Genomic DNA, 60,948 nt, shown 5'->3' with positions numbered 1-60,948 from the left:
GAAGTAAAATTGTATGATCATAAATTACTCTCCTATTAAATTCTACTATCTATTATGCTATCACTATTTTTATCATTCATTTATGGGGGGCTGAGCTGCCTTGGCGGAGGCCTGTGCTCTCCGAGTGCTTTCCTAGTTTTAAATTGTTAATACACTATTTAAACATTAAAAGTTATTTTGGAAAATAGAGGCAGGTGTTAACTGGTTAAAGTGTCAATAATGTGAGAGGGAGCCAATCCATGAAAGGCTTCAAAAACAAGTTTATGCACTTTTAAAATCAACTCCCAAAACTGATTAGGAGACAGAGAGGCAAATATGTGAGAAATATGATCTCACACAGGAATCATTTAAAAACCTTGCACGTACTGCAGGCGTGAGAGTGTGGACTGACTGATGGGAAGTTATAAATAAAGAGGTGAGTGGTTATTAAAGCATGGGTTACCTTATCAGTTTATCTAAAATAAAAGTGTCTATGTACTTTGTTTGTTACACAACAGCCACGAATCAACAGGCTACTCGCTGTGCTCTATGCACATCGCAAGCGATTACGACTGTGCTTTCCAGATGAGCGCACACTGTTGCTTGTTTATCGCTTTCCAAATGGATTGGATTTAGTAATGAACATAAACAGGTGCGATCGCACTATGGCGGACTGAGCTCAGGCTCCGGTGAGTATGACTAACACGGAGGTGGCTGAGCTGTTTATAAATGAGCTCATGTGTGTTTAGACAACGGAGCTTCTTCCGAATAATGATAAAGTCCAGTGTGTGCGCGCACACACACACACACACACACACACACACACACACACACACACACACACACACACGCACACACACACACAAACACACACACACAAACACACACATGTGAGTCGATGCAGATAGTCAGTGAAAAGGAATGTCAATCCGGTTCTTGAACTAAAGGTCCCATATTATGCAAAATCAACTTTTTAATCATTTTAATACTTAATAATAAAAAAATGACTCACTCATGTTTTTGTGGTCCTTCTCAGTCACGCGATGTTGATTTCCGCGCTCATTGGGACTGTAATCGTTCAATTGTTGTCTCGCGGAGCTCCGCTTTGTCCGTAAAACACGTGAGAGTGCTGGAGAGGGCTCTCGAAAACCGGAAGCCCGAGAAAAGTTCTATTCTTGGCTCCACAGTGCAGCACAGAGTTCTACACAAACTTCCAGCCTCAGAGGATTTATCTGTCCAGTGGATACATGTTATATATGACGGCAATGTGTCTGCTAGAGCCTGCAAATGATCACTTTTGCTAACTGCTGTTAGCTCCCAGTAGCCTCTGTGGCTGATGTCATTTCCTGTCCCTTAAGTTTCGTTTTACTTTTTTTTTTTTTAAGGTGGACCTAAAGAGATACTACTGAACAGAGCGTTCTGAACAGGTCTGTTTTGGCAGGGTGATTGAACTGCTGTGGTGCTTTATGCTTATGGTATTTTGACCAAAGCATGACATGTTCATTAGGACACCAGGGAACCAGTTTAACTTGGAGAAATAGGGGATAATATGGGACCTTTAAATCTTTCAAAAGGAGTAAAGAGGATTGATTCTTTCATGCCTGTCCAATCCCTGTCAGGAACACAACGACTTGTCGCCACTCTGTCATTCACACTTGCAGCGAGAACGGTTGAGCTTCGGAGATGCCGTGGAAATGAACGATCACAACTGACAGCTGCACTTGTTTTAACATCCAGCGAGAGATAGTCTTACACGGAGATGAAATGTGGTTAAATGATTTAGTGAGAGCAAGAATAAAAGCTTCAGCGCTTGTTCTTGACCCTGTGTTTTTGAAGATGAGAACAATTGCAAATTGTTACGTTCAAACTGTTTATGGAAAATAAATATTGTCAGTTAAAATGTCTTAACAATGAGGCAAAGTTACTCGGAAAACTGGACATGGAAACGTAATACGGAGACGCATCAGTGTCTCAGCAGCAGACATCTGAAAATAAGCAAATGAAGCATACTTCACAAATGGGATGGAATCACTGAATGAATCTTTTCCTGTAAATAAAACTTTTATCTGAAAAATCCTAGTAAACTTGACCATAAACATAAGTGGACTGGAAGTAAGAAAATGCATAATAAAAATGTAAATAGTCATTTAAATCACAGGGAGCTTTAAAGATACAGTATTTAAAAAAAGATTGAATCTGTTTTTCTACTAATGAATTTGATGAAAAATGTCAGAGATTAACCAATAAAAGGTGCTTTTATTTTGAAAATAAATTTCTACAAAAAAAAAAAACAGCTTATGTTGCGCTCTATTTTCAGACTGCTGGGTTTAATGTGCTGTTTAATTTCCAAGGGTTTTTACAAGCATCATTAGTTAATAGCATCAATTAGCGCGCTGCAAATAAACCAGAGGACATTGCACTTCATATAGGCATGTCTCCCCGTCTGCGTCTTGAGCCGTTTTTCCTGAATGGCATGCCATATGACGCCACTTCCACTCCTTTGGCAGCGCGGACGTGCAATCAGACTGTTAGAAAAGTTACAAAACTGAACCAGAAGTCAAAGCATGGGAGAGAGAAAAAAGAAAAAAAGAAAAAAAAAGCCCCCCATCTGGTGCTGTCCTGTGTTTCATGGGTGAGATGGACTCTCAGAGAGCGAGACGAGGGGGGGGGGGGGGGACAGATGGGGGCAGTGAAGGACATGACATTTTAAAGAGGACGATTTTAGACGTGTCTTTATTTTCACGCGGGAGTGAAAAGTGGAAATCCTTTGACTGGACGGTTAACAGGAACGGTCACATAAGCTGTACACAAACATGCTGCGTCCACATATGCTTCTGAGCACACACACACACACACACACACACACACCTGCTCTGTGCCAGAAATTCCTCAATATTGGTGCAACAAAAGAGTCAACTTATGAGACCTTGGTTGGGAAAAAAAAAAGAAAAGAAGAACACCTTATTTTGAGCAACACACTCACACATACACACAAACACACTCCCTCCCTCTCTGTATGAGTGTCTTTCTCCCTCTCTCTCCCACCCACCATACCCCTCACCTTTTTAGGGAAGATAATATGGGGGACCCAGATGTTACACTTTTCACTGGCCAATGGTGAGCTGAGAGGGGCTGGATTGGTGTGGAGTCCTGATGCCCCTTCTTTTTAAAAACGCCTGATCTCCTCGTCTCCAAACTCAGCAACTCTGACTCGCACATGAGGAAAGAGCGAGGTGGTGATAGAGAGAGAGAGAGAGAGAGGCTCTGCAGCATCACTCCTCACACCTGATTGGTTCACACTCTACTCTTTGACCTGAAAGCTGAAGTTTTTGTGTTGTCGTGAAAACTAAGTCAACTGTCAGTGAAGGAGGGGGTCGCACCATGATGGGATTGAACAAAGTGGCTCTGCTGCTGTCTGTGCTGGCTTCAGTGGCTCAGTGCCAAGGTAAGAAAAACCCTGATTATTTCCTTTTTGCTGTTTTTTTTTTTTTTTTTTCTTTTTTGCATTGACATGAGTCACTTCAATCACTCTCTGGTGAGGACAGAAAGTCAGTGTGTGTGTGTGTGTGTGTGACATCACTGCACGGTTGACGGCATCCTCCCAGAGGATGTCAGGATTATCAGGACTGGCGGTGAGCTCATGGGTGACCACCCTCAGTGGTTCTATAATCACAGACGATGAACTCGACCAGCACGCTTCGCCACCGCCGGGCTAATCAGCAGCACGTGCTGGTGATTGAAGAGAAGGTTAAACAGGATTGTGTACAGTTACACCTCTGCTTCGTCTCACACCCCCCCTGCGGTGCAGGTTTAATTAAAGAAGAAAAGCAGGGAGGATCACACTTTCGTTTCCATAACGACGGCGGGCTCGAGCACACTTGGCTGCTATTTTCAGACCAGATCTGGAGAAGGCCGCGCAGCTCGACCGCAGCTGAGGTGTTTAATCTGAGACGATACTTACGCTATTGCCGCCTGTGTCCGTCTTTTGGTTTGGAACAGAATTCATGACACATCACAGAGGGATGAGCTAAAGGTGTAAAATCTGAACTTTGGCCTTTTCCATTGTCGTATCTGCCGTGTATGTCTTTGAGCTTTATGGCAGCGTCAGGTGTGGCTGATGGACAAAAACTGGTTGATACAGGAGATGTTTTTTAGACTTTTTTAGACGTTTTCATGCATGTTTAGGGAAATCATGCTGGAATCATAATGTTAAAAATGTTGTTTGTTATAATTGAGGTCCTCAGATCCATGCAGTGATCCAGATTCTAATATTGGCTGAAGTATTTGCTCTCTTTTCTCAGTGTAATTCCCCCGTTTTTACGGTGGTGGACCGTCCCTTTTGTCCATATCTCTTGCCCCCAAATCCTCACTCTTATCATATCCTCTAAGGACTTGCCACACTTCCTGAATAACTCCAGTAGCAGCACTCCCCCCCCCCCCCCAAAGCTGTCACTCTGTCCGCCTTACAGCTGCTCCCTATTAACTTTTTTTTTAAAGGAAAAGGAGCTGGCAGTTCATAAAAGCGTACGAGTGTGAATACACCTTAATGGGCTCCATATCTTGTTGGACTCGGAGTCGTAAAAAAACGTCTCGCGCAGTGGTTCTGTGACACTTGCAGATTACCGTATTATACGATTAGATGACACTTCTGTGAATGGGGATTCAGATCGACTCCCACTGAAAGAGAACACCAACTTTGGAATGAAGTGCAAGAGTTTTTAATGTATTGTGCCTTGCTTCACATCTTGCAGTAAGGCGGCGGCGGCGGCAGTGGTGGTGTCCTCATTTCACCCAGCACTCCCTATACATGCAACATCGCCACGGCAACAGGAAGCAATAATCACAAATCAAGGAAAGCCAATAAATGACTTCACCACAACAGCTTTCACTCATTCCTTCCCCCCCTTTTTTTTTACTTACTCCAAGCTTTAATATAACTAATACATTTCTCCATGTGTCCATTCATCTTCATCTGTTTGCCTTTTGTGTTTTGAATCCCGATCTCCCTCAGGTATTTCCCCACACATACTCCCCCCCCCCCCCCCCCCCCACCACCTCTGTCTCCTTCTGCCTTTCATCGCTCCATCAAACTCTCTCCTTCACATTTCTCCACCCATGTCTCTCTGCCGCTCTCCATCAATCGCTCTCTCCTCACCTTGTTTTCTGTCACTCTCTACGTACACCGTATGACAGATTTATGCGCGTGCTTTCCTATTTCGAAGCGCGGCAGCTGTTGATGAATTCCCGCTGTAACTCAAGGGGAACTGCGGCAGCTTTACCACCTAGTAAGTTGCTTTCATCCATTACCAGAGATTACCTTTCTCTGGTTGTACACTATTTTTTTCTATTTGAGAGGCTGGAGAAAGACACACAGGTTAGTTTTCCAGATGCTGATCACCGTCTGCTAGAAAACACAGAGCCGTCTGGCCAGCTGACTTTAATGACTGACACAGGAATTACAGAGGATTAATGGAAAAAGCGTAAATTCCCATTTGTGACAACCTCCGAGCTTTTTCTTATCCTCTCTATGTATTTATTTGAACAAGTTTAATGTGAATGTGCCAAGATATGATTATTTATTGCAGGACTAATCAGCTGCTTTTGACTGAGCTATTTCCAGCTCCTGGCTCCGTACCTGAACACAGGTGCAGAGAATCAAACGCGGACTTCCCGATATTTTTAATGCAAAAAAGAAAAAATCCAGGGGAAAATATCCAATAACACAAAACCTTTTGTTGTAAAACCCTTAATCAAAAGGTTGATCTGCATCATTAGTTAACGTCAGGATAAAAGAAAGACTTTTTAATGAGCCACAGATGTTTAAGGGATCAGACTTGGATTTTTGACAATAAGGAGCGTCGAGGTAAAGAGAGCGATGGATATGGAGAGGGAAAAAAAAGCTCCTCAGTAACCACAAACACCTCAGCGGAGACGCCAGCCAAACACATAAACAGCTTCCATATGACATGGCAAAAAGATCATCACATACCCAGGCCCCCACTCACTAAATGCATCCACATAATCTGGTTGAGCTAAATTTAAACAAGTCTAGACGTCTGTGACGGATGCCTCGGCACACACACCGCCGATCACACTCTCTTGTCGAGGTATATATACTACCGTTCAAAAGTTGGGGGGGTCACCTATACAATTTTGTTGTGTTTTCTATTAAAAGTCACACAAAAGGGTTGCAAAATGAATAGAAAATATAGTCAAGACGTTGACAAGATAAGAAATAATGATTTTTCTTTCGTCAAAGAACCAGCAAAACTGTTTTCAGCTGTGCTAACATCATTGCACAAGGGTTTTCTAATCATCCAATAGCCTTCTAACACGATTAGCAAACACAATGTACCATTAGAACACTGGAGAGATGGTTGCTGGAAAATGGGCCTCTATACACCTATGTACATATTCCATTAAAAACCAGACGTTTGCAGCAACAATAGTCGTTTACCACATTAACAATGTATAGAGTGTATTTCTGATTAATTTAATGTTATAGTCATTGAAAAAAAAAAAGAAGTGATTTTCCTTCAAAAATAAGGACATTTCTAAATGAGCCCAAACTTTTGAACGGTAGTGTATGTTGTGCAGCCTTGTTTTTCTCAGTGAGCTTAACTTTGTCCATTACGTTACAAAGGGGGAGGGAGGGTCAGTGTTTACACGTCGTCACCCTCTTGTTAGGATCTCCAATATTATCAACAGGGCCCAGACTTTAATTTAAGCCTCGTCTCTGGGCCAACGTACATCTGGCACAGGCGTATTTCTCAAAGCTGACTGGAGCCATTTTGGGTGCAACTTCATAAAATTCAGCATTTTCCTCCTTCTTCTCCCTCTCGCTCTCTCTTTTTTTTGCAGCTTTGGATTCTGGCAAAGGCTCAGAAAATCCTGCTCAGACAGTGAACACATGAGAAGTTGTCCTTTGCAAAGACTCACGGTTGAGTATTAATAGAGGTTTTTGCCTTTGGGTCTCCTGGTCATTAAAGCACATGGGCCAGATTTCAGAAAGAACCGCCGTGACGTCAATCGTTAAATCAAAAGCTGGGAGTCTAAAATAAGACTTTGCAGTTGTCACAACAAGGTCAGGCTGGGTGAAAATGACAATGACTGCTTTGTAGGATGGGTACGAGCTAATCCAGTAGCTATGTTACAGGCACGTTATTTACACTGTGGAATTCAAGCAGCTATATGTGGAACTACTGTATATCCAACATACCTGTGCCACCATCATGTACCTTGTTGTCAATGGTTTATGAGAGTCATCACACGGCTGACTGGGGTTTATGATAGCAGAGTTCATGTCAGGGGTTAAACTGAAGGAGAACAGTATCACAACACATGTTTATATTTAAGTGACAAATCCCTTCGGCAGCTGTAGCAATTATCGTGGAAGTGAAGACGGAAACCGCTGTTGCAGAGGAACAAATTCCACATGAAGACGAGGTCGGGGTGAGACAGCTGAGTCAACAACAAAAATGTGACATTATCTTTGTGATGATGGTCAAAGGTTTTGTTGCTTTCATTATTTTTTACTCCAAGAACTTTAACTTAAACATTACGACATTTAAAGGCTCCATATGTAATAATGTGGCCAAAAACAGTTACTACACTCAAATTCAAAATATCGAGGTCTTTTACGTATCGTTTTCTCTGCCTTTGTAGCTCAGACGTAACTGGCAACCCGTGGTTGCTCTGCAGCTGAGAGTTTACTGACTGCAATGATTGGTAGACGGCGGTAGGTGGCGCCACATGCCAAAACATGATTTCAAACATCAACATGATTTGCAGTCTGCAAAATATTTTTTTTTATGTGAATATTTTGTCTGTACTGTTGTTGTTGGTGAGTTCAGTTTGTTATATGAACATTATTCCTGAGTCTCTGTGACATATTAGGAGGATTTTATGGCCAGTTGCTTTAGATTTATTATATAATGCACATTTAAGTTAAAAAAATATTAAAAAGAAAAGATCTGTTTTATGATGCGACAATGGTTACACATCAAAGTTAGATTTATGTACAAAATCCATTTGGTTTTATATATGGTCACGGTTTGGGATAAATATGGTAGTTTTGTCACAGTGGTTACATTGGTGCATTATGTAATAAATCTAAAGCAATTGGCCATAAAATCCTCCTAATATGTCACAGAGACTCAGGAATAATGTTCATATAACAAACTGAACTCACCAACAACAACAGTACAGACAAAATATTTGCATTAAAAAAATATTTTGCAGACTGCAAATCATGTTTATGTTTTGAAATCATGTTTTTGCATGTGGCGCCACCTACCGCCATCTACCAATCATTGCAGTCAGTAGAGTCTCAGCTGCCGAGCAACCACGGGTTGCCAGTTACGTCAGAAAACGAAACCTAAAAGACCTCGGTGTTTTGAATTTGAATGTAGTAACTGTTTTTGGCCACATTCTTACATATGACACCTTTAAGTTCCAAACTAGATCTATAATATATAATCATTGATTTCTGTGTTTGACTTCACTGACAAATAATTCATGTTGTACCACAGAAGGAGGAAATCATAAGCTCTAACCTTGATCCTTCTGCCGTGTCTGGATGAGCTAACACATCAGCTGTGCCCCATTAAAAGCTACTGACTTATAAAATTCATAAAGTGTTCACCTGCCACTCATAGAAAGAATACACTCTGCGAGTTGTACCGCAGGAGGTTAGCCGGTTCACAAACGCCACAAAAGAAGGTCACTACCCCATAATGAATCTAATCGGAGTCTCCTCTTTTCAACTTTTAAACCATTACTTGCCCCATAAAACTCCAAGAACCGTCTGCTCCTTTCATTATCAAACATGTGGAAATGGTTATCAGGAGCCAAATTGTTTCTTCTGTGAATTCCCTTTGTTTTGGTGTGAGCTGGGGAAGAGAGACGATGTTACGTAACAAGTGGAGAAGAGAAATCGCTGTATGATTTCTGCGAAAAACACTTGGCTGCATGCTTTTTCGGGAGAAATTGTGCGATTAATTAGCCGCAACTCTCTAATTCGGTCTTAATTAACTGGAACAAAGGGCCTGTTTGTTTTCTTTCTTTAAAGTTCGACTCCAGAGCGAGCACAAATCACCAAATTAGTGTCATATTAAACGTTGGTTGCATTTAAGGTGTAATCAGTGCAGACAGAAATCAGGAGACAAAAGAGACAAAGTGGAAAAAAACAGTTGTTTGATTTACTGATCGAAAATGTGCAAGTGGAGCCACATCTGCACGGCAGATCAGTATGAAAGCGCTCGCCTCTCCTTATCCAGTCATTCTGTAGTATCAGAGAGACAAAGTTAATGTGGAAACCATCCAATAGCTTTAAAGCCAGGTGCAGGAAAAATAACAACAACCTTGAAGGTCAGCTGACTCCTTACATTATGTAATGCATTTTTTGTTTTGGACAGTGGGGCCTTTGTTCCATTGAGCTGCTTTTTTTTCGAAAACCTATCAAAAACATTCACGCTCGAAAAAAGAAATGTGCTGGCATAACAATAAAGACTTAAAGTGAGCCATAAAACCAGCAAAGACTGGGATTGATACTCACCCCTGTGCTGGGAGTCTCTGCTCATGAACTCAGCAGCGTCTCTGCGAATGTCCTAAGTGTTTGCACATATTACGCGCGCACACACACACACACACCACATGAGCAACTTTTGTTTCCGTCACGGACCGAGGCATTTATTTCTGCCCCAGCTGCAAACCGCAGAGATGAAATGTCAAGCAAACAACTGACGTTTCTAAGCGCAAGAGAAAATTAGCACGCACTGGAAAATGAATCATCACCCTTCAAAGCACACGGGAGAACATGTCACATGTGGATGTTGAACAAATCACACGGCGGCTACTGCCAATCAATGAGATGATGACCCAGTCACACAGGCATTCTGTGTGTGTGTGTGTGTGTGTGTACACGTTATATGTATTTGGTATAATCATGTACAAAAAAGGTGTGTGTGTTTCTTTGAGGGGTCACACGTGATATGTAATATATCATATATCATGTAATTGAAAATGTGCATTCAGATGTGTGTGTGTTTGCACACTATGTACGGGATTAAGAGCTGAAACAACTATTTTGATAATCGATGAATCGGTTTGAAGTTTGTTTCATGATTAAAAACAAGATTTCTGGCTTCTTTGCTCCACATAACAAAGAAATCGTTAAAACTGAATCATTTTGGTTTGTGGACGTTCGAGAACATCGTCATTTCCAGGTTTCTGACATTTTATGGAGCAAACTATTTCAATTCCGAAAATAATGGTTGGATGCAGCTCTAATAGGATTTGATAATTCGGGGACAAAGCAGAGGTAGAAAAAAACAAATTGAAAGATGTCAAGAAGAGATATGCAAAGTAGCTCGGTGGAGACAACGGATGAAGATGTTCTTGTGTTTTAATGAAGAAGAAGAAGGGGGGGAGATATGGATAAAGATCAGGAGGAGGATCAAACAGACATCTTCTATTCTGTGCAACACTAGAAGTCAATGAAGTGTTTTCCTCACATGACATATGTTGTATGCCACGTCTATTCTCTAAAAGGACAAAAGACAAAAATAGAATGGACTTACTGTGCTTGTGTTTATCTTGTGTGTGTTCATTCATGTTGAACCGTGTCATTCAGTAACGGCAAATCTCAAGCGGTAGGGGATCAATTTAAAAGGTCGTGACTTGTCTTCCCGTTTTGCAGGATCTGTGAGGAGCAGGATCCAGACGGACAGGGACAGGAGAGGGCCCCTCAGTCCTTTCATTGATACACAAACAACAGGTAATAACAACACGCTATATCAACTGCTAACCGGCTGTGGTTATTCATGTTTTCAGGGAGGGGCAGCAAGAGCTTACATAAGATCCTGGTGAAATGAGTGAAGTTAGAAGATGAGTATATGAAGTTCGTTTTTCACCTTCAATGGCAGTAGTTGTGAGAAACAGATCTTAAAAAACCTGTAAAATCCAAAAGCCACAATTTACTATAATATCCACAGTTGCATTTCAAGCAAATAAAGATTTTCTTTATAAACTGACAGTCAGTGATTCAGCCTTTTATCAATATGTCAAACTACCAAAAATCTCCCTCCTATGTAGCACCAGTGCTATTTACATCCATGTATCCACTTAATTACGTTGCAAAATACATTCCTTACATGAAAAATCTATGGGGACTAAGATTTTACCAGATCTCCAGTTTACCTTGGAAGATTTTTTTTTTTTTGTAGAGCAAAATTTTTAAAAAAAAGTAGATAGAAAATCTGAATGTGCGTGGTTTTGATGACTTAACCCTCCGTCATTTTCCTTTCCATTTACCAAAAGACTGAAGCAACATATGACCCTGTGAATGAAACAAACTCCCTTTGTGTGTTTCAAATGCCGTCCTTTTATTTTTAATTACTCATATTTTTTTTTTCTTTCTGTGGAACATGAAGCAAACTAAAATGAAAAAAATACAAATAAAACTATAGACGACACGCTTCATCAATCAAGAGAGGAGTTTGAAATAACCTGGACAATGCAGAGCTCTCTGGGGAAAATGAAGTCATGCTGAAATGGCAGTAGCAGACCAGCTCTTAGAGTTTGTAACCCATCTCCTTTCGTGTTCCTCCTGTTCAATCTCCCTGCGTTCTGACCCGTGTCTCCGCTTCATGTAAAACCAACTCCAGTCCCCCACGACCCCCTTTCACCCCTTCACATTTATCCCTGATCCTGCAGCTGAATTGTTTTTTTTCCTGACTTCATGACTCCGTCTACCCTCCATGTTGCACCCAGGCGTGACAGAGTGGACGTCTTGGTTTAACATCGACCATCCCGGGGGGAATGGAGACTACGAGCGCCTGGAGGCGATCCGCTTCTATTACAGGGAGAGAGTGTGCGCTAGGCCCACGGCCATGGAGGCTCGCACTACGGACTGGGTGGCGGCGTCAGACACCGGGGAAGTGGTCCACTCCAGTCTGGAGAAGGGCTTCTGGTGCGTCAACAAAGAGCAGCCGCACGGACGAGCCTGCTCCAACTACCACGTTCGCTTTCAGTGCTCCCCGGGTAGGTCGATGCCTCTGCAGCTCAGGGGGCTACACCTCTCAAACTCCTGCATGAATGCACATTTTTGAAGCTTATAAATCAACGTTTTTGTTGTCACTGTCAGAATTATATCGCATTACCACTGGTCCAAATAAAACCCTAGTTTTAAAAGGATTTTTGACAAGTGAGAATGTGTTTAAACAGCTTTCACAACCGCGTCAAACTACTTTATAATGCATGTGGGCCTTCAGTTTTGGCTCCCATGGTTTACCGGAGTATACTATTACATTCTAGTGTGAAACATAGGGATGACTCCTACCTTTTCCTCTACATTTCCCAAGCATATCAAGGAACTATGGTGTCCTTGCACACCACAAATGATGTGAACAACCTTTTTTTTACAAATCTCTCCCCTCTCCAATATCTCTGACATTTACTCATTTACTGCTCTGGTGGCTTATGAATGCATCTTAAAATGTGATATACTCCGTAAAGCAAGACCCTTGCCTCAGCTACATACAACAGGTTTAAGCTCAGGATTCAAAAACCAAAGGAGCTCTATCTGAAAGCAATTATACATACTAAATGGGTAATAAGTTCAATTTCTGTCAATAAACCCTCCGAATGTTACACACACTCATAACTCCCATCACATCATCATGTCGGCTCTCAGTCAGTCAGTCAGTCTCACCCTGCTCTTCACGTTGTATTTTTCAGTGCAGAGTTACTGGACCGACTGGAGTGAGTGGGGTCCCTGTTCGACCACAGCCTGCGATGATGTCGGCGTCCAGGTCCGCCAGAGGAAATGCGTCAGTACCCAGCCCACGCCTCTGCTGTTGGTGCCAGCGTGCCAGGGGCACCATTCAGAGAGGAGGGAGTGCTCCACGCCGCCATGCACTGGTGAGAGTCTTAACACAGGACTGTATTTTCTGACGGTTATATGATGTGGTCGGATCAGACGAGACAAACGGTCAAAGTCGCATATCAGCAAGAATTCAGGTCGCAGATATGAGACAAAGACATATTAATATTAGTTAGTGTCCAAGGTTTTAAGTTCCAGCTGCTGAGCTCAGCCAAAACAGTCAATGTGCTCATTAAAATGTTACTGAAATACCGCAAAAGCAGCAGCAAAAACAGGAAGAACTACCTCAATGAAGGTTTTCATGTAAATGCCAACGAGTCACTCTGGACATGACCCTTGACTCTGACCTATACCATAATAAGAAATCTTATTTTGGCATTTCTTTATAAAGCTTTATATAACACGGAAGCACAGACTACGCCATTTGAATAAGTCTAGTACACGAGTGATAGCAGGGAATCGATTTATCAAATGAAGGTGATCTGCCCTCTTTCAGCTCCCACTGAGTTTAAAATACTAAATTCTTTAAAGCTGACAGAGCATAAAATCAGTCTCCTTGTCAGTCAAACAAATGTGCCAACCTTGGATCTTGCCATGTTTTTGCTGCTGTTGCCTTATCCTTTTACCAGCTTCTTCATATTCCTGCACATGCACAGAGCACAGAGCTCGAGTCAGACTCTGGTCCAACTGAATGTATACATGCCATCGTAACTATTTCAGTTGGACCAATATTAAGTACTTTAAAAGTCTGGCAAAACACAATTTTTCTTGTCATGTAAAAGTACTGACTGCAACACAAATAAGGCTCCTTGTAAATTATATGTTGCTGCGTAAAATGATGAAATCTGAATCCTAGAAATTAGACTGTAGAATCCTACAGTTTAGGTTTTGTTGAAAAGTATCTCAATTTAGGTATCTGCAATCAGTCTTTCAGTTTTGCACTTTTTAATCATCAACATTTTATGCCCATAATTGCACAATTTAATGGCTCGTTTATTGCCTCGGGAGTTGGTGGGGTAGGACGGGTGCTCCAGCAAAAAGAGACTTCACTGCACTGATTAGATGATGATTGAATTAATGAGGGAATTGCATTTCAAATCACACACTTTTTCTCTGTGTGATCAGCCAAGTGGAGTCCCTGGGGCCGGTGGGGGACGTGCTCTGTTACTTGTGGTGGAGGTCGCAGGATAAGGAGGAGGACCTGTGTCAGGAGCTCAGTGACGGTGCAGTGTACTGGACGGCCTGTTGATATACAGAAATGCGGGAAGAGTCCATGCCCAGGTGATAAATACAGTATTTATACTTTTAATTAATACGGTTTCTTTACTTGTGTCTAATTCCAGCCCTGATTTCTGTCTTACTACCAACAGCCAAATGTCAACACGTTTGCACTGAGGGTCGTCCCAGTGAGGACTGCAGCCACTGCGTGTGCGACAGCCACGCGTTGCATGGAGAAGTCCACAGTGTGGCCGGCGTCCCTGTGGAGGGGGCATCGGTGACACTCGCCAGCCAGCCCAAAGTCATCCACGCACGTACAGATGCCAAAGGTCAGTTCAGAGTTGAGGGAGTCTGCTCCTCCAGCTCCACCTTGGTCAACATCAGGAGGGACAAGTTTCTCCCGATCACCGTCTCCACATCCAGTAACGTCACAGGCATGTCCTGGGTGCAAGCCGTCCTCAAATCGGCCGGTAAGTCAATAAAAGAACACTTACTTTTGTGACTCAAAACACAATATTTATTGTTTTTAGGCTGAGTTTTTTGACGTCTCAGAGTTTGCTTGCTTTCTAATTCCCACAGAAAAGCCGTACATTGTGAAGCACCCAGAGGACAAAGTGCGTTATGAGGGAGGACGCGTGCTGTTCTGCTGCAAGGCAACAGGGTCACCAGTACCTGACAAATACTACTGGTGAGATGAATCGCAGTGTTGGCACATTATTAATAGTTATTAAGCATAAAAAGCCAGAAATAGCATGAACCTGAGATATAACTTTCCCATAAGAATTTATATGCGGAGTAATATAAAATAATCTCCCCGTAGATGCTCTTATTATTATTATTAGGCAGTTACTTCAAAGTCTGACTTGGACCTGAAAAACAGCTGTCTCCTTAAGCTCTATAGCTAATACCTTACTCCCATCTGCTGTTTAGTTTTTTTTTCTAATCCTTTTTGCTGCAAAGAGATGGAAATTAAAGAGAGTCAAGCAAAGCAGTGAAGCTTTTGGGTGTGAATCCAAAACAGTTGTAAAAACTGCACTAATAGGTCTGCAACACAACTATCTTGTAGTAATTTGAGCTATATGGATGACACTAACCACATAAAATAATCATTGGTTTACTCTACTTATACATTACAACAGGTTTTCTTATTCTCCTATTTTATGACTGTCACTATATTTTAGGTACCACAATGGGACTCTGCTAGACAGGAAGGTGCACAAATATGAAGAGGACCTCGTTCTGCGAGACCTGAAGCCAGAGCATTCGGGAGAGTATTACTGCAAAGCCAGCAGCGCAGCAGGCAACATCAAGTCCACTCCAGCTACTCTGACTGTGAACGGTATATATACATCTAAGAGTTCTAACTGAGAAAATGTCTGAACACAAGTGTAGTTATTCAATACGAGGACAGAATTTACCACAGAAACACGCTGGTTTTGATGCAGCCGAGACGACGTTAAGTCACACGAAAAACTAATTTAAAAACGATACAAAGACTCGCTTCTACTAAATGTCACAGTGATGTAACGTAAATGGTAATTCATCGTCGTCAGCCACGAGAAAAACTGTTAACTTTGATGATAGCAAGCGGGCACAATGGGATTATGGTATTGGATGGCTGTTATCCCAGCGCAATTGACAGTGACGTATATTTAGTCATAGTTCAACACATACTCAAGCAAGACCAGCGACAAAAAAAACCACAAACCACAGTCCATTTACTGTAGAAAGAGCAGCTTACCACAGATATTGAATGCAGTCTTTGAGAGGAATGTCAGCGCTGAGCTCAAGCTAAGTCAACCCCACGAACCATGTCCGTGCATTAACAGGTTTCAAACAAAACCGCAGTGTCCGACAACTGAGGGAGACAGGGAAGTCAAAACATTACACGCAGAGAAAATTGGAAAATAAAAACATCAAGGCTTGCAAAATCTGGCTGTGTTTGAGGGAGATAACTTTTTTTTCTTCTGTTTATAATGCTCAAAGCTACAGTTTTTAAAAAGGGGATTTTTTTTATTGTGTGAGATGGCTCTGGACACAATCAAAACAGCACTTCCAATTTCCTTACAAAACCCAGTATTTTCTCAGACAAATATGTGCTTCCACATAGGTGTGTTTGAGTTGCTTCTATCCACCAAGTGCTAGTTAGCTAAAACACTGGTTAACATACAGGGTTTTAGGCCATGGAAAACCCCTGAATTCAAAAAGTAATTTCAGCAGAAGGCACTGAACGTGTCCAGGAAAACACCTGTGTTCCAGAGCAGGATCGTAAACGTCCCTTCCCTCATTTACCCTGATACACTAGAGTAAAAACGTCTTTGTACAGCCATCAACTTCATCTGTAGCAATATTTCATATGCATCACTCTATGTCTGTCTGGGACATGGGAACCTGGAACAGATATTTGACTATAAGGTCAGCCATAATATCATACACATCCATTGTTTAGTAAATGTAGCCAATAACAGGTCTTTCCAACTCCCATTTGTATAGTTAGTAAATAAATCTTCAACTTCATGTCTGATCACCATTTCATGCATACTAGACATCCAGCTTGGCCACTCATATACATGTTCAGGTCATGCAGATGTGTGTGTATGTGTGTGTGTGTGAATGACTAACTACTATTTTATATGTGTCATATGGACACAAGCTTAATGTAATTTATCACGTAAATTTGCAGCTAGGGGAACACCGGCATGCAATTCCACCCCTGAGATGCACCTCATCAGACTGCCGCTGGACTGCGTTCAACCTGGGACTAACTCCAAGTACTACAATGCTGGCCGCTGCCCTCACAACAAATGCGCTGGCTCTCTAGACTTTGATACACGCTGCAGAGATGGTGCCGGGTTCTGCTGCGGGGTCCAGAATATGGAAAGTCGAATCATTGACTGCGGGAGATACAACCTCCCCATCAAGGCTGTCATGCAATGTGGCTGCCAGAAGTGCGTGCAGCCACCTGTGCTAGTTCGAGGCAGAGTGGTCTCGGCGGACAATGGCGACCCTCTACGTTTTGGGCACATCTACATCGGTAAAGAGAGGATGGGCACCACTGGATACCAGGGAGGGTTCACGTTGCAAATTACTCCTGATACACAAAGACTGGTGGTCAATTTTGCTGATCCCACTGAGGAGTTTATTGACACACCTAAAGTATTCATCTTGGACAAGAAAGGAGGATCAATCTACCATGATGTGAAGGTGATGAGAAAAAAGAAACCAATCGACATCAATGCAGGAGAAACCAACTCCATTGAGCTCGGAGAGATTAAAGGGGAAGACCCCATCGGGCAGCTGGTCATTCCTCCCAATTCCTTTCACAAAGACAATGGAGAAATCTATGAGGGGACTGTAAAAGCTAGTGTCACGTTCATTGACCCGAGAAACATCACCACTGCTGCGGCTGCGCCTGGCGATCTCAACTTTGTGAATGATGATGGCGACATGCTCCCTTTGAGGACCTACGGCATGTTCTCTGTTGACTTCAGAGATGAGACCAATAAGGAAATACTTGGAGCTGGAGGAGTTCAAGTCCTCCTTGACACACAGCATGTCAAAATGCAAGAGCATATTCCCAAAATGAAACTGTGGTCTTTGAATCCAGACACGGGAGTCTGGGAGGAGGAGAGTGACTTTTCATACACCACAAGGACTTCCGGTGGTCACGGGCGCAGCAAGCGAGAGGAGCGCACGTTCCTCATAGGCAACATGGAGATCCGAGAACGTAGACTCTTTAACTTGGATGTACCTGAAAACAGACGCTGCTATGTCAAGGTCCGCGCCTACATGAGTGACAAGTTCCTTTCATCTGAACAACTGGAAGGTGTTGTGATCACTCTGATAAACTTGGAGCCCAAACCTGGATATTCTTCTAATCCCAGGGCATGGGGCCGCTTTGACAGTGTCCTGACTGGATCCAACGGAGCCTGTTTACCAGCGTTCTGTGACGCTCTGAGGCCCGATGCTTACACAGCTTATGTTACTGCAATGATGGGCGGAGAAGAATTGGAGGCAGCTCCTTCCTCCCCCAAAATGAATCCAAACATCATTGGAGTGTCTCAGCCTTATCTAGATAAAATAGACTATCAGCGTTCGGATCATGACGATCCAGCTCTGAAGAAAACAGCCTTCAAAATCAACTTGCCTAAGCCTAACCAAAACAATCTAGACGAGACCAACGGGCCAATATATCCATATCGAAACCTAATAGGTTGTGAGAATGCCCCTGTCGACGCAAATCATTTCAGATTCTTCAGAGTGGAAAAGGACAAGTATGAATACAATGTAGTTCCATTTGAGGAGAGTGATTTGACAACCTGGACAGGTGACTATCTTTCCTGGTGGCCAAATCCCCAGGAATTCAGAGCATGCTTCATTAAAGTCAAGATCCATGGACAGAAGGAAGTGATGGTCAGGTCAAGGAATCTGGGAGGGACGCACAGGGAAACAAACGGCCAACTTTACGGCATTAGAGACATTCGCAGCACCCGGGACATGCGAGAGGCCAACACCTCGGCAGCCTGTGTGGAGTTCAAATGCAGTGGCATGTTGTTTGATCAAGCAGAAGTGGACAGGTCCCTCATTGCAATCCTTCCACAGGGGAACTGTCGCAGGATCGGCACCAACAACCTCCTCCACGAGTATCTCATCAAACACCCACCAGTCTCCCAAAACAACGAGTCAAACGCATTCAACATGTTAGCTCCCGTTGATCCCCTTGGACACAACTACGGCATCTATACAGTCACAGACCAGAATCCAAGATTAGCCAAGGAGATCGCTATCGGGCGCTGCTTTGATGGCACCTCAGACGGTTTCTCCAGGGAGATGAAGTCAGACTCTGGAGTGGCATTGACCTTCAGCTGCCCTGAGAGGAAAATCAACAGGGAAAGCCTCTTCCAGCGCTTGCAGACCAATCCGGGCCAGACACTGGCTCAAATGGCGAGGGACATGAGAGAGTCGCAGGGTCTGCAGATGCAGAGATCATCCACCCAGGTGGTGGCCTATCCTTCAGAACAGCAGAGCATAACCCAGAATCGCAGATTCAGCTCTACAACCAGGAGGAGAATGTCCATGCGCACGCAACAGCGCCAATAGAGGTGCCTAGAAGTAGGTTTCCCAAAAATAGCTTTGACGCATGCTTACATTGATAGAATATAAGCTGAATTATTCATACTTGATTTCCTTTTCATTTGCAGGTATTCTTTGAGACTGATATGGTGGCATCAAGTAGTGCAAGTAAATCTTGGCCGTCTGTTGTTGAGTGAACTCCCTCTGGACTCTGAAAACCACAAAACCAAAGCAGACAGCAATTCAGTAAAGATATTCTACTTTATACTTGAAGTGTTTGGTATATTAATCTCTTTCTTCTCTCCTAAAAAGATGTAACACAGTGACTGGAATTTATTTAATTGGATTTGGTCTCATTTGATTTAATGTGGGGTTCCACTTTTCCCATGGTGGGTGTTTTTCCTGATGCTTCTTAATACTTAATATTTCATACTATGACAGGCCCCAAACATTTCAAAATTGGCCATTATTTTCCTTTCCGTTGCAGATCAGCATTAAAGACGAGAGGTTCAGTTGTCCGTACCAGACACTGAGCTCATTTTTTGACAAATTGCACTGTTTCTACTGAATGGGAGGGTGCACATGAAATAGGCAGTGGCATAAGGCACGTCACCCTGGGAACTGAGGATGTTTTTAGACATGCTTTGTAATATCATTTAACAGCATGCTACATCGCCAACTTTGACTAAGCCAAACTTACTTTCTTACCGATTTAGATTATGCAAGGATGGATTTCATGCACTCTAAAGTTTTTATTCCTACATTCCACAGTAGTACATCGCCAAACAAAAATGTTTATCAAATTCCGCAACATGTCATTTTGTCGTTGTTACTGAGGCTCATTATGGGGTCTATATCGTCGTTGGTTTTATGTGTCTGTGACCTAATGTGTGCAATAAATACGCAGTATCATTTTAGAAATAGCATGTAACAAACTATCACAGTGCATGGAAAATGGTGCTTGTTTATGAAATGACTTTAAGTACATGCAACAGGTGGTGAGGTCAGGATCTCTGCAAGAGATCTTGCACAGGATTCATCTTGAGTGATTTTTCTAACATGTAATTTTACAGATTATGCAACCGGTCTTCCAATATATTAACCCCTTTTTTTTTTTTTTTTTAAATGCTTTGCCACATGATGCAGTTGCTTTCACCAGAATTACATTTTCAGCTTCAGAGAACAACATGGGAGTTCAAACTCTCAGTGGAGTCTTCCCCTCATTATGAAAACCCCTGCACGGTTGTTACACATGAGATTGATAATTAAAGGAGTTTCCATAAATCGGGTCACTGACAGTGAAAGTAACATTATCAGTAAACTGTAAGTATACATTACAAGCCACTGAAAAATACATTATTGGATCAAAGAGGGGAAAAGGGTTTTTAAACTGAAGTCATTAAAAAGAAGAAACTTCCCTTCGTGATTAAAAGCTCCAAACTTGTTTATCTGCAAAATGGGCTCTGGCAGACCTGTGGGAGAAGCTCTCCAAGCTGAACTAATCCAAAAGCTAATGTGGGGAACCACGGTCCGCAGGGAAACTAGGAGAGGCTGACAAGTAAATATAAAGCCTCCTGTTAATTAGAAAAAATAAATTACATAATCTCTCGGGAATTCCTATAACAGTTTGCCCCAGACTTTCGCAAACAGCCAAACACGTTAATTCTGGAGCAAACAAAGGATGAGATTAAGTAATACACAATGCAGTGAGAATTATGGTCAGACGTGTTTACCACTAAAATAAGGTCCAGTCCGAGGTACATTTAAATCTTCAAGGTGTTTTTTTTCTCTGCCTGATTCATATTAAATGAAATAGATTTGTATTCCCCATGTGCAGAAACTTTAGTCATTTGCTAAAATGTGCCAGTGAGCAGCCTCACACTCTCTATTATATGCGACATTACGAGCAGCCCGCTTCAGAAACAGAAAAACGCAGAGTGACAGCAGAGGATACCTTCTATTATGTGTGACCTCTTTTTCATGGCAGCCCCGTGGGGGCTGTCCACAGGCTGAACAGTTCAGATCGAGACGAAAGATCGAATCCAGGTGTGGGAAGAGATACGTCGTGTAAAAACGCATCGGTGCGCTGCTCGCGCTGTGGTGTCAGCTGAGAAGCTCCCAACAGCTGTAGAGCAAGAGGAAATGTTAGACCAAAGACATCGAGAGAAAGATGAGCGAGATTATCTTGTGATGGATTTAATCATTTTTAGGTACTGTTTGGTTTCGGGGGAAGGGGGAGAAAATGAAAGGGAAAATGTTAGTCGTTTTTGGCCTCACTGTCCATCACTTACAGCTTCTCAGGTTTCCAAAGTGGTTGCACATGGAAGAATGCAGGTTTCTCTGTGGATGCTTTGACAGGAGCATTGGCTTATTCATAAGGAGAAGTTATCAGGGGAGTTTGAGGGACAAGGTAGCAATAATAGGCTGTGTAAACCATTATGTAAGACTTTGCATGGGAAAGTTAGCCGGGGCCTCTTCTGGAGAACTTCAAAAGACATTAAAGAACCTCTGCGATTGTTGAGTTTAATGACTTCGGAACGTTTTTAAAATGAATCAAAAACGGGGCAATTTAGCCTGAATCCAGCTCATCGCTAAGATCCATTTTAGTAGAAAGATAATGTTTATGCCATTAAATTAAAATTCACAATTAATTCTACAGGAAGTTGTCCAATATTACATATTACATTCCCCCTTTTTAGACAAAAAAACTGAATGTTATTGAGTGTTAGAGCAGATTAATGACCAAACTCATGTGCGGGAAAGGGAAATGGCAACTCTTTATAATTACCTGTGCAGACACGAGGGCAGCGTTAATGACAGCAAATGAGGGTTTTCTTATACTGAATACAACAAACAGCAGATGTAGCTTGGTTGGCTTGATAAAAAAAAAACTACATTATGAAGTTGATTTATTTTCAAATATCCTTTTCTTGGTTTCGCCTCTCTGTCGCAAAATTTCTATTTAACTTAAGAGCAGGAAAAAAAAGCACAAGTCTCTCAACCCACGTGAAACAGTCATTCAAAAATGAACTATTTCATCTAATTTCTCCTCTGCACAGTCCATTTGGTCTCAGGGAGATGATAATTTATTCAGGAGGTCATCCTTGAACTTCTCCACCACTTTCTGGAGTATACAAAGCGAGTTGTATATTTGCCACTGCATTGCTCCAGCAAAAGAACAACATAAACAAACATGTAATCCTCTATAAACACGTAACTATTGCATGGTGATGCTGATGTCATTGTTTTCCTCCAAATTTAAGTTTTTAATGTGTAAATTGTGTATTGTATGAAATCAACTAATGGTACGATGAAGAATCTGTAAATAAATGATTTTGGGTAAACCTTTGCTCCATGTTCATCTCTGATAATAAACAAATAATCCCCAATCAGAAACGGGAATTAAACAATAAACACACATTTTCCCAAAATGCTAACAGAATCATTTAATTGACTCTTTACAAATCACAACGGACACGCGCTACAAAAATAAAACGTGCAGCTGCTGAAAAGCTGTAGATATTTTCAACATCAGATGGTGGTCCCCGCAAGAAACGAGGAAGGCACAAACATAATCAGCAGGAACATATGAGAAACAATAAACAAAAAAACGTTCATTATATGATATTATGATGATGTGAATTGTGGCTTCCTCCGTTTCTTATTTTAACTTTACAAACACTCCTTTTGCAGAACAGCGTTACCCTCCAGGTGGTGAGTTATAACGCACACAGGAGACATGTGCGGCACACACAGACGTTTAGGCAGAGGAATTATTGTTGTCATAAAAAGGTGCACCACAGGGAACACAGCAGGGAGGACCGGGGGAGCGCTGAGCCACACTGTCATTGACACCTTCCTAACTGACCTGCCAGAAATCAGCACTGACAAAAAATACAGTGAGCGACTTCTCTCACACTGAGAGGGAATGGAGAAACACACTATGCATCAGTGCAAACACACACACATTAAGAAAGAAAAACACATTTCTCGTCAGCCAATGATGCATTTGCAGGTCATGAACCTTCCCCCCCTGGCGCCTCACTAACCATCCCTGTTAAATCCCCATTGCGTCACTAACCGAAAAACCCGTCTGTGAACAGGAACGATGATGGAGACGTCTCGGCACACCAATCGCTACCGGTCATGAGTGCGGTGACCCTTGTGTGTATTCTGTTGCTGGAACTCTAGTGTTAAAAAAAAAAAAAGTGATACAAAACAACCCCAGAAGTGAAATTCAGAAGGAGTTTGTGTCGCATGACATCAGTGGAATTAAGTGGCTAAATGTGTCCAAATGCAACAAACTCAGAAAGCGTGCTTATTTTCTGTGAAACTGACCGCAAACACTCATTTAGAAGAAGAAAACACACCCTGGAAAGTGTAATTACACTTATGATTATTTTTGTGCTTCCATAAAATTAAGTAGGAAACACGTATTGCTCGTTACAAGTATACACGACAAAGTGATAAATAGCAACTGCGAGAGTTTTCAAGGCGATGGCAGCACAATCTTATAATGTATTCATGTATTTTTTATTATTATCATTGTAATTTTAATTGCACTTACAAATCAACAACTTGGCACTGCACTCTGCATATCGAGTTTCCACTTCTATTCCTTTGAATAACGGAAAAGAAGATTTTCTGGCTGGGAGGGAATTTGGCTACTGTTCACATACTGTATGAAAATCGAAGAAAAAGAAAAAAAAAGTATAAAATATTTTGATATCGTTACATTTCAGATGCAATATCACTTTCTTAATAAATTATCGTTAAAAACCGTCCGCTAAGAAAAGCAAAATGTAGTGTTATGCAGCTATCGCACGTACTTCCATCGTCTGTGATGACCTGGAAAGCCAGCAAGAACAACTGTGTAACAATTCGATGATGTCATGTCCTCATCAGATAGTCCTCTTGATATCATCGTCCCTGAGTTCACGGCCATCCAAAGGAGACTGAAAGGTTCTGAGAAAATAAAAGATAAAGGCTTAGGAATGTTTTCAGATGGCCCCGTGTTTGTGGAACGAGAATAGCTGAGGTCTTACCGTCAGCTGAAGGAAGGAAGAAGCCGCCGTGTTGAGGCCGTCTAGCTTTTCTTCTCTGCAGGAAAAGGCAGTAAGGAGAGACGGCTGCCATGTTTCACGTACACGTTGCCGTCCTCCAGTTTCACTTCGTACACTTGTTGCTGGAACAATCAAAGACAAGGAAATACACACATCTGGGAGCTAACTCTGACAGCACCATAATGTGTCAAAGTAAGAGCATTTGTTAGTTTACATTTAAAAAGGTATAAATCCTCCCTGCGAAACAGACCGAAAGAACATTTTGCTATATTTCATCACACGGGAGAGAGACGGCAGATTCTGACAAAAAAAAAATGATGAATGGAAAAGACGAGGAGATGTTTATAGAAAGAGAAGCTCTTGTTTGGATTATTCATTGATTCATCCAAACAGCAGATGAGGGGAGAATATAACAGTTCTGACCAAACAAAATGAGAAGAACGTAACCTTTACTTTGACTGATTTCAATCAGAGGAACTTTGAATGTCTAATAAATAAAAGTGGATGTTTTGACTAAGTCACAGTGTAAGAGTTCACATCGTGTCCAGCTGTAGTCGGTAAGTGAAAACTGCTTTTATTTGAAGTTAAAGGGATAATTTATTAAGTTATTGGAAGTATGGTTGTATGAGGTTCTATCATAGAGTCATCTGTGCTATGATGTACAATTGTTGATTTTCTCTATGGAGATTGGTGCAGGAGAAAGAGCAAACTATTCTTAAGTTAAAAGTTAAATCCCAGGTGTAAAAGGGTTTTTCACCTTTAGGATTGTGTTATATCCGCAGTCACTCCTGACTCTACAGCGCACACAGATTTTTTTGGGCTAAGACCTGCATGTGACGTATCGTGTAAAGTAAGAATTTTGTTGTGATTTTTGCGGCATGAACCCCGACGCCAGAAGTTCCGTATTGGCCATGCAGGTCCATGCAGACCTGCATTCAGGCTTCGACAAGGTCGATGTAACCATCGGAATAATATTGGAGACAGGATTTGAAGGTTGAAATCAAACATTTTGTTTTGTTTTTACCCAGGCCAGACAATTTGTTACATGTGAACCAGCCGGCAGCTATGCTTTCATGGAGAGGGTTACAGCCTGATTTATGCAGAATATGCTGAAACTGAATATAAACACACTTAAAAAACTGTACTGTCCCATTAACCCTAGAACACCATTGCTGAGCAAATACATGTATGTGATTTTCATGAAAACCAAGTTTTCATCTTCATTATTATTTTTTTTTAAATGTTTTGTTCCCAAATTCCTAATTTTCCAGTAATTTTGGAGCATTTTTATATGGTCCCCTCATGATGCTTTTCTTTCATTTTGTTAGACATGACACAATTTACAATAAAAGAACACTACTCAAATGTGTCATGTATTGTCATGTTTTGATATATTTTGACGACAAGTACTTTTTATCGGGTGCATTTATTATCTCGGGTAAAAATCACCCGGCGTTAGTGATGGTGTTTTGAATTTGAGCAATAGTGTTCTAGGGTTAAAATGATAATATATGGGTTTAAATCAATGTTTTTCACTACCAGGTTAGAATATGTATTACACACACAAACAAATAATAGGTGATATAGATATTCTGGAGGACAACTAAGGACACATTTCATCACTGACCTGTAATGAGCTTCCTGATTCCCCTGTCCTGAGGTCAAAGTCATAGTCATGCCATGGACAGAAGATCTTCAGGACTCCATCAGCGTCCTCAATGTCCCCCTCACACAGAGGACCGCCTGAGGGAGACAGGAAACCACAGTGTCTTTTCAAAATAAATCGTGTTCAACTTGCTTCACATCATATGCATATATATATATATATATATATATATATATATATATATATAATGAATTATATATATATATATATATATATATATATATATATATATATATATAATAATTCATAATAAGAACGGACACGCTGAACGTAAATAACGGACAGTTAGAATTAGCGTGTATTTATATGGGGATGTAGTAGCTTTACCGGAGTGTGCACAGCGGGCATCCATGGCGAAGAACTCGCCTTTGACGTAGAAGAGACAGACGTCAGAGTTGTAGCCGAGAGAGGAGTACATCAGCCGGCAGCGCTTGCTGGCGAGCTCCGAGGCCGCGCCTATGAGTCTCCACGAAACGCCTTCCGTGTCCCCCTCTCCATTCCTGGAGCCGGACGAAGAAGAAGAAGAAGCAGAAGAAGCAGCCATGAGTAACGGCGGCGAAACGACGACCCCGTTTCTAATTCACGCTACTACGAGGCTCCCTTCTCCGCCCACGCTAAATACATTTGGCTTCTCGCTCTGTGCGAATGCTCCATATTAGCCTCCGCTAACACTGTTATCACTGTATACCATGCTAACCATGCTAATATGTGCTACAGCCACACACACACACACATATACACACACGCTGCTGCTGCTCTGCCTGTAAACAAGTGTAACCACCATGTCCAATAGCAATATATCAACAATAGTCAACTTAATATTAAACAGATCAGAGGAAGAGTGAAAACATGTCACTAATGAGGCGGTTGAACTTAAAAACTACTATTTAAACGTGCTGTAAACACAACATGAGAATATTGTTTGCACACAGAACGTCAACTTCTTTAACCCCCAGATGACTTCAAGTCAAACTTTAGTGGAAGTTGCATGTTGTAGCTGAATATGCATCACGTTCACCCTTCCCTTACAAGTGTGTAGCACACACAGTACCTAGCCTAAATTTAGCATCAATAGTTTGTCCATTGTGGGCCTCCATAGTGCTGATCTGGCTCCTGATAAAGATATAAAAATCTCACTCTGGGGTTGTGAAAAACAACAATTCATACAACCAGGCAGATGATTTTACACTTAAAAATGAAATGTATAATCTGAAAAATAAATGAATATATAAAGAAGAAAATGACAGACATGTTAACATTACATAATATGCATTACATATCTCAGCTGTGTGATCTGGGAGAAAAGTTGACTGACACACTTCTTGTTTTTATTGTCTATTTGTATTATGATTTTAGATTCAGGCTATTTTTTGGAAAAACAGTTTTAGACGTCTTCTACTTGACTATGTCTGATGAATGCAGACTGTTTCTTTATCGTTTACTGTGTATATAGCTTTTTTGATTACACCCATTTTTGTAAAACGCCTTCCAACACAACCGGTGTCTTAACTTTCAAAAAATAAACATTAAATCCATCCATCCATCCATTAAATCAACCAATCAAACTATATGTAATGTATAAACAGACAGTGTGAATGAACAGGCACTTTACATTATTATTTAGTTGTGTTTCATTCATTCATTCATTGTGTTACATTAACCTGATGAGGCTTTACAGAGGGAAATGAACCCATGGCTATAATCTGGATCATTTAAGTTTGAATGTTCATGATACTTTCCCAAATAAATAAATAAATAAACTGTTGTAGATGTGAATGTAATCTTTGACCCTGGCGATTATTTAGCAGCATGTTTACTACCGACATAAAAACAAAATCATAGTAAGGGTTTCATTGTTATTTGCACATAAAATACAAACAAACCCAAAGCTCACTGAGCTGCGGTTTGTGAGCTGAGACCCACAAGTTAAACTTGAGCAAAAAGCCTATACTGTGGGGACTGCATCCCATCATAAATGCATGTTTTATTATGAATGGACCCAGACAGACCCTTCCTGTTGTTCGATTGGGGTCAGTAAATGACATTAACTCACGGTTTTATGTTCAGACATTTCAGTTTTACAAATCTGGGCTATCACAGGGGCCGACTGAGCTCAATGAGAACACGTCAACAACTTACAGAGCGCTTGGACTTGTCCCCAAATTATGTGGTAAATAATGGAAGATTAGTTTTTCATGTACTGTGAAAACAGTTGAAAAACGGGTTCTCATTTATCAGTTATAAAGCCTGTTATTGTTCTCTCATGGCTGCCTCTGTCCGGCTCTGTGCTCCAGACAGGTATTTGGCTGAAATTGTCAGAGTTGGAGTTTTTTTCCACAGTGCAGTTTCTTAGCATCACTACAAACTATTTGTGAACTCCATGTCTCCTCCTGTGTTTTAGATGTCGACCTTGTGAGCCGAGCATGTGCTTTTCTGTCTGTCACTGCAAACAAATTTCCATTTTCGGTCAGCAGATAATGTTATTATAGTGAAGCTGATAGCAGAAATAAAACCAGAAGTTAGAAATACATATCATGAAACTGGATCTTCTCCCGTCCACCTTCACTTTAACCTCAATGAGATCCTTCATATTGGTTTTTGCAGTTTTACGTTGAGTCTGTGCATCATCAAATGAGATTTATGACGCAGATTAATCACTGGAGTGTGAAGCTATAACCTCTCAAGAAATACTGAAGCTGAGCCGTGTGTGCCATCCTACACATTATGTCCAACTGGCAAATTGCAAAAAAAACAAGGATGCATTTAAATGAAGATCTGCATTTCTTCAGTTTTAATTCACTTTGTCTGCATGGCTTTATTGTGCCAGTAATGATGCTGCTGGCAGTTGAGCTTGTAAGTAAGTGAGTGAGTTACTGTCTAGACTGGAGTGATGAATAACAGGGGCCATTTGTTCTGACTCCTCACTTTGAGAAACTGACTCATGTAAAGGCTGCAGCTCTGAGAGCAGTAATGTTGTGAAAATGTGTCATGGGCAGGGAGAAAGAAAGAAAGAAAAAAATGCTACTGTGTCTTGTCAGAAGTTGGATCCCAGCACAAGTGAATGTGAAGTCACTGAAATATAGGGGAAGCCAGTGTAAAGAAACTGGAGCCGCTAGACCGAACGCTCAAATGTACTGTGTGCTAAGTTACTGTCATTATAACTCATTCTGTACACATTACATCTGAATGACTATGTCATGAAAACAATGCAGTCAAATGAGCTAAAGGAGGCAATAGTTGAGTGCATGAATAATACAATATATGTATATATAAAACTTTTGATTGATCCTTCCTATAATATTCTTATATTCTTCCCAGATACTTTGTTTTAGCTGGAGGCTGTAATTTTCTAAATTAAAATGTACTGTGCTTGTGGTGAGTCTAGGATATATCACATTTTCACTTTCTTAAAGGTGCATTATGTAATAAATCTAAAGCAACTGACCATAAAATCCTCCTAATATGTCACAGAGACTCAGTAATAATATTCATATAACATACTGAATTCACCACCAACAACAGTACAGACAAAATATTCACATTAAATTATTTTTATTTTTTTGCAGACTGCAAATCATGTTTATGTTTTGAAATCATGTTTTGGCATGTGGCGCCACCTACCGCCGTCTACCAATCATTGCAGTCAGTAGAGTCTCAACTGCCGAGCAACCACAGGTTGCCAGTTACGTCTGAGCTACAATGGCGGAGAAAACGAGTCCTAAAATACCTTGGTATTTTGAATTTGAGTGCAGTAACCGTTTTTTGACCACATTCTTACATATGGCGCCTTTAAATAATTGATTACAGATATTTAAAATTTCCATAATCTTATTTTGTTGGAGCTGCATCCATGGATTATTGGGTATGAAGGCTGATGAAGCAGGTCCACAAAAGAGCGTCGCAAATACAACATCTAAATTTCCCCACCTCAGTTTTAAGCATCTCTTTGTCACACATTCACTCAACCCTTTTAATTTCTAGGTGTGATTGTGTAGAGCCTAATTAATATTTCAGGATGTGGTATCTAAGATGGGCTGCTCAAGACAAATAAGTTAGTAACACTCAATCATAAATGTATTTAAAGTCTGAGTCGTCTTTAATTGGACAGCTCTGTGGTTGTTTTATTTTTTAAATGTGCTCTATAAATAAATGTGAGTTGAGAACTGAGTTGAGTTTACCAGACGACAGCTCATTAACATCGAAAGTTTAAGCATTTGTGATTTTCAGTTGGCGTTTAACCATCTGTAGCTTTGGCTTTTTCTGTTGATATAGCAATGAAACCCCAAATAATCAGCAGTGAAAACACAGCTCATCATACAGCTGATTGGAAAATCACCAACATGTGTTTATTTTCAACAGTGCTGCCAAGTAATATTAAGCACACTGTTGGCTTCTGTGAAGTGGACAGAGGTGACATCACCCACTGTTCTGACTGAAGACTGGAAGGTGAGAAACTGTGTACATGTTGTTAACCTACTTAAATGACCTCCACATGATATTAACTGTGAGAGGCAAAAAAAAAAAAAAAAAGGAATTATAGAAAAGAGAAAGATCTATTGTGGAAAATTTGAATCAGCAGATGGGATGGGATTAATAAAGAAAGCAGTAGACAGTGAGGAACATGCCAAAGGTATCACTGGAGTTTCGCAGTGTCCATAAATTTCTCTGACTTCTCCTTGCAGTATGCCGGACAGTGTAACTATTTGCATGGGGTAAAGTTTGGTGTAAAGAAAGTCTGACTCAGATGAGATATTAGACTGAGAGTGGAGCCCAAACTCATCCATCATTAGACTCGCCTTGTCTACAACCTAGCAACCACCCTCAAAAGTCTCTTAACTCACCGGCCAAGGATGGATGGAAGACCAGCTCTCCAGCTGGTGTGGTTTTCATTAGCTAAGCAAATGTTTCAGCCAAAGTCAAAACACTTTCTACCTGCTTGCTGTGCCGCGTGTTTCCTGAACCAATAATATGAGGACGTCGCTGTCGCCATATATGCACAGTTGTTTGCTTTTTTGTTTGAAGTCCTCTCTCCATGGAACATGAAGACATCATGTCCGCTCTAATGTAAATCCAGACTGAACTTTGATGTGTAGTGGACAGGAAACTGAAGCCACAACTGGCTCCTCAGCCCAGTCGCACTGTCTGCCATCACAGACCTGCATTCCCATTACGGTTCAGCGCTGTCCTGCTGTGAAAACGATAAGTGGTTCAGAAGCTTTTCTTGAAAAATGTGTGCACATTTTACGCAAGACTGCAACGCTGCTGACTTTGCTTTAGGGAATAAGCCACAATTCTAAGGTCGAAAACAAAGATGACGTCTGGAATGATCAAGAGTATAAGCTTACATCCAGCAAACTCTTTCTCCTCCGGCTACCTACTCGTCCGACTGAGCCGTTGCAGACTTCTCACATTTACTGTCATGCGTTCGCCATCTTCATGTCAAGTCTGTGAGGACACCAAATGGATCAAATGTGCTTTGAGACGACTATTTGTCTTGGTGCTTCCTAATGGCACCGACACTGACAACGCACAGTTTATGCACTGCAGGTACTGCTGAGCGAGATGTGGCTGTCAGCAAAAATGTTCCACTTATACTCGAGTTGCTCTACATCCATTACTTTCTTGCCAGAGCACTACTAAAAAAACGGCCTACTAAAATATCTTTAAACGGCAGTTTTCTTTTCCTTTTCAAATTTAACAATGTGCATATCAGCTCTTCTCCCAAACTTTCAGTTATGAACGGCATATTACACCAGAGAAGTGGGGGCAGGTGGAATTCCACCGTCACATCATGTGACCACATTTTTATAAGTCCCTCACACAAAAGAAGATTAAAACAGACAAATCCAAATTATTCAGTCATCGTGTATGTTGTGTTTATACTATTAAATCCCCACAACATCAATAAGTGTAAACATCAAAAGTTAAAAAGGGAACATGCTAAAATCCACACATGGTTGTCATTATTATTGGCTTTTCTTCTGTAATCAAAGTCACATTTTTATGTGCTTTAGGTAATGTGAGGTTGGCACCTCATGCAGACACTCTGGACGTCTCCACACAGTTCACATGAGGACCTTGGTCGACTTGAATCGTGGATTTGGACAGTTCTCAGCTTGTAGAGAAGCCTGCAAGTGCAGGGAAGTCCCAGGGGCGACAGTAGCTCGGTGGTTGTGGGTTCGATTCCCAGCTCTTGTAGTCTACATCAGGGCTGTTCAACAAAAAATTTAGGCTGGGCCTGTCAACCCCTGTGCTACTATTTTGTGTTGCATGTACAGTAAACGGATACAAATAGATAGAAAACGTTATAAATTATTTTGCACTTATTTATTGAAATGGCTGCTAGTTTTGTGCAAAAAAGGTAAGTAACAAAACCACCAACATTCAGGTACAATACAATTTGCTTATAGTAGAAAAAGGCAACAGTTACAGTACCACCAACATTCGGGTATAACAAAATTACAAACTTAGAGGTAACAATATAAACAACATTAAGGTACGATGGCCACAATAGGCTATTTTTTCAGAAATATAAGTAACAGTACCAATAATATTCAGGTACAATCACTACAGTAGGCTCATACTGCAAAATATTCTGGTACACATAGAATGCCTACAATTACATACTAGTATTTGCCAAAAAGCGACACAAAGTGTTGCAAAGTGCCAGAAATAGGCGAAGCTACGGTTTTATTGGCTTTTTAATAATACATTCATTATTTATGGGTTAATGGGCTGCGGCCCGTCCAAATCGCTTGAAGGGCCGGTTCTGGCCCCCGGGCCGTAAATTGAATAGCCTTGGTCTACATGCTGATGTGTCCCTGGGCAAGACGCTTAACCCTATTTCACTCCTGACAGGGTGTGAATGGGTGTGAAAGATGAGTGACAGAAAATGCACATAGATGCATTTGGTGTGAATGGCAAAACTGTAGTGTAAAGCAGCTTTTTAAAAGCAGGTTTTTAAGACTAGAAAATACAGACCATTTCAAACACTACATGAGTCTAATCCACAAACTCTGCCTCAAACTTCCGTGGCTGCAGAAATGAACTTGGCCCCCGGTAATAATGTGATCTCAAGCGCTGTCTCATGAAACATTTAAAGCCTTTGCAACATCCCAGAAGTCATACTGGTGGGAGCGTGGAACAGCACACTGGCTGGTCTTTCATCCAACGGATGGACAGTATAATAAAACCAAGTAATATAGGAAAATAGCTGCATTTGTCAAGAAGGAAATCTTCCAATTCTCTGACGGATGGGACAGCGGTAACTCCACACTCTTTCTGTTCCCGATCCCATAAAAGATTCAATAATGTTTAAACCTGGTCACTGTTGGGGCCACAGTAGGATATTGCTCTTAACAGTGTTCATGAGATCACACTTTGCACCAGTATCTTGGATCAAACCGGCAACAGTATTTTCACCAACTGGATCTGTAAAACCTGTCTTATTTGATGACCATGCAGAGCAATAACTAGGTCTGAGGACACAAAGAATCCCACAAAGCATGTGCATGCAGGTATATCATTTAACTTTGTCTGTGAGATGACCCAGTGAGCAGAGATGTTGTTCATTTGTATTGTCGTTACCCTACTTATATCAAAAGCTGCTGTCAGCGATGCGATATACATAACCTTTGGCTAACCTCTGTTTGATGCTGCCGTTCACGTTCCCCTCCCTTCTTCATATGTCACCTCATCAATGCTCTCACGGCTGTGTCATAGTTACCATGATCTGTTTTTATGGATCGAGTGTCCGTTTTTCACCATAAAAAACTCCCTAATTTGTAATTCCTTGTATTCTTTGTGCACCGAGTTGTACATGTGTGGGTACTAACAGTAGACTTCCTCACGTAACTCCTCAAGTTTCCATGGTTACTATCTTCTTTGTTTTGTTTTTCGGTGTGCCAGTTGGCAGCACGCCCAAAACAAGGTTGTGCTGCCAACAGGACTGGAAAGTGCTTCAAAGAGAATGTCCAGTTGGCGCGTGGCGTGGACCAATGCAGAAATGGGATGACTGACAGAAGTAATGTCACATGGATCCTCGTGGAGCCCTGTGCACATGTGGACGCAGGAAATATAAGTCGGGCCTTAGGCTATGTTCAGATTGGAGGTAAATTAGATTTTTTTTTTTCCTCAAATAACGTCTTTTCAGTCAGATTTTTAAGTGATTAAATTCGAGACATAACTGCATTGGTTGCTTAGGCAAAGATATACCCATGTTTGTGTCCCAGTTTCAGTTCAATTATGGGGGCAGAACCATCATTTTACCTGGTAACTGGACGCTAATCACTGAGAGCGATTTTGAAATTGAACATGCAGGAACATTTACTGTGTTTCCATTACAGTTTTTCTTAAAATAAAAGTGATATTTCTAAGATTTCTAAGAATTGCTTATTGTTTCCATTTTGCATATGAGCTGTAACTCTAGTCTTGACTCCAATTTGAAGAAGTTGTAAATGGGAAAAAAGTGATTCCATTACACTTTTGTGATAAACTTTTATATCGACATGTCTGAAAAAAACACCACACGAGAAAAAAATGTTTTAGCGATATTTGAGAGTTTTTATTTATTTATTTAGGTGTTTCCAATACCAATACCAGGTTTGTATTGCAATATTTAGGCTTTGCACATTTTTAAGGGTAATGGAAACCCACTGATCTAAAGGGACAATGTCAAATTTCTCTGCCTTCTTCTACAAAGTCAATTTTGCAGTATTAAAGCAACACTAAAAGATTAAATTTAACACCTATTTTGATCAGGACAAGCTATTATCAAGATCTGTGTTAAATTCAACTCTGTTAGTGTTAAAAAAAGTTAAATATAATTAGTTAAAGTCACTCTTATCATTGTTATTTTAACACTGCTACACTGCTTTACATGTCTGTTCCCCAAATAATAATAAATGACTATAAATAAATTAAAATGTGTTGCTACAGAGGAGTATCAGAATTTACACAGCAATAATATTAACATTGTTTTGTTAAAAAAATAGTTGTTTCTTCATTTAAATGCAGACAACGAACCAAGGGACAGCCACCAAGCCTGGGCTTTAGTTTCATCTGGTGATTTAGAAACTGCAGGATGCTCATGCATAGTCATTGTCAGAATATAGAGAGGATTCACCCATATTTTAGCTTAAATATTTCAGTGACATCCACTTTAAATTCATACAGATAATAAGTTGAGTATCAAGTATTATATATCGCCTTGTTTATTCCTCTTCCTGTTGGACTTTATAATTTGATTGATGGTGTTGAGACGCAGACACTTCCCACTCTTCTTCATGTCACTTGTCTACACACCGGCTCAACTTGCCAACATTCATCTCGTTGCAAATTCACATCGATTCCTCATGTATAAAGGTTAGTGCTGACATTTAGATACATGGAAGCTGTTTCCCTGCAATCTGACAGGATAAATGTGTTCTGAGGTGATTCTGTACAGCATAAGAAACGCTAACAATATGGTGGACAGAGAGCAAGAGTCAAGCCAAGCTTCCAGATGACATCTTCTTGTAAAATGCACCTTATTCGACCTAAAAAAAAAAAAAAGTATTTTTCTAGAACGTTTCCCCATGAGACAACACAGGCATGACAATGAGCTGCTGACTCACTTTCTACAAAGCCTTCCACCCAGCACTGTGCGCGGGTCTGCAGGAGAGATCAGACCATGCTACATTCCTTCACTCATGTCCTCAGTCTTGATTATATCCAGACACAATACATCTTGTTCTTCAAGTTCCCAGATTAGCAGACAGACTGTTAAGGGGAAATAGAGGCGGGAGTTCACATCGAAAAAATGCAGACGTGCAGCTGTCATGACATTCCTGTGATGATGGTTTTACAGTGTGCCATATGGTTCCTGCTGTACTGTGCCAAGAGACTAGATTGGACCAAATTGGACAAGGTATATTACTATAGGTTTCAGTTAATTGTCAACTGTAAACAACTGTGGTCCAGGCAACATCAGGCAGCCAAGTATGAAAACATCTCCTTATATACAGTGAATTAAGAATGTCAACAAATTGTACATGTGTACGAACAGTAGACTTCCTTATGTTGATTTGAGAAAATCAATCTTTAACTTTTTTCATCCCTGTTAACTTTCAGGTGATGACCACAATAAATGTTATTGACCTCCGCCAGGAGCTATACACTTTCGTCTGAGTTTTTCTGTCTGTCTGTTAGCAACATAACTCGAAAAGTCACAGACAGATTTGGTTGAAATCCATTTCGGGAAATGTCTGCAATGGGACCAGGAACAAGTGATTATATTTTGGCCATGATCCGTACATGCTGCAGGCCGGCAGGGTGTATTTTGTAGACACTGAGCTGCCTTGGCGGAGGTCTGCGCTCTCAGAGTGCTTTTCTAGATATTAATAGGATTCTTTTTCTGAAGGCAATGTTATTTTGTAAAAAAATTGGTTGTGACAGAATCTTCACAGATAGTGGTGGCGAGAGAACGAGAGATTGTGTGAGATACAGAAGGGGCTTTCAAACTTGCTGATGAAAGAAAAAGATATTTTCTCTCTTACACCCACACACACACTATAACTATAAAACATTACTGAACACAGCGTTCCTCTCACAGGACTTTAATCACTTAGTGCTCCCTCAGTCAGCAGACGTCTACACAACAGACGGGACATCAAGCTCCCTCACATCAACCTGCTATTCATATTAAGACCTGAGATGCACAAAGACCAGCAACACAAAAAAACAACCGTGTGTGTGTCTACACGGCAAACAGCCAGCTATTTATTACACCTTATGAGCCATTAGGGCCATGCACAGAGGTCTGCTATGTGAATTTTGTCATCTGTCCATTTACACGCCCAGGGTCCACGCAGACCCAATGTGGACACACATTTGATTCCACATGGACTGAAAGCAACGACTCTTCTGCTTTTGTTTTACAGAGACAGTGAAAAGGATGGTACCCATGGAAACGTGCTTTAGATTGAGGTTCACGAGTGCCCACATATGTACAACACACAAAGAAAACAAGGAAACACAAATAAGGGCAGTTTCCTGGTGAGAAATTGTTGACGAGTATGCAGGTGTAGAACACAAGATGTTCATTTGAGCATGAATTGAACTGCGGGTTTCTTCATGCGATAAGTATGACCTGGCCCTTAGCAAACTGCTAATTTTGTCAAATGAGAAGAAGAAAATGTGCTTATACAGGTAAATAAAATACAAATCTGTTTCATTTCTGTACAAAACTACCTACAAAAATCTCCTCTAGAAAGATATTTAAAGATGAGAAGCAAGGATGTCAGTCACCAAATGGATGGATACATGAAGTTTGTATCAAATATATATTATAACCAGTGAGTGTATATAAAAGAAGGTAAAAAAAAAAGAAAGGAAAGAAAACAGTTATTGGGACATTGCATATGAAAATGGCCCATGGAGACATTAAACTTGTTCCCATCTGTTGCCATTAACACTACGGACTGTTGCTGCTGCTGCTGCTGCTGCTGCTGCTGCAGTTTCCATCCCAGTTTCAGCCTCAGTTTTCCTCTCATGGATACTTCAAGCCTCACTGATCATGCATGTGTCCCATAACAGCACTCTTAAAGGGACATAGTGTATTCCCCAGCCCTTGAAAAACAGGCACGGGATTGCTTTATGAAATAATATTAGAGTCAATGTCAGAGGAACACGGTCGTTTAGAGGCTGTAAAAAAAAAAAGGCCAATGGCTTTCTCGCAAAGCAACAACACATTTCATTAATGTGCGTCTCGTGTTTTATATAAAGACAAATCATGAATCACTGTCTCTGTTCAGCGATACCTCCCAGGATGTGAGCTTGCAAGATCGACACAAGCAAATTTCAGCATCAGGATGTGAAAACAACACAAAACTGGGCCATGCAATGAACCGGCAACCTGTCCAAGGGTGTACCCTGCATTCTGCCCTATGTGAGGAGGGATTGCATCCAGCTCCGTGACCCTCATGTGGAGGATAAAGTGGAAGAAAGTGAATGAATGAAGACACAACTGGACATGGCTTTCAATCTTTGTGTGTAATATGCAAGGATTTAAGAAAAATGAATTACGAAAGGAAAGAGGAAATCTGCATTGGCCCAAATGTTCGAACCACATCACAGCAATGAGGTTAAAAGCCTGTCCAGCCAGACGACCTCAGTCTGAGCGCGCACAGGACTCACAGCACAGGGAGATTCATTTGCAAGAGGAACAAATCCATATGGGAAAGGGAATATTCAGAAACAAAGGGCCCTTGAAGATTAACTCAGCATTGTGCAGATTTAAGGAGATTCAAGTATTATTCAAGTCCCATATTATGCTAAATCAACTTTTTAATCATTTAAATCCTTATATTTGGGACTCTGGAGGTCCCATCAGTCGGCAAAGCGTGAAAAAAGAGGACTCACTCATGTTTTTTGGTGGTCCTCCTCAGTCTGAGTACAGGAGATAAAACATGAGATGTGGACTTCCGCGCTAATTGGGACGTCACAATGTGCTAAATTCCTGGAATTGTTGACTCGCGAAGCTCCGCTTTGTCCATAAAACATGCGAGAGTGCTGGTTAGGGCAACGGTATCCGAAAACTGTAAGTTTGCGGAAAGTTCTATTCTTGGCTCCACAGTGCAGCACAGAGTTCTACACAAACTTCCAGTGGATACATGTTATATATGACGGCAATGTGCCTGCTAGAGCCTGCAAATGATCACTTTTCTGAATGCTAACTGCTGATAGCACCCAGTAGCCTCTGTGGCTGATGTCATTTCCTGTCCCTGAAGTTTAATTTTCCTTTTTTTTAAATATATACTACTAAACAGAGCGTTCTAAACAGGGCTGTTTTGGCAGGGTGATTGAACTGCTGTGGTGCTTCATCCTTATGGTATTTTGACCAAAGCATGTCACAGACATGTTCATTAGGACACCAGGGAACTAGTTTAACATGGTGAAATAGCATATAATATGGGACCTTTGAACACACTGCTTTTGTAGCAAATGTCCACATTTCTGTTCATTGTGATGGAGGCAAACTAAGATTTCCTAAGACCCAAACATGCAGAAATGATTCACTTTTTAATCCAAGACCAACATAGTCAATGTAAATGTAAATCAACAAAAGACATTTTTTTACATTTAATGTTGAGAAAACAAAGCACCATCATGTCATAGTATCACGTACCACTGTTTAGGCTCATATACTTCACTAAATTCCACTACAAAATGCCTTTGCAATCATTTAATCAAATCTTTCTGCAAACCATGTCCTGTTTGCTAAATGCAGATATGATGTGGTGTTGAAACTGCCTGTTGACAGATGTGCACAAGATAACAAACCTGCGTGCATGCTAAAAGATTGTTGCAGCAGATAACTCTGTGATGTGACCGCAGCAATGCTAAAGTCAAAATGTTAATCCAGTATGAAACCCCAGCGCCTTTTTCATGGGGTAATTTTTGCTCACTCTTGTTGAGGATTAAATTGTCATTTGTGAAGATATAAAAAGAACATGTAATTGATTGATTTCAATCATAAAGCTGGAATGAATGTTTGGCAATAAAAAAAATAGGGCTTTTCTCATTCTCCTGTCCACATTCTTTTTCTAATTATACTGCAAACGCCTGGATTCCCAGATACTAACCAGTAGCAGTGTGAAGCAAATGGATCAATGTGGACCTCATTATAGCAAAATATTCACTGAAAAGGCAGCATTTGATACACTGTAGATCAAACAGACAGGTCCAAAGGCCCTTAAGTTATAATATATATATATATATATATATATATATATATATATATATATATATATATATATATATATATCCAGACCACTTTGCAACAACAACCAATCAATCAAACACTGCGTTTTGTTCTGCATGATTCTCCGGGCCACCTTCAAACTTACTGTCTGCTAAATATGTAGTTATTAATTTCAGTTGCACATGCAAAATCATATCTCACAGAGACCAGAATCAGGTCCTCAATGGACTGCTGAATAAAGGTCTGTTCTGAATAGGCTGTTTAATCCATTGCATTAAGAAAGTGTGAGGACTTGCTCATATTGTTTTGACCTCACTTAATTCAACATCTGGGGCAACAAAATCTTCCGAGGCTTCTCAGACACCTCTCGTCCTAGATTTACACTTCAGGTCTGACAGCTATAATAAGTTGCACTTTCTAGAAAAGTAGGTCACGGCAGGAGCTACCTGGTTGGAATAACCTGCGTGTTGCCCAGGGAATCCTCTGCGACTTTCCTCTAACTGTGAGTTAGGCGCAGTCACAGTGGAACACATTTATTTAATGAGGTGCTGTGTGTCTTTCCAGTCTTGTATCGGGAAGGCCAAAGGTTCCACAATTGTCTTAAGCAGTACTTCCATGACCAACTGACAGGAATGACATTTGGTCATTCTGCATCCTGAATATATACCGTATAGAATGATACAAGCCTTCAAAGTTTGAAAGATGTAAACAGGTACAATATTCTGCCTTATAACATCTCAGGCAAAGGAAGTGGTTTGATATTAATCTAGGTTCCTTTTAACGGCAAGAGCATTTGCTCAGGAGGTTTGAGGTCTCTGCTGCTCTGACACTTGAGAGACATGGCTGCTTTGACACATATGCAGTCATCTCTCTCTTCACTTTGTTTGGTTTTACTTGTCTAAAGGGTTTGGAAAAAAATGTGAAGGAATGAAAAAGAAAGCAACATGTGCACTGAAATGATTCAAACAAATGTGGTGAATATTAAAATTTCCAGTTCATCTAAATTAAAACGATAGTAATCCTGTTTGGGTTTGTTAAATATGCACGCAATGTTTGAAATGAGTCAAAGATCATCTGTCAGTTGCTCTCCTTTTCTACAGATTAATCTGCAGATACACAAAACACTCCACTAACTGGAACTGAGAACTGTGGAGCAGCAATCATGAATAACAAACATCCTATGTTCCTATTGTTTGCATGTTTGCAAGATCACATTGACAAATTATCACTAATTAACATTTTGATAGTGCTTAATTCACAATTATGTATGATTGTTAAAGCAAAGCTGCACATTTTTCCAGCCGTATCCTGCTTTATTTCAAGATCTGCTTTGCCAGAACATGAGAGGCCTGTTCAAGGAAAACGCTGTGGCCTTGAGAGGGATATCATACTGGGACATTTGAGACATGAAGCATTGTGGCAAAAATGGTTATTGTTCATCCTCTAAGCATTTCAAATAAAAGAAACACAAGGCTACACAATGTTTGTTTTTCTTTTCCAGAAAAAGAAACACAGCTTTGCTCAATCTTTTCCAAATGAAAAGGCAGAGTATGTGCAGCAGTTTGTGCATTAGAAAGTCTACACGAGTGTGTGTTCTAATTCAAATGAGCTAAACAACTTCAAAAATGCAAATGTATTTGCAGATTCTTTAAGGAAAAAATTTCATGAATTTTTGAAAATCAGGAAATTATCCATTTTCCCTGATGCACTTTGACACTGAGCTGACTTTCTTTAAAAAACAAAAAGTATCTCGGAATGACTTGAAATTTACCATCATAATAGTCGGCATCGCCCTCAACAAGGAGCCCTTGAAAATATTTGCAAAGCTCTTAAGGAGTAATTTTAATTTTTTTTTGAAAATCAGGAAATGATCCATTTTCCCTAATGCACTTTGACAGTGAGCTGACTTTCTTCTCGAAAACAAAAAGTATCTCGGAATGACTTGAAATTTAGCATCCTAATAGTCGGCATCACCCTGACCAAGGATCCCTTGAAAATATTTGCAAAGCTCTTAAGGAATAATTTTAATGATTTTTTGAATATCAGGAAATGATCCATTTTCCCTAATGCACTTTGACAGTGAGCTGACTTTCTTTAAAAAACAAAAAGTATCTCGGAATGACTTGAAATTTACCATCATAATAGTCGGCATCGCCCTCAACAAGGAGCCCTTGAAAATATTTGCAAAGCTCTTAAGGTATAATTTTAATGATTTTTTGAATATCAGGAAATGATCCATTTTCCCTGATGCACTTTGACAGTGAGCTGACTTTCTTCTCGAAAAAAAAAAGTATTTCGGAATGACTTGAAATTTACCATCATAATAGTCGGCATTGCCCTGATCAAGGATGCGTTGAAAATATTTGCAAAGCTCTTAAGGAATAATTTTGATGATTTTTTGAAAATCAGGAAATGATCCATTTTCCCTGATGCACTTTGACAGAGAGCTGACTTTCTTTGCGAAAACAAAAAGTGTCTCGGAATGACTTGAAATTTAACATCATAATAGTCAGCATCGACCTGATCAAGGACCTGTTGAAAATATTTGCAAAGCTCTCAAGGAATAATTTTAATGTTTTTTTTGAATATCAGGAAATTATCAATTTTCCCTGATGCACTTTGACAGTGAGCTGACTTTCTTCTCGAAAACAAAAAGTATCTCGGATTGACTTGAAATGTACCATCATAATAGTCGGCATAGCGCTGATCAATGATCTGTTGAAAATATTTGCAAAGCTCTTAAAGGTACAATATGTAGTATTTATGGGTTTATATAGCCCAAAATCCACTTTTTTATACATATTATGTGCTCCTGCATTGTCTAGTCACTGTATAATAGTTTTTGTTTCATTTTCGTAGTGTTTCAAAAAGTCATGTAAAATAACATGACCGCGGACCGCGGTTGCATAGCCACTGTTAGCAGCGAGACGCCATGTCTCTACCGGAGCCTGTAAGGACAAGCGCGAGAGAACAAAACAAGCGTCTCTTTACTTGTAGCGGAAGTCCCGCCTCCTCTCTCTCCGCTTCGTCTGCTACGGCCGCGGTAGCTCGCCCTCTCCCTCACCTCACGAACCTCATCTGCTGACACGGAGAAAGACGACGAGGACGACATTTGACCAGCTGCGGATACCGTAGCGCTCAGGGAAGGGAGGGGGTGAGCAGAGCTGTAGGTCTTTGTTGTAAATTTCAGCCTCTCCTCTAGATGTCACTATAAACTACTTATTTCCCCTTTAAGGAATAATTTTAATGATTTTTTGAAAATCAGGAAATGATCAATTTTCCCTGATGCACTTTGACAGTGAGCGGACTTTCTTCTCGAAAACAAAAAGTATCTCAGAATGACTTGAAATGTACCATCATAATAGTCGGCATCGCCCTGATCAAGGAATCGTTGAAAATAAAGGGTTTTAAAAGGGTTCTTGGTGGAACCCTCCAAAATGGTTGCAGGTGTGTACTTCCTGTTGCCTTCTGACAGTATTTCCTGTGAACCACTTTCTCTTTCCCATTGACTGTTGGCAACACGTGTTTGCAGGTGCGTCTGCAATCACACACTACACACACACTCCCCGATTATGTCCAGCAAAAATGCAAACATGTTTGATTGACCGTGACTGAGTTCTGGTCTATTACCCTCACACACTAAGAGATTTCTCTATCAGCAAGACATGCCAACTGTCTCCAACTATCACTGCCTGGTGCAGACTTTGCCCAGCTGTTTTCAGATAAAATGGGGCAAAAACTCTTGTTGTGTGTCCCCTGCTTTAGACCTAGAATTTAGCTGTTAAACAGATGTCCTCACATTTATATCCTATTTAGGCCATGGTCGCACATACCTCAGTGTAACGCTGGCAAACCTTCTCCTCAGGTGTCCCTCCCCATCATTGCTCTCTCCATAAGCTGAAGGTTCACATTTACTCACATCTATTCCTGTGTCTTTCTGTATTAGTTTGTGAACAATTCTTACGAATGGTTCTGGATTTACAAAGCCAAACGGAGTCAGAGGCAGGTCAGTAAACAGGTGTGACATTGATAAATAGCAGCCATTAGTGAATGACTGGAATGTTGAAGTCGGGCTAACATTTGCTAAATCACAAAGAGGTCACAATAGCTTTGGTCTGCAAAGGAGCAACACAAAAATTAAGTTATTCTGGCATGAAGCTAGAGAAATTTTTCTGTGCTCAGCAATTAAATGGCTCTGACAAAGGTTTTTCAGCAGTAGGTTGAGACAGCGACAATAGACAGAGGCTCGTTACGATGTTATTGTTGGAATTTTGACCCTCAGTCAAACGCAGCGGAACGTTTAAAGCACATCTGTGGGTGGTCTGTGGGAGAAAATGAAATAAAATAATATACAAGAAGACAAATGCTCACACACAAAAACAAACAGATCCTCCCTTTCTGTCTGATCACAGCTGTCGGGAATCAGCAGATAAGAATTGCTCATCTGTTTTCTCTATAGAGAAATCTCACGAAATGACAAACACAGACCGTCTCTGACTGTTCTTCCACCCTGAGCCACTGTAAAGATACACACTCTATTGTTCTCACATTCATCTTCTTCACCCTGCTCCTGTCTGTCCACTATGAATCCGAGCACCTTCACATACTTGCCTTTCCTTCTCCATGCTCACGGGAGCCAAATACGCAAAATACCAGTGTCCTTTTCCATCTGGAGGGACCAATATTTTCAAGGTTTCCTGTGTAAAAGTGAACCTCAGGGAGTTTAGCACTGAGACACTTGGCCTAATAAAAGGCTTTCCACATAGGTATTTCTGCTTTGCACAAAAAGATGACAGTACATTGCAAAATATCATTAAAATGCCCAATGTGAAAGTCCAATGTGAAACATTTAGGAGGGTTTAGTGGCAGATATGTCATGTATTTCCTATGTTTATGTGTTTAGAATTACTTCTTCAATTAAATGCATTTTGTGAGTGTTATGCAAATGAAGAAGAACGGCATCCTTTCTGACAAGTGAAGGCCACCGTAGTTCATGATTGGAAAAGAGATCTGTGAGTGAAGGAGATCTCTGGTTGTTGCAATATGTGTTTTCACCTGTATATGTCACTAATTTTTACACTGGTTAAAGCTCCCATAGAACGGAAGTACCAATTAATGTCAATTATGTCACTTCCAGGTATTGGCCAATCACAAGACAGTTGGGAAAGCTCATGTTGGCTGGCCAATCACAACACAGTCTGTCTTCTGGGTGTGAGATTTCAGTCTGAAACAGCCCGGATGACGAGAGCTTCAGTGAGGAGAGATTTTGGTCATGCTCATTTACAGCAAGGAGGTTTTTGACCATAAAAACAAATTAATGTATGTAAGCAGAACTCCATAGCTCACATATATGTGTGATAGGACCACCCTATGGGAGCTTTAATATTGCCTCATATACAAAATGATAGGGATACCTTTAAAAACATCTTAGGTAAAGGCAACCTCTGTATTCAACTTTTCCTTTTCACTCCTAAGAAAACAAGAGAACAAAACAAGAACATTCCACTCACAGTCCATCGTAAAAACAGAAGTGAAATATGGTGAACGCTATGATCCAATATACCACTGTCTACATCTGGCACTTCCATCATTTCCCTCAGCTATACTGTGCTAGAGGGAACATCCAAATATCAGCTTACCATTCCTATTAATTACATCTGACCCGACACAGCTCGCCATGAAAAGGGCTGATGTTCTGTATTAGTCCTTTTGCCTGCTTACAAATCTCTGCTGCACCACAGTGAAAACCTATACGGCGACGTTTCAAAGGTCTGTTTTGGTTTCCATGCTGTTTGACCAGCACGTTTTTTTCTTTCTTTCAGAGGCGCTCTCTGCGGTAAGAGCACTGGAGCTCAGACAGGCGAACCGAAGAGGAGACACAGCAAAGGCATTGTGTATAATGTAAAAGTATCAAGTGTCTCTTTCTCTGTGTGTGCATGTGTGTGTGTGTGAGGGGCAGGTTTCAGTTACTGACCTCTTGATCCCCTGAGGGTTTTTACGTCTCAGCCTGATTTACAATTACAGACATACAGTATATGAATAATGAAATGACTTACATTTCAGAGAAAATACAATAATCAACTACTTTTTTAAAGCATCCGGAAGAAAACACTGATTGTCCAATCAGTGTTACTTTGTTGGTTTTTCACCATGTATTCGCATTCAAAAAATGTGCTGTGATGGTGTGGACGCTTTACTGCAAGTAAATGTGAAAATTGGGTAGTTAACATATTATATCACATATTATGTTGACTACGTTAGTACTCATCCCACAGTGCAACACATTTAGTGATTAGGTTAACTTTTATGGGACTATTCAGAGGGGGTGGGTAATTTGAGCTTCATGATCATGATATCTAAATAAAAATATTAGTAGTAGTAGTAAAGTAGTTCAAAATTCCAGTTTATTACTCCAAAAATATGCAGAAATAACAAATTATAACTTCTGCTCTAATTTGACCATAATGTGGACGTGAGAATCGTCTCTCTGTGTTGTCAGGGATTTACTGGTTACAGTAGAAAAAGGAAATCTCTCTTCAGAAATAGATCCTGCATTTATTTCTACCTAAAATATTGTCTCTTTTTATTTTTTGTTTATCTCCCACATGGATCATGGATCTTTTTTTTAATGGGGCCAAATTAACTGGGTGTTCCTGTCTAAAATGAGTCAACTAGAAACATTTAAAAAAGAAAAAGCAGTGACTTCAAGAAAATATGAAAATAATTCAAATCCAGTACAGAGGTGTATTTTATATTAATACTCATATTAAATGGAGTGGATTTGAAGTCAATTTGAGTCACCCCAAAAAATGTATGAGTAGAGTCACATATTGGAGAAAAACAGAGGGAGGAATTTCATAATTTGCATTAAAGTAAAGTGCTAACAGTCGGATGACATTCGGGTGAATTTTGCAAAGCTGCAAATTTTTAAATTTAGAGGGTTGCCATAGCGACACCATCAGGAAAAATGGCTGCCCTTTGTTGGTGATGACAATTGGCACACAAAGTGGACCTCTGCACCAACTTTAGTACATTTTAGTGGCTTTTCATGGAAAAAGAATAAAAACATTCATCAAAACAAGAAGACCTTCACGCCATTCACTATGTGGGGCCTTTCTTTTTATTAAATTGTTTTATTTTATTTCTGATTGTTTTATTGACCTGTGTTTTTTTCCTTTTTTAGCGAAATTAAAAACTTCAAAACAACAGAAAACTAGAGAGGAGGAAAAGAAAATGTGATTTTGTACTTTTTAGATGCCACATTATAATTTAAGAGCTCGTGAATATAATAAAATAGACAGCCACTTTATGTAATTCATTGCAGCAATCACATATGAGTTTATTTTTGACAAGTCCTCTCTAAACACTTGATGAATAGCTCCCCTTAAGACAGGAGAGCTTTTAGCTATACCGGTATCACTTTTCTTGCCAAAAATTGAGGTCTAACTATTCTGTTGGAAATGCTTTACTCTTTCACAAAATGAAAAAAGGTGAAGAAAAACATTCCCATCCTCTTATTATCCTGGTTTAAATCCGATACATCTAAATATGAATCCCATGTCTAAAGTGGATAGTCACCATGTGTTTTTTGGATTGAAATGGATCAAGCAGAACAGAAAAACACTCATGCAGCTGACATAATTTATGTCATTCAAATGATTTCTCTCTCCTTTTTTTTGCCGTCCACGTTGCGTGAGTAGAAGTTGGATTCATGGCAATAAGAAAAAATTTGCCCGTTCACATTTTTGTTTTTTTGGGGGGGGGGGGTTAATATTGTTACTGGGCGTTGTACACAAGTGCATTGGCCCCTGCTGTGAAACATGACCAAAAGCACTGCGGGGAAATTATGGTTTGAACCCGTGAGCTCATTAGTTTGTGGTTGAGACCCAAATGCAGCCTCCAGGTATGAGACGAATACAAACAAAGCAAGGGTTCATTGCGGCGGAGCAAAATGCCGGAGACATATTGTTTAAAAATTATAACATACGATACAAGAAGTTGTTTAACAAGCTGAAGTGAGATACGTCAACGCAAGGTCATGTAGGTCTAAGTGATAAAATCTGTGCTTCATGAACTTTAAAATACTAAATTATGAATGTAATGTACCGGCCTGAATTTCTCCATGCTTTGGTGTACCAGCATTTTCTTTTATTGTCAGGTTTTTTAGTCGCATGCGGGAACTGTGGTGCATGTGAAGAGCACCAAGGCCAGCTTGAGTCCACCTGCAGTCCGACTGAAAGTATACAGTTATAATTTGACTCCCAATCGTATAGTCTGGGTCTGTCAGGGCGCATTTCACACCAGGACTCAGTTTGATTGGGCGGGGAATGCCAAAAAAAAAGTTTGGTTCACTCTCACACTGCACTTTTGTGAGCTGGCCAAACCACCTGGACAACTTTACACAGTTAAAACAGGGTATTAGGGTAGGGTAAGCCTAGGGTAGGTAATTTGGTGTGGTATTGCCTAAAACAAGCACTGACCAGGAAGAAAAAAAGTATGAGGAAGAAAAAACCCCAGCTCATTGATTGGCCATGTCCAAAAACGGAAATCCATCCCCTTGTGTCAGTTTGTTCACCACAAAACCAAACAATGGAGCAACACCAAATTTATGCAGTCTTTGGTTTTGCTGTTTTTACTTTGGTGTTCCAAGCTAATTGTTTTTTCAAAAGAAGCTGCCCAGTATAAGCAGCAGGCGAGGCAGCGATCTATCCTCACTTCCTCTCTTTGGTTCACTGGATAGTCCCTTTGCATTTCCCACTGGTGTGAGCCGCACCAGGGTTCACTTGCAAGTGAACGCGAGACCCGCGTTTTCAGGCGGACCAGAGTTCGGATGAGCTTTCACACCTGCCCAAACAAATCAGAGGAAACAGACGATGGCCCGTTTTCAGCAGACCAAACAGCTCTGTTGTGAAAGCGCCCTTAGTTCGACATTGAGGAATTTGATTAAGTACAATTTCAGTCAGACTGACATTTGCATGAACTCATCCATCCATCCATTATCTACTGCTTTATCCTCCACTGGAGGGTCACGAGGGGTGCTGTGCCGATCTCAGCTGATATAGGGCGATAGGCAGGGTACACCCTGGACAGTTCACCAGTCCATCGCAGGGCCGCATGCACTCATAACAACAACAAAACGGTGTTTTTTCCTGATGTACCGACTGTGAAAATGTGGATTATGCCTTTACTGTGTGTGTTTGTGGTGGAAGAGTGAAAAATCTTAAATTCCTTTTTTCCCCCCATCTAATGCCCAGCACATACACAGCTGGCATCCCTTATTTTTTTTCTGTGAGTATCACAGTCTTTCTACAGTATGAAAACTTTCATATGAAAACCACATTTTCCTGTGTATTGGAAATATTTATTCCAAACTGTCTGCTATAAATACCTATCATGCCATATCAACGCTTGCCATTTACACACGCAAGTTACAATTTACCTTCGCACTGAACTGCTTTATTAAGATACCTTGAAAGTGGAAAGCAAAACAAGACCTTGTAGTGGGATAAATCTACACCTGATTTGTCACTCTTTTGACAGCTGCACTACTAACACATTCACAGACATTGCACTGTGATTCTACATCCTCCTCCAGTTTGTTTGAGGTTTTTTATTATGCAATGTCAAGGCTAATTTCAAGAGCACATATCTAACTTTAATTGAATATAAAAAAGTCAAAAGCCTGACTTGGAAGAAAACTCTTCGATGGAAATCACAGGTGTACACACTAAGCATGCTTTCTGATTCCTGCAGAATCGTTCCAAGCATGAACTGCCAGCTCTGTCTGTCTATCCAGCTGTATCTTCCAAGCCATTCAGAAAACTTTAAAATAAATGCACATATTTTTCTTAAAAGTGAAGTGCTCAACTGTTTTACTGCGGTACTGCGTTCAGAGGCTGGCCTTGTATAGAGATTTGTATTGACCAAAAAAAATCTCTGTAATCAAGCAAAACATGGTTTGCTCATACTGTATTTTATCAACACAATTTAATACTGGACACAACAGAGCGATATTTGGCTCTTGGGTGACTGCACAATAAAATGACCATGCATCACTAATCTTCTCTTAGCAACCTATCAACTGAAGAGCAACAGTGTTGATCGTCAAAACTGAATGTTTTTGTGGAGGAAGACAACAGCCTACCCGTGAGTCTGTGTGTGTACTCATATCTTTGTGAGGTCCAAAAACTAGTTATTTTTTCAGGGCCCCACAACTTTAAAGGGCTTTTGTAGGGTTAAGACCTGGTTGTAGGGTTTAGGTTACTGTTGATATGTCAATGGTGTGTCCTCACTAAGATACAAAAACAAGTTTGTGTTGCGTGTGTACATGTGTTAAATAGTCTTTGTGAGGACATTTTGGCTGGTCCACATCATTTTAACAGGCCTTTCGAGGATGAAGAAGGTTTTAGGGTTAGGGTAAGAAGTAGGTTTAGGTTAGGGTTAGGTTAAAGGTTAGGGTTAGGGTTAGGCATTTTGTTTGGATGGTTACGTTTAAAAAAAGGGGCTCAGGAATGCATTGTGTCTATGAGTGTCGACACAAAGAATGCAAAAGCAGCATGTGTGTGTGTCACACTCAGCCTTCTGTAGGTGGAAGCCACCAAACAGGAGCACTTGTTGCCCATGTAAAATTACAAGACAAGTCTGGATTCCTGCAGACTGCAGCTAAGCCTCAGCGATGGCAAGATGTCAGCACAGTCAGAAGACGAAGACTGTTCCCAGACAGAAGTAAAACAGCTTTACCAAATGGACTACACACACACATACACAAATACACAAGCTTGTCCAGCTCTCCTTGTAAAGACATTCCATTCATTTGGACAGCCTAACCAACGCATTGTCCACAACCTTAACCTTAACCAGTTCATGCTTAACCACAACCCTTAATCTAAAAACAATTTACATCTTATTCTTTATTATAATCAGGGCCTCAGAAACCAGTAACACTTCTTACTGCCTTTGGTGTATTAGCTAGCTGAGGTGTGTCTTACCGTGGTGCAAAAACACACAGAAAAGCTCTAGCACTTTATTTAAAATTCCTAAAGATGACAAAATGAAGAAGATTTAGTAGTAGCACTGATTCTGTAAGAGGGAGCGAGGGGGCAAGAGTTTTGTTGCACAGTATGTTGTCAAGCTGTGACCAAAATGGTGAAATTGTTGCTTCTCTACATGTTTTTTGAACAAGCGTTTACATTAATATTCTGTATTAACATTGATAAACAGGGACGTTCACCTGCTTTGGTTCCCACTAAAGTGTGTGTGTGTGTGTGTGTCTGTCACAATGCTTAAGTAGGAGAGGACAAAACTCCTCCAGCGGACCCGGACTCACACACACGCTTTATTGGTGACAGGAGATTCTCTACATGTTCTATACAAACATCGATGTTCTTGAGTGTGTGTATGTGTCTGGCTTCTCAAGTGGACACAATTTTGGTGAATTTTACATGATTTGATTTTTTAAAAAACAGATTTTTCTGTGGGGTGACAATCAGAACAGATATTTTAATTGCTTTACATGTACATTAAGTGCTCCCATATGCTGCACTATTTTTCTGGCTCTCCATTCACCCCTATTAACATGCTGTCAGCACAGCAGTCAGGAACCAGCCCGGAGTGTCTTGCCTCAGAAAACATAGGCATGAACATCTCTCCACCTACTCAGCCCCCATAATACGACTGATTGGGGACAATCAGAAATCACTGGCATCACCTAAATACAAAGTTTAAGAGAACAGAAACAGCGAGAGACAGAACACATCAGGATAATTACTGAACCCATACTGTGTCACATCAGCAGGACCAGAAGGCCGTAAACCCTCTGTTTCCCTGGGTGATTTCCGTTTAGTCCATTGTGACTGATACAGGAAAGTGTTCCTGTTGACTTTTACTGTTATCATTTCCCTTTTTTAAATAAATGGTGATTCATAGTTTTATTATGGCTGCTATTACATTCTCCCTTTTATCCTTGTTGCTGCGCTAAATGGCTAAACCAGTAAGCCTCCTCTGCCTCATGGTCCTCATAAAAGTGATAGAGTAATGGTGAAGACCCCGTTCTACCAAGCAAATTCCTCTCTGCATCTCTTGCTGTAATTCCCATTACTGCCTTGGACTCCAGAAGCTCGTATCAAAAAAATAAAACCCTGTTCATTCTTTCCTCTCTCATCCTCCTGCACCTTCTTCTCTTCCCTTTATTTGACGTGTAAACTTCACTGTGCATCTTTCAAAACATTTTGATGACTTTTATAGGAGGGAATGGTTTGAGTATAGACTGTAACAGTGATTCACCACTAACTTTGGTGTTCTTATTTTTGTTAAATTTGTACAATTTCTGTTAAATTCCCTGACCACTGTCATTTGGATTGGACTTTGGACCAGGCAAAATTGGAGTCATGAAGAGCTCCCAAGGAGATCTGCCGTAGGAGATATACCTACACCGACTGAGAATGGTCCTCAAGGGTCTGCTGAATGATCAGAACAAGATCCACGCCATCAATGCCCATCTATGCCTTGCCAGTAATCAGATACCGCTTGGCCAGACATAATAGCTTAGAGATAGCAATTGAGGCCACCGGCATCCAGATAAGGAAGCTTCCTCACCAAGGTGTTGACTTAAGTCCAGCACACTGAGATTGTACACTAAGCGGAAGAAAGGAGAGTAAAAGCCACTGCATCGGGAAGATGGCCCGGGGATGACCTGCTAAGTCAGATATGGACATGCTGTAAACGCATTAGAATCATGCATGGTTTTATTTTGAAGCCGTGTGCGTTTGTTTGCATGACCTTGCGTGTGCACGTAACTTTATGTAGCTTATGTGAGACGAATGTCCCACGCTAAAAAAGAAAAAATTGATGCAAAGGGCATTTTTTTTCTTTTCAAAAAGAAACATTTGTAGAAGCATGACATGAAAAAATCTATTAGGGTAATTTTATACTTTGGGTTCCTTGCTGATTTCTAAAGTGTCAATATAGTTTTGTTTTTATCTCCTATTATAAGTAGTTGGAGATGCGGTATGTATCCATTTGAGTAGAATAAGCCTTCTTGCCAGGAGACCGGTGAAAGCAATGACATGAAGAGACAATTTGGTTGTAATGCCAAAAAGACTAGTCAGAGAGGAAGCAGCTACAGTCACACCAGAGCATATTATATCAGTTGCAGCTTGTCAAAATGGTAAAAAGATTAGATTTGATTTCTTTCATTCCATTCCCCTTGGGAAAACTAATTACCCACCCCTGTGTTAGTGATGCCTTAGTCACCTGAAACCCAGCAGTGACGAGGTGCCAGAGGGGCATGTCCTTCATGGCATGTTACACCACTAACAGATATTGGAAATTGGAAAAACACATCAATGGCTAGAGGACTGGACTGAAAGACAGCACAGACGGAAAAATCAAGGCCGTGAATAACAGATCAAACCAGGCTGAGGACTACCAGAACAGACAGGGTGTAAGATGTGGCTGGAATGGTGAACAGGAACATCTGCATAGAATAAGGGACCCTAGAGGTCCCAGGGTCAAGATGGAAGAGGCCAACAAAGATTGAGAATAATAGATCTACGATACCTGTGGGACTTAAAGATTGAGACAGACAACCTGTAGGTGGCAAATCATCTGGACATAGAGGTGGTTGATAAACAGTAGAAGATAATGGAGCACATAAATACCAAGGGTTGAAAGAGGAGTTGGAGAATATGTGGGAAGTAAAGGCAACTGTGGTCCCAGAGGTAAGCAGAGTACTAAGGGCTCTAACTCAAATTGGGAGAGTAGCACCAGCAGTTTCCAGGAACAGCAGCTGAGATCTCTGTCCAGAAGTGTGCAGTCCTAGGAACAGCTAAAAGACACAAGACTGCCCACTGTAGCAACCACCCGGCTTTTGTCTACATTGCTCACTGTTTGTTAAAATTAAAAAAAATAGTTTCTATACATTTTACATTTGCAGTCAATTTTTTGTACGTCACACTTGGAAAAAATGTGGGGGTTATATATTGTAAGGTATGGTAAAGACATAGTGGAGTATATTTTCAGAAAAGTTGTTTAACAGACTAAAGGACAACTAAACTTCACTGATAAATTAGATTCTATTTGATTAAATTTAGAAATTGATGCATGAAGCATGTGGCTATGTCGGTCAAACTATCATGACCGTTTCTCATAATACCACCCGAGGGCCCAATACATATGCATAGTCAGCAGCATTTTTTACTATTACACAATATTACAGTATGTACTGCAGATGGTGAAATTCGAACAAATCGAACTTACAGTGAGAAACGCTGTCTTTGTTTCCAGTTCACTTACTGATTGTGGAACTTCTGCAAAATGGTGTTTGTGTAATAGATCAGCTCTTTACCCTAAACGAAAGACATTGAGTTTATAAAAAACGATACTGCCCTCAACAGAAGCCTAATGGCTTCTTCATTCCTCCAGTGGCTCGGGGGTCGCATTTCACTGTAAGTTCCATGAACCACACTTTTAAACAAATCCTATTTTTATGCCTTATATGACATGTTAACATCAGAATATTCTGTTACCTTTGGGGCTGTGTGACAGACATAGGGGCTCCTCTGAGAAAGCCACAGCTTTGAACATGGAATACCAAAATGGAGATCTTCAAAGCTACAACTGCCACCACATAGACCAGATCATAATTATGACCAATAATATCAATGCACTGGTCTGATTGATGCTCAGACATGAACTGCCTGGTATCAGATTCATGGAAATGTCAATATAGGCCAAATATCTGTGAAGAAAAATGTGCTCATTAAAAAAGAGCTTTAAAAGTACTGATATGAGAACATGGTAAGGACAGTAATGAAAGTAATGAGTATACAAAAAAAAATCCCCCACTTCAGATCCTAAATAACTACAAATGAACATTCTGATTTTGGAATAAAAACTATAACCTTCGGGCAGATCTTAAACGGTGAGCAAATGTAAAACCAAGGTTCAACAAGGAAACAGGTCAAGTTGAGTGGCTGGCACCTTTCTCTTGCACATTTTCCACTGTGGTTTTTATAAGTTTTTTGTGTTTTAGGGTAGGTACAATGCTCTTTTATCTGTGAATTACATGTCGACTGTTTGTTGTATACTGCAACTGTTGTAATACTTTTACAGGATAGAGTTAATGCCTATCTCATCATTGCCATAGGTCTATCAAGGTCGAATGTGTGTGTGTGATGGTGCTCTCCCTAATAAGGACACGTTGCTTTGTGGTTGAAAGCCACATTATCCACCCATGAGGAAGTAGATAAATGTACGTAAAGACGGCGCTTCTTTCAGTAGTTGAGCTGCACTGTGATCTCACCATGTTCATCCACTGTGAACTGGTTGTACTGATACTCGCACTGTCTCTTCATGGGCAAGGTAAGTTTTAATTAAGCTTTTTTTCTGTTTACTCAAGGTTGGTGTAAACACATTAGAAGTACAAAGATAAATATGTATATACTGTATAATTCTCTGGTCAGTTATTAAGGACATAATGAGTATGATCGATGGTCTCCAATCCACGCTTTTCAGTTCACACGGGGGAAATCATTGGAGGCCGTGAAGCGGTGCCACATAGTCGGCCATACATGGTGCTTTTGGAGGCGCACTTGAAAAATGCCTCAAAAGCCCGCTGCGGTGGCTTCCTTCTCACAGAGGACTTTGTAATGACTGCAGCCCACTGCCAAAAACACAACGCGGTGTATGTATTTCATTTCTGACGCCTTTGTTGAGACTTCTTATCCCGACAACCACCTGGACTCAAACGTTGGATCTGGCAAATGTGCTTCTCATGAATTGTGACACCGTTTTTCTTTGTCTGTGTGAATACAAAAAAATATGTTTAAGCTCAGACAGCTTTTCTCATTTATTAATTTTTTTAAATTCTTTTTTCAGCTCATATAACATCATACTAGGACTTCACAATGCCTATAATAAAACAGCTGTACAGAATATATCTGTGGCAAAGATCTATCCGCATGAAGACTACCACTATAATCTGAACGACATAATGATTCTTCAGGTACATATTGTAGCTATGCGGTTATATCACTACGGGATAAAACAGTGGTGAGGTTTGAACTATTTTATTTTTTTACATTTTCTAATCTCTCTTTTCCTCCAGTTGAGCTCCAAGGCAAAGTTTAGTAGAAATGTGAGACCCATTGCCATGGCAGACAAAGACAGTCACTCTCTGCCAACATCTTGTTCTGTCGCCGGCTGGGGAAGAAATACAATCAACACAGGGTATATGTCTGCGAAGCTCATGGAACTCAACGTAACTCTCATCGACGATGAGCAATGTCGTAGGGATATCTGCTACTGCTCTAAAGGAGACAAAGGACCGGCTCGGGTATGGTAAAATATGATGATGCATTAGTTCATAAAAATGATTACCAAAATGTAAAATATCACTGAAATACTCACTGTTTATATGCCTCCAGGGAGACTCTGGTGGTCCATTGGTTTGTGGCGGAAAGGCGTACGGCGTGGTGTCACACGTTAAGGAAGGACAATTTTGTTCTTTGTACTCGTACACCAAGATACTAGAGAACAGAAGCTGGATCCATGCAGTACTGCACGATCATTCTTAAATGCATGTAACAACCGTGCTGTTATGTTGTATAACTTGCATGCCAGTCATTGAAATACGACTCCGCTGACTCCAAGCCTTGCTTATATTAAATAGATTCAAATAACGTGATAAGTCTGCTTCTCTGCTCCAATATGAATTAACTCAATAATAATAATAAAAAAAATACAACACTGCCTGTGAACACAATTATTGATGCAACAAGAAGAGATTCTTTACAGAACTGAAAGTTTCCTCTCGTAATTAAACTCCAAACACTCTGTTTATATACAAGAAAGAAAGAAGTAATTATATATATGAAAATGTAAGTAAGATGAAATAAAATACCCCTCATAAAACAAAATAGAATAGCTTTGATTCATATTGTGAAAATAGTCAAAACTGTAGTTTATAGAAACATGAATGACTCATTGTATTTTATATTTTTTCTTGAATTTGAATTTGAATGACTTTATTCCTCCCCCGGGGGGGAAACACACATTTACAACAGCTCAATTAAGGCGACAAGAGGTGCAGAAATGTGCAAGGGCATAATAAGTAGGAAGAAAGACAACGTAAAGATAAGAGTAAAAATAGGGTAAAAAATAAAATACAATACGGTAAACAAGTCACACTCTAAATATAAGTAAGACTCTAATAAAATAAAATACAGTAAGGTAAAAATACGCTCTAATATAAGTAAAAAGAAGTAAAATGTAAGATAAGAGTAAAAAATAAAATAAAAATAAAATACAATATGGTAAAAAAAATTTTTTTAAATTAAATGACACACTCTAATGTAGGGTAAGTAATTTATGTGGGGTTTTTTGTCACCTGCAAATCTGATTTGTAGATTGTGCATGGTCAGGCGTTTTTAACCTCTCTGGTCAAGACATTTTTGTAAAGGGTACAACTTTTTTCGGTCTGATATTTGTAGCTGCTCTGCTGGCATCACATGTGTTGAAGTGCTATGAGGAGCTGGGTTATTGGGTAGGAGGTGGACCAAAAGGCTTTCTTAAATAAAAAATACATTTTGTAAATACTGTAAAGCCAGCACTTCAATTCAGCATGCTTCCGCAATCTGCGGTGACACACCATGGTAATTTTATGTCTTAATATAATACATTTCTTACATATATCATCTTTAATGTCATGCCATTTTGTCATATAAACACAAAGAGAGCGTGTGCTCAGTGCAGTACTGGAGTTTTCCCAGTAGTATAGGTCTATTGTTGCACCAGTAAGATACACTTTATGAAAGAGAAACTTTTTAAGTTAAATTTACAATGCAGATACTGGTGTTGACCTCCAGACCTGACACTGGGAGCTGGTTCCACAGGAGAAGAGGCTGGTAACTGTGACCTATTTGGATGGTAAGGTACTTTTAGCTATGGCCTAATCGAGGGCCTCCACCACATAGGGAAACGATGATTACGTAACATGCTATATCGCCATGGTGATCACGAGACAAGGTCAGATGAAACACTTTTCCTGGACAATGAAGCCTTGAAGCTGCACCACCTCACCACCTTCAGACATATTTGTTCACAATTAAACCTTCCTGCGTTTTTGTACTGATTTTAATTGCATCCGTTTGTCCATGACCCTGTGTCTCTGCCATTTCACTAAGCTAATTACCGTCCTCCCATGGCCTCAAACCTCAAATAATACAGACAGCTGTGATATCGAGATGAAGATGACTACCAGACACTAGAGCTGCAACTAACGATTATTTTCGTAATCGATTAATCTGTTGATTATTTTCTTGATTAATCGATGAATCGTTTGGTCCATAAAATGTCAGAAAATTATTCTCAAAATAGTTGGCGATTAATTTAGTAATCTATTAATAATCGATTCACCGAAAGTCTGGATTGGCTTGCTGTAAACAAACGTATTCAATACAAAACAATGTAGTGTACAATGTTGTTGAGATGGCATTTTTTGTGAATTTAACTAATTCATCATTAAAATCAATCATATTTCAAGGTTATATTTAAACAATCAAATCATAATGCATACATTAAATGTGTTGGGTCCTATGCTCTGCAAAATAAAGAGCAATTATGTCTCATTGCTTCTGAACATGAATTTAAAAAATCAATCAAAAAAAAGGTCAACACTGCCTCCTTGTGAGCAAAGTTGATTGATGCAGCAGGAAGATGTTCACTGTTCACTTTTTTGGGTATTAAATAAGAGAACAACTTGCATTTTTACCATTTCAGTTGTACCAAAAGTTAGTACAACAAACCTGACCATAAATATGGTATAAATAAATTGACAAGCCATCATAAGTTGTACTCTTACACAATATCAGAGGTCTATTATACCATTAAACATATGGTCTTATTGAGGGGTTTGAGACTAAATACAAAGATTAGAAACTCTGCTCCTACACTCCCAAAAAGTATTAATAATGTCACTATGAGTCCTCATTTTTGAGACATGTGGCTCGAGTATAAATGTGTGTTCACTGGTAGACACTACATTACTAAATTATTACTCCTTATTAATCATCTGTGTATCTCATCCAAGTTAATAAATGATTAAAAGACTTCCTGGTTCCATGAAAGTCAAGCAGTTTAGTAAAATTCATTAGTTCAGATTAGTTCATTGCCAAGATGAAAGGTCTAAATAGTAAGAAATAAAATGTCAGTTGGTTAGTTGTAAGGCTGAGGCTGAGAACTGAGGTAAACAGAACACTAACTGATGGCAGGCTAATCGGCAAATTGTCCTACAATAAACTTGCATCAAGGAAGACTTGGTAAATAAGAGCCAGGCTTGTGTGGGGAAGTTGGGGAAAATGCTACAGCCTAATTCAGGGAACAGAGTTTCTAGTGAAGCGAGAGTCAGGAAGAGTCCAATCCAGAGTTGCTGCATTTAAGAGCTGAGCCAACTGTGGCAGGAGCGAGTGGTGATGGGAATCAGGTTAAAATGTCTAGAATCTGTGAGCATGCAGCTGGTAACCTGACTCATGCACACACACAGGTTTCCATGACATCAGAGGACATTGCATTTCCAGGAGACTCTAAGCTTAACCATAATTAAAGGGCCAATCCTAACCCTGACATCAGCCTAATTTTAAACTCAAGTCCCCATAATGAAGTCCCCATAACATAAGGAATACCAGGTACACACACTCTTAATGAGGAGGACACTCATAGAGATAATGTATTCCTAGCCCCTTCAAGAGAGACTGTGGCAGGGGGCTTGACAGTTAGTTAGTTAGTTACAGTTACCTTTGAACTACCCCTCTGTTTAGCCACTGGAAAAGATGAGAACAAAGTGAAACAAACCTGATGATGTCACCTTGCTGTCTTCAGGTCAAATCATCCTCATCTTAACTGTGACTCCAAAATAAATTCCTAAAAGCAGAACAATTGTCAGGATGAGTGGGTTCATTATTAAAATGTGCTGTCTAGACAGGAAACTGCTCCATATTTAAAACACCAAATGCCTGACATTTTGTCTGCGTCACTTCATTTGACTACAGCTGTCATTCATGCTAACTGTTGCACACTCGTGCACTGACAGCAATTCAACCACTTGAAGCAAATGCCTTTAAGCATCCGTAGACGAAACATCTGTCACAGCACATTCACTTATCTAATACGGCGCTTAAATATGATATGGAAGTGTGTGTGCTTGTGAAGACCAATAATCGTATAAAGCACAGACCACACAATGAGGACATGTTGGCTGGTCCTCACATTTGTGCCCAGCCATGGAAAACCCAGGAACAAGTAGGCTGAGGGGCATTTTGAGTTATTTACATGTTGCATAAGTGTGATTTCTAAGCTTTTCATTAATGTCTGACACATGGAAATCTGAATGAAAATAGAAACTGGTTTCAGGAGAATTTTAGCCTCATTTACACCTTCTGGGATCCAAGAGACAGTATCATCACATTAGCATAGCATAACCCTTCCTGGTCTAAGCTGTCAGTGACATCTGTTATCTGTTAGCCCACAGGACATAAACTATTGTAGTATTTTGAACAGTGGTTATCAACAGCAGGTCTAGGGTCCCCAAAGGTTAAATGAAGAGGTCCCAGGGGGTTCCCAGAGAAAGATAAAATGAAATATGAATATAAATTAAAAGGTAATATACTTAAGAATTATAGGGATCAAATATAGATACATATTTCTCATATAAAATCAAATACAATACATTTAAGTGGCTCTGTGTTGCTAAATCATTAGCATCACAGTCAATACTTCATCCACAAAGCTGTCATTCACACATGATTCAAGCACATCGGGTTTGTTTGTTATTCACATAAATAAATAGTAGATGCTCATAGCTTATCGTCTGATCGAACAGAAGTCTCAATGTATCATTTGCATATTTAAAACAACAATAGTGAGCTAGCTTATAACAATGTAGCCACACACACAATGAACACTAAACTCATGTAGATTAATGATGTTAAGGAGAATTCACCCCATAAGGAAATAGGAGAGGTTCGGAGTGTTTTCTTTTCATCGCTGTTAGCTTCAAGCTATCCACTTATCATCATGTCCTGCCACTCTCTTTCGTCTGCTGATTAATCCACCAGTTTGTTGAAACTTTGCAATGACTGAAGTCCGCTAGCTTAAATGCTAATGTGTTAGCGACAAAGTTAGCTAGCTTAAATGCTTACGTGTTCGAGATAAAGTCCGCTTGCGTAGCAGAAGTGAGTTCAGCGTCGGCATGACCAGTAGCCTCCGTCTTCCTTAAGAAGTACAGCGTCACGATTTAGTTGCGTTTTTCCTTGTCCTTCTTCATTCAACG

The 60,948-nt window shown here is 40.3% G+C and overlaps 2 protein-coding genes across 3 annotated transcripts; one reads left to right on the top strand and one right to left on the bottom strand.

Annotated features, from left to right (window-relative positions):
- Positions 1-3,204: 3,204 nt before the first annotated feature.
- On the top strand, positions 3,205-22,497 carry cilp2 (cartilage intermediate layer protein 2). 2 transcript variants are annotated; one of them, XM_083887857.1, is made up of 10 exons: positions 3,205-3,424; positions 10,679-10,756; positions 11,752-12,021; positions 12,718-12,900; positions 13,988-14,143; positions 14,233-14,550; positions 14,660-14,768; positions 15,262-15,419; positions 16,764-19,182; positions 19,282-22,497. In XM_083887857.1, the coding sequence occupies exons 1-9, from the start codon at positions 3,361-3,363 to the stop codon at positions 19,178-19,180; spliced, it is 3,753 nt and encodes a 1,250-aa protein (XP_083743983.1). In that variant the 5' UTR covers positions 3,205-3,360; the 3' UTR covers positions 19,181-19,182; positions 19,282-22,497. The 2 variants fall into 2 exon arrangements, with proteins under 2 accessions (XP_083743983.1, XP_083743982.1); XM_083887856.1 differs by having other exon boundaries at positions 16,764-19,192.
- Positions 22,498-24,053: 1,556 nt separating this feature from the next.
- On the bottom strand, positions 24,054-26,546 carry LOC310925529 (Rieske domain-containing protein). The gene is made up of 4 exons (XM_083887501.1): positions 26,210-26,546; positions 25,844-25,959; positions 24,199-24,338; positions 24,054-24,118 (listed from the first exon to the last, which is right to left on the bottom strand). Exons 1-3 carry the CDS (start codon positions 26,424-26,426, stop codon positions 24,240-24,242), a joined length of 432 nt encoding a protein of 143 aa, XP_083743627.1. The 5' UTR covers positions 26,427-26,546; the 3' UTR covers positions 24,054-24,118; positions 24,199-24,239.
- Positions 26,547-60,948: the final 34,402 nt, after the last annotated feature.

The sequence above is a fragment of the Microchirus variegatus genome (assembly GCF_963457635.1).
Source record: "Microchirus variegatus genome assembly, chromosome: 4".
NCBI lineage: Eukaryota > Metazoa > Chordata > Actinopteri > Pleuronectiformes > Soleidae > Microchirus > Microchirus variegatus.
This window is presented reverse-complemented; position numbering and strand designations above follow the sequence as displayed.

What these genes read in the sequence shown, in the direction of transcription:
- LOC310925529 (XM_083887501.1), bottom strand. Translation starts at nt 26,426, where the DNA reads ATGGCTGCTTCTTCTGCTTCTTCTTCTTCTTCGTCCGGCTCCAGGAAT. An exon ending in TGCCCGCTGTGCACACTCCG is followed by an intron (nt 25,960 to 26,209) that starts GTAAAGCTACTA and finishes TGTCTCCCTCAG; the next exon opens with GCGGTCCTCTGTGTGAGGGG. An exon ending in AATCAGGAAGCTCATTACAG is followed by an intron (nt 24,339 to 25,843) that starts GTCAGTGATGAA and finishes TGATTGTTCCAG; the next exon opens with CAACAAGTGTACGAAGTGAA.
- cilp2 (XM_083887857.1), top strand. Translation starts at nt 3,361, where the DNA reads ATGATGGGATTGAACAAAGTGGCTCTGCTGCTGTCTGTGCTGGCTTCA. An exon ending in TCGCTTTCAGTGCTCCCCGG is followed by an intron (nt 12,022 to 12,717) that starts GTAGGTCGATGC and finishes TGTATTTTTCAG; the next exon opens with TGCAGAGTTACTGGACCGAC. An exon ending in CGGGAAGAGTCCATGCCCAG is followed by an intron (nt 14,144 to 14,232) that starts GTGATAAATACA and finishes TACTACCAACAG; the next exon opens with CCAAATGTCAACACGTTTGC.